The sequence below is a fragment of the Photinus pyralis genome, unplaced genomic scaffold (genome assembly GCF_008802855.1).
Source record: "Photinus pyralis isolate 1611_PpyrPB1 unplaced genomic scaffold, Ppyr1.3 Ppyr1.4_unclustered_Scaffold6899, whole genome shotgun sequence".
NCBI lineage: Eukaryota > Metazoa > Arthropoda > Insecta > Coleoptera > Lampyridae > Photinus > Photinus pyralis.
Window position 1 is genome coordinate 1 of NW_022172049.1, and position 59,871 is coordinate 59,871.

General features: G+C 33.9%; 3 protein-coding genes and 1 non-coding gene across 4 annotated transcripts; 1 reads left to right on the forward strand and 3 right to left on the reverse strand.

The window, feature by feature from the left end:
* Window positions 1-1,037: 1,037 nt before the first annotated feature.
* Window positions 1,038-2,382, reverse strand: LOC116182680 (serine hydroxymethyltransferase, mitochondrial-like). Its single transcript, XM_031503218.1, has 2 exons — window positions 2,223-2,382; window positions 1,038-1,952 (listed from the first exon to the last, which is right to left on the reverse strand). Exons 1-2 carry the CDS (start codon window positions 2,271-2,273, stop codon window positions 1,554-1,556), a joined length of 450 nt encoding a protein of 149 aa, XP_031359078.1. The 5' UTR covers window positions 2,274-2,382; the 3' UTR covers window positions 1,038-1,553.
* Window positions 2,383-8,471: 6,089 nt separating this feature from the next.
* Window positions 8,472-32,534, reverse strand: LOC116182679 (serine hydroxymethyltransferase, cytosolic-like). Its single transcript, XM_031503217.1, has 6 exons — window positions 32,530-32,534; window positions 19,592-19,597; window positions 9,910-10,134; window positions 9,708-9,853; window positions 8,837-9,655; window positions 8,472-8,791 (listed from the first exon to the last, which is right to left on the reverse strand). Exons 3-6 carry the CDS (start codon window positions 10,113-10,115, stop codon window positions 8,553-8,555), a joined length of 1,410 nt encoding a protein of 469 aa, XP_031359077.1. The 5' UTR covers window positions 10,116-10,134; window positions 19,592-19,597; window positions 32,530-32,534; the 3' UTR covers window positions 8,472-8,552.
* Window positions 19,778-46,836, reverse strand: LOC116182678 (single-minded homolog 2-like). The gene is made up of 4 exons (XM_031503216.1): window positions 46,747-46,836; window positions 32,541-32,738; window positions 25,957-26,132; window positions 19,778-20,050 (listed from the first exon to the last, which is right to left on the reverse strand). The coding sequence occupies exons 1-4, from the start codon at window positions 46,781-46,783 to the stop codon at window positions 19,778-19,780; spliced, it is 684 nt and encodes a 227-aa protein (XP_031359076.1). The 5' UTR covers window positions 46,784-46,836.
* On the forward strand, window positions 24,874-24,955 carry Trnas-uga. Its single transcript has one exon. It is a non-coding gene; the product is annotated as a tRNA-Ser (tRNA).
* Window positions 46,837-59,871: the final 13,035 nt, after the last annotated feature.

The following is a 59,871-nucleotide window of genomic DNA, read 5'->3' on the forward strand; positions in this document are numbered from 1 at the left end:
TGGCCAACTAAGAATGCGTACTGTATCTGAGAATCTCTCCATCGTAGAGGCTTGTGGTAAAAAATTTATTACTAAAAAGGCCACGAGCAAAATCTGGAAAATATTTTTAAGTTTCTGAAATGACCGCTAGGGGGCCTAACTGCAATCTGGAATCTAAAAAAGTGATGTTTTTGTGAATTCCGCTATATTAACCTAACAAAAAATGTCCGGTCTTTGAAGTTGACGATAATCTGAACAATTTTTGTTTGACAGTTTTTCCTGTATCCTGTATTCAAAGGTTTCCGTAAAGAACACCCTGTATCTTCGAAAGAGGGTATAAAATTTTCTTTGGCCTAAACAAAAAAGGTTCAGATTATCGTCACCTTCAAAGACCGACCATTTTTGTGTTAGGTTAATATAGCGGAATTAACAGAAAAATCACTTTTTTAGATTCCAGATTGCAGTTACGCCCCCTAGCGGCCATTGAAACTTAAAAATATTTTCCATGTTTTTCTCGTGGCCGTTTTAGTAATAAATTTTTTTACCGCAAGCCTTTACGATGGACAGGTTCCCAGATACAGTACCTCGCATTCTTATTTGGCCACCCTGTACATAAATTATGCTATCATATTTTCATCTTTTTAGTCCATGCGAAGAACAAGACATAAGTTTTGCAGTAGGCGGCTATCTACGGCTGTTTTTATACTAGACGACGTATAGGTAACGAACATTGATTATTTTTTTCCTCCATAATGGCCACAAATACACAGTACACACATAAAAATTACAAGAGACCGAAAAGTTTCTAAACCAACCAGAAAATGAATCACTTATTTTACCGACCCCTAAAGTGACTCAAAATCATTCCTAGATATTTTGAGTGTTTAACGCGTAAAAAATCGAAACATTCAAAAAATTCGGGAAACAAAGAAGTCGCGAAAAATTTCGAAATTATGGTTGACAATTACAAATTACAAAAAATTACTTAAAATGCAGAAAAATTGAACATTGTAAAACAACCCGAAAACGTAAAAAATGTCGAAAATAAAAAAAAATCGAATGTTGAAACTTTAAAAAATTTCAAATTCCGAAAATTAAAAAAACTAAAAATTCAAGAAAATTTCTGATATTCATAAAACCATTGAAATCGCTATTTAGCAAGCATCATAAAAAAATTCATTTTTTAAAAATGTTAATTTGTCCATTTGTCGAATTTTAATTAGATGTATGTGGCAGGTGGGGCATGATTCAACAAATATGTGTAACGAACTGTTATTTTGGAGAAGGGAGGGGGGAGTATTTACGTACGTCATGGGTAAAAAATTCCTAGTCACTAGACTAGACTGACAGGGTAAGTTATAAATACATTTGTGAGCGTGCCACATATTTATTCTCTAAATGAAGCTAGAAATTATTAGGTACTGACAAATGAGAACAAATAGACTAAATAAATGAGGCACCCTGTATTGTAGATTAGGTACAAACCTGTATGTACAGTGTAGAGGTTATGTTTTTTCTCTAAAATTTGTACTCAAAAAGGATTAGTCCTTTAAATTTGTTAGTGATCGTTAACTTCATTTTAAAACGAGGCTACATTTGAAAAATTTAGGCACAGGAGATTTTGACATTCTCATGTAAGGTATCATAATGTACAGGGTGAGCACAACATACCAGAACGGGACCTTATTGATCCACCTTAAACTAAATGAAGTAATAAAGATGGTTTCATACCGTTCTCCCGGAAGACCTTCGGAGTACTTGTTATGGAGACAGGAGCTAAGACACTGCAACACCGATAGCGATGTAAAGTTTTCCGATGCGATCAATTCCAGACCAGCCTGTTGTCTATGCTTTTCCTTCTGTATAAGACTGAACAGCTCGGGATCAGAATCCCATAAGTTTGATGTTAACAATGTCGAATTTCCAGTTCCACTCATGGTCGCTGCGGTCTGATGAACTAGTTGTTTCACGTTCTAGAGATGAATGCAAGGTGCTTTGTTAATCTCTAGCCAAACTGAAACCCCCCTACCGACCGACTAGTGATAATAATACGCCTTAAAAGATGAAATACGAATATAAATGAGGCAATAATTGCATGTATAAACAAAAAAGATTATAAAGAGGGATAACCTCTACAAACGTAAGCACTTGGGCAAATTTCATTAAGTTTTATTATTTACGCTCGTAGAACGGGTTTCCACGTTTTTATATCAGGAATTTTCCATTCAAATAAACAAACGTACCTTCAAATTTAAGATCCGATTGGCGGTTATACAAGCAGCACGTGTGAACATTTGAAAAAGGCGGTAATTTCGAATTTGTGCCGGAGACAATTTCGTAACCTACCTTTGCACGGGGACTGTATAAACCAAAAAGAACATGAATTTAGTTGACTCGCGACCTTTCACCTTGCCCAATAAGATAAGAATGGATGCGATAAACATACTGATTTCTAACTTGGCAATTATAATAATATGGTTAGTAATAAGATAGTCTCTGTGAGGTATATTGCGCCACAGTAGTATTGATTTGAAACTAAAAAACAAACTACGATTGGCGCTGTTGCGAACGAACGGATCCATGTATATGAATTATAGTTGTATAGTTGTCTGACGGTTTAGCTCACGGAAACGATAATTAAGTTCAGTAGCCTTTGCAAGTCCACTCATTTTTCTCCATAGGCATATGAGAAAAAGTCGCATTTTCTTCCATCGAATGAGCTCAACTATAGTAGTGTCATTGAAGTTATAAATTCAATGATTATATTATGGGGTACGGTGGATTAACTACCAAAACATATCAAAGACTATAGTCTTGCCTCTGAAATTCATAGAAAGTTATGCCTTGTCTATTAGATCGATTGGAAAATCAGTATTTGTGAAAAATTATATATAGCCTGTAGAGCTGACAGACGAAGATGAATTTGCAAGCTTATGGTTCAAAAATTACATATAGGTTTTGTACAACAGATGTTAAAATGTTATATTTGTACACCAATGTGTATGCGAAAAACGCCTAAACTGTACAAATCGCACTGATATGCCTATGTAACGCTCGTACTAATAATTCTGACTTTATCTTCAAATGGGTAAATGACATATAAAAGGAAAATATTACTTTCTTGCAAATTTAGTGCCGACGACTAGCTCAATTTAAGAAATTAACTACAAATTCTTTGACCTAACCAAACTAACTATAATTGAATCTTAATTTTTTATTCAATGATCACACATACTACCTACATTGGTTTCCATAGCAGATGCAAATTATCTACTGAACTAAAAACAGTATATTTCTGTGAGATTATTATATACAGTGATATTCATGCAGAAGTAGACAGAAGGATGTCCTTCAGGAATTTCCTATGTCTAATTGTCTACTTTTACATGATAAAGTCTCCTGAAAGACGCCTAATTTTATGCAACCAAAGTAACTTCTTGAAACCTTAGATCATTATGATCTAAGCTTGAAACAAATAAAGATCTGGCTGTCATATTAATTATTAATTTGAATATTGTTACTTTAGCTTCACAGAAAATAAATCTCTTAAGCCCCTTTAACTGTTATCGGCATTATACCGAATACGAAATCTTAATTATGTAAGAGTAATTTGAGGATTACACACATTCGTCATACAGATAATACAACACACATAACACCAATTGGAAATATCAACTTTTTCTTTAGTTGAATACATCGCACAATATATCGTCAAAGCCATAATATTTAAATTAATTAATATGACAGGCACATCCTCATTTGTTGTAAGTAGTTACTTTGGTTGCATAAAATTAGGCGTCTTTCGGGAGACTTGAATCATTGTATATTACTATACAATGCTTTTATCATGTAAAAGTAGACATAGGAAATTCCTATAGGAAATCCATATGCCTACTTCTACATGAATCTCACTGTATAATACTGTAGTGTACTCAGAGAGTGTACTTAACACTCAGGTTCTACGCTAACTTCACACCACAGTATATATACTGTGTTCACACTACAAGAACACGGGAATAAAGTCAACCCGGCAACGTTTAAAAATTGCCACCCGAATGACTATTCCCTCCAAAACTAAACAAGATTCCGCTTAAATTTGAAAAGTGGCATGTGATAAAACATCTAAGGCAGGGCCGGCCCTTACGTTAGTTATAAACAACGCTTTGACCTGAAGCACAGTAGGGAAGGAACGTTAAATAAAACACTGAAATTGTGGAAAGTTTGTTTAATAATGATCGTAATTATTAAGAGTGTGAAAGCCCGGAAATTTAGTTGATGTACATTAATACCTATAAACAAAGCAAGCAAAGCCAAAAGGTGCCGTACTCTCGCAAAAGTAACTGCTAAGGGTAAAAAGAGTACGACGTAAGAAAAACCTCGCAGTTTGATTAATACAGTCCAAAAGTTAATTAACAAAACATTTTGTAAAAGTTTCAGCAATAGTTAACAAGGATAGTACATGCATATATACAATGTTGGATACGCTCAAGGTTAAAAGCAAGTTTTTGGGAACAATGAGTCAGGTAGTAGCAGGTACCTAAATTCTGAGAAAGGGTTAAGAGTACAAAGTGTGACTCATCTTTGGTGCAATAAAGTCCTGTTGTTAAAAGCAAGATGGAAAATTACATGGCCTTGTAGGCAAATTTAACTAAACTCATTTTACATAGATTCTAAACTGAAGAGCGTAATCTCGCCCCCGCAAGATAGGTAGCGGGTAGCGTCGCCCCTCGTCCGGGGTTTCGAGCCTACAGTTGAAAGTCGAAGACAATCACCGAATTAGGTGTCATAGCTCAATTTTGACTACAGTTTTTAACACCCCCGTGACTGTTTCATTCACAGAGAAAATTGTTAGTTACAAACAACAAGTCAGTACATACATCAAACGAATCGGTAATTTCCACATATTAAGATAAAATGATTAAGACTTACATGAATGTTACTTCACAGACAAGATCAAGTAATCAACATCAATAAACATAAATTAAGGAAGCATGACCCCAAAAACGTAAACAGTTACAAACAATAGCATAACGGTATTTAACATGTTATTCTGCATTGGGGTTAAATCAAGCAGATTTCAAAAACCAAGATTGAAACACACAAAAAATATAAAATGCGGCATACAAAACACAAATACGATATAAGAAATGCAAAAATTACCTACTACCTGTATTAAATAACACAAAATAACAACAAACATTTATGGAGCGACGCGTTCACTACCGCTACATATTCGAGACAAGATGATCAACGTAACTCCCGTTCGTGCTTTTTAGATGGCGCAGGCAGTTTTTTCCCACCTAAAGTCACCAGTAAGTAGTAACTTTATTTCTCACCTAAAAATTGCATGGTTGCCAACTCTCAAAAATGTATGTATCGTTGCAAGTTGTATATACAGGGTGGAACCTTTCACATTTAAAGCGTATTTAGTTGCTTCGAAGTAAATAAAATGATAGGTATTAGCATTGATTATAGGTACTTGTGTGTATAATCAATGCTATTAGCTTTGTTTATTCACGTAAGGTATTAGTTTGTCGCATCATGAACAAATTACCTACACTAAAGTGATTTTAGTTTATGGTCGTATTTATAAGAGTATAGGACAGACTGACAGCTCAGTTAGTAAAACCGTTTTATACATATATGTAAAACCGTCATCTCGCGATGTTTGATGTCGCTGGTCCGCACGCGCCCTTTTTAGCGTAATTACAACGAAGTTGAGGTAAAGCTTATGTGCTCGTGTTTCCATCTGTCCGTCCGTCCCTCCGTTCGTCCGTCCGTTCCATCGAGATCTTGGCCCCTGGGCCACCTAGAGACTTCGGGTTTTCGCTAATGGGGGTTTACAGTATAGTTGAATTCCGCAGTTCTAATTTAATAAGCGTGTACCTGAAACCATAAAACATTTTTTTGGACAGTAAAAGTTTATTTAAAAGTAGAGGCTGATTAGCAAAAAAAATAATGAACATGTGCGGTTTTAAAGGTTTATTCAAAACGATATGATTGTGGCGGGCTCTGTGACGTAATAAGCCCGACCAATCAGCTCCTAGAACCATTCAGAAGACATAACGACTTGGCAATATTGCAGGAGAATGGCATTTATAACTTGCGTCATCTGTCACAGGCACTTGTCACTTTCGTGCTAGATGCAGTTAAACATCCCTCTCAAAACGTCAAATGTGACAAACGTCAGACCCTCGCGTAAGGTTGCCAGCTCACTTCTACGTGATTGGTTGTAGGTCTGTGACGTATTTAGTCTGAAGCGTTTCAAATTCGGACTAAAAACACAGCTTTTCAATAATTTATTTTGGGTTTATTTTACTCGCAAATAAAAATTGAGGACACACGGGGTATTTTTATTTTTAATGTACTTTGTGGATCAGAAATAAAAAATGAAGGCGAGATGACCCCATTGAAAACTGTTATGGTCTATATTTGCCCATTTCGATCAGTTTCATTTAACTCCATATTTTGCGCAGACTGCGCAATGCCAACTTCATATTTATGGAGATATTTCTTTGAAAATTTAACCACAGACGCTTCTAGTAAAGGTAAACATTTCGCACATAGTAAAAATTATGTGGGCATGCGCAGTGATTGCGCAATGCTAACTTTCTTATTTATGGAGATATTTCTTTGAAATTTTAACCACAGATGCTTCTAGTAAAGGCAAACATTTCGCACATGGTAAAAATTATGTGGGCATGCGCAGTGACTGCACAGACTGCTCATCGCCAACTTTCTTATGTATGGTAATATTTCTTTGAAACTTTATTTGACCTATTTAACTCCTCTCTTTCTCGGGACGTGGACGTGCTTCAATATGCATGTGTGCTTTCGATGACAATGCGTCATTTCAATACTTAGTGTTACGCGGCAGTACCCACGAGTGGATTTTGAAACATTTTTTTCTTATAATACTGTGGTGACATACCCCTACAGCTAGGCAACACACTTCACAATTGAAAGAATCACAGTATGGGAAACACGAACTTATAAGTTCGTGATGAGAAAACATATGAAAGTTCTGCGCAGCCGTCGGGGAACAGGGATTTTTCGCCACGAAGCTTGGAAAGAAAAATGTCGCGTAGGTTATTAAGATTTCCGATGGCGAGTAATGGCACGCGTTTCCGATTTCGCAATGTTTATTAATCGGTAGAGCAAAGCGATGGAAACTATAGCGGAGTAGATGCGGTGTCCGTCTGTCTGTAAGTCCGTGAACATAATAAATGAAATCGCTTGGGCCGATTCGGTTCAAAGTTTGCACAGTTAACCTACCACATGTAACAAGCCTATTGAACATCGATCAAATCCAATGACCCCATGCGGTCACACCGAGGGGCTCTGCCGTTTTTTATATCCTCTTTTGTTTATTGTTCTGCGTTTACAATTGTAGGTAGTAACCATTTTATTCTACTAGCCATCAATTTTTGAATTACATGTCACACTATATGTTGCTATTTACATTGTGCATAAAATACTGATATTTGTTTACAAAGCGCGGCGTGTTCCAAGCTGTTGTTTTTTTTTAGTACCGTTAGTGAATCATTTTTGTTTGTTATACTGTAGAGGTGGTATATGCCTTTAGATTACTTTATTAAATAAGTATTTATTTATGTGATCGTTTCCTCAACGAAGAGAGTATAATCCGATTCTTCGCTGTATATGTTGCTCCCTTATCTCGTGCGGACTGCAACTCACGTGTCTTAGCATTACGAGAAGGAAGCCCTCTAATTAACTTATCTTCTGTTCCGTATGTGATTCTTATTGGGATAATCAATTTTGTTGATAAACTCTTCAATTGCAATCTTTTAGCTACGCCTGATGATGGGCAGTTAGGCCGAAATCGATCCTGAATTACAGAAAATAAATGTCATTGAATTTCACCCAACCTGCTGGTCTTTTATTTTTGGGATAATCAACTTTAACATGTATACTGCTTGAGTTCTCCCCTGTACTTTTAATGTTAAATTAATGGTAGCCCACGCTGCAGTAAAGCCACGCCATTTTGATGTTTTTTATGCACGTGCGATTTTCCATTTTTCGGGGTGTTTTGTTGTTTGACCTAAATTGTGACACCCGCGAAACTGAAATAAAATTGCTGTCACTTCCAGTCCATCAAGATCGACGCTCTCTTCAAACTAGACGTCATCACTTGATGCGTGCGCTTTTCACGAAACAACCTTGTCTTGCCTTGCGTGGTGGTGCTTCTGAATCGCGCCGTCGGCTACAAGTAGCGCAGATATGCCGCTGCGCAGCTCTGTGTGAAGGCGTCCACCTAAACTTTATCGTTACCAGCGGCGCCACTTTTTAACAAAGTGAAAAGGGACTTTAAAATAGGCATCTCCATTTTGTATATATGTAAGCCATATTAGACGATGCAACTTTTATTGCAATTCTTGCAGCAACTATTGTTGCGATTATTGCAGCACTTATTGTAACAAGATGCGGTGATTAGGTACATGGTCTAAGTTAGGTACACTATGCAATTTATTTGGCAACGCCATTCTGATCATATATTGGTACTGGTACAATTGGTATTGTGTTTCTATTTTTAATACAGTAATACAGTAAAACTAGTAATCAGGATGTCCCGGTATCGGAAAAGTTTTACTAAAGGATTCAACATCATTTTTTAGTGCTTCTATTTTCTTCCCAATGGTTTGCTCGCTATCAAGAACTCTAATGTAATCAACAAGTTTGGGACCAGATATTTTGACAACTTCCAAACCCAGTTTAATTCCTTTATCGATATAGTCTACAACTTTATCGAAATCGGCCTCGACGAGTCCTCTAGTGGTCAGAACTGGAGTACCTAAAATAAAGAAACGTAAAAGATCTGCTGCTTTTAAGGTCTAACCTAATCTGAATCCAGATGGATTTAAAGCACTTTTGTCTCCAGGAACAGTGTTTTTGTTGCAGGAGATTGACACCCTTTCTAGAATTTTCTCAGCTTTGGACCCTGACAGGCCTGTTCCTTGCAGGTTAACCAACAAAAGATGATTATCGGTGCCTCCAGTGGTAATGTTGTATCCTCTATCTATTAACTTTGCCGCCATATGTTGAGCGTTGGCCACCACCTGTTTTTGGTACTGGACAAATTCGACCGACTTGACTTGTTTAAACGCGGTTGCGATACCGGCGATCCCATTATTGTGAGGTCCCCCTTGCAAAGCTGGAAAGACGGCATTGTTGATTCTCTTTTCCAGATCGTACAACACTGCTTCGCCCTTTGCGTTCGTGGATCGCACGCCTTTCTTAAAGTAGATCACTGCCGATCGCGGCCCTCTTAAGCTTTTATGGCATGTTGTCGTCACGACATCGCTGTATTCGAACGGGCTTGGTATAATACCGGCGGCCACGAGTCCCGACGTGTGCGCCATATCTGCAAAGAGGTACGCACCGACGCTATCGCAAATCTCTCGAAATCGCTCGTAATCCAAAGGACGAGAGTAACAACTAATACCAGCGATAATCAACTTTGGCCTGAACAGTTTGGCGGAGCTAGCAAGTTGATCGTAATCTATTAGACCTGTTTCAGGATCAACCTTGTAAGGCATAGATTCAAAAAACATGGATGATGCCGATACTTTTTTGGTTGGGGTTTGGAAGCCATGCGTGAGGTGACCTCCGTCGGGTAAATCTAAGCCCATAATACGACCATGCGCTTCCACAATGCCTATTGGTACATTTTTATTGTTGCCAAATGTGTGCGAGAATTTGCGATTTACCTGTGTACACTGCTATATTTGCTGGTGATCCTGAATAGGGTTGAACATTGACCCCCCATTCTTCGGGATTCAAATTGAAAGCCTCGAGAGCTCGTTTTTGAGCGAGCCTTTCGATGTCATCGATTACCTCATTGCCACCATAATACCTAAAAGGTTTTTCTGTGTTAAATTCTAGTTTAGTCATAAAAACAAAGGTTTTTACCGCTCTCCCGGGAGCCCTTCTGAGTATTTATTGTGAAGACATGAACTGAGGCATTGCAAAACCGATAAGGAAGTAAAATTTCCGGAAGCAATCAACTCGAGACCGGCTTCTTGGCGCTTTTTCTCCTTTTGTATTAGACTAAACAGCTCTGGATCAGCATCCCATAGATTTGCACTTAATAATATTGAAATTCCTGTTCTACTCATTGTTGTGGTGCTTTGTTCTAAAAGCAAGCAGATCATTTAAAATTACGAACGTGCCTTTCGCACCTATCCATGATTCCTACTACCTACAATAGGTAGTTGCATTTATTTAATTAATTCAAAAATTCTGCCAGTGAATCTATTACTTTGTAGTTAAAATGTAACAGTTGAGATTACGGCGGATAAAACAAAAAAATACTTATCCAATAATTTACAAAACGTTTTAGGGATAGAATCAAAATAAATTTACATGAAGCACGCAAATGTCTATAGTCATAAAATACCTCGTGAAAAACGAACATTTTCAATTGTACAACATATACTATGTCTATGCTTGTAGACAAGATAAACGAAAAAGGTCTCAAGCTTCAGTGAGCAGCAACCTTTCACCTTGATGTGATACAAAATAATGTGATAACGTTTTTTTTGTGTCCGCTTTTTTATATAGACTAAATTTTTTAATTTCGCCTGCAAAGACATTTGGTCGAAGGACGCAAAACGTCGATGTCGATGCGATTTTGAAAAGGTCAAATACGCGCACTGTCTAGGTACTCTTGTACCATTTTGCCGAATCAAAAATTTGGACGATCTTCCGATCACACGTCCAAAGCGACAACAACAACTATTACCAACAAGATATGAAAAATCGCATACAATTTTCAGAAGGAGCATTTTTCGATGTACCAAATGATATATGTAAATTTATTTTCAAAATAACAATACATAGGTAACTACTATAGTAACAAGTTAAAAAGTAATCGTAAACGATTTACAAAAAGCCGGCCACAAATATGAAAGATAGCGGTGCAAATGTGCAATCCATTTTTCACGTGCTACTTATAGGTACTACTATACTACTATAAAAAAGTAAGCACTGCGCATGCGCAAAATAAAATTTTGAAACTGGCGTTAGATTTTCCTTTAATCCAAGCACCTATGTATCAAATTTCGTTTAAATTCTTCCATAAATAAAAAAAGTTGGCACTGCGCATGCGCAATACCAAACTTTGAAACTGGCGTTAGATTTTCATTTATTCCAAGTGCCTATGTATCAAACTTCATTCAAATACTTTTATAAACAAAAAAGTTTGCAATTCGGTTTATAAATGGTCGAGATGGGAAAAGGGCACTGTGAATTTTGAATCAATTCGACTCAAGTTTTGGCATTGCGTATTATATGGCTAAAGCTATGCCCATATTGAATTTCATGCAATTCAGTTCATAACTAACGGAGATGTCAAAGCGATCGGACATTTCTAACCAAAGTTATCGTTCACACGGACAGATAGAGGGACAAACAGACAAAGGAACAGACGGACAGACCAACAGACAGACGACAGACATCAATACAAAATTATAAAGGATTTTTAGGATCATTAATAAACGGCAAAAGTGTAAAATTATGGAACATGTAAAAAACGGTTTATTGGTTTTTTACAATAACTTTTTTAGCACTCGACACCATAACGAACCAAATAATGAAAAAAGTAGTAGAACAATAGCTATTTTAAGATAAAGAACTAGTAACATCTCAACGAACGAGAGGACGGACGGACGGACAATGTGGCCACAATAGCGCATTTATTTTTATTTTTGTGGAAATGCGCTAAAAATAGGATAATAACAATTAGGTTACCAATTCTAAACATATAATACGACTTCATTACACCAAATCCTTCTCGAGATGTTCGAATGTAAATTTGCACACATATATGCATCTAGCAAAGAAGTTAATTAATCTTCATTTTGTGAGTACCTACTCTGTTACGACCCTTGACCTTTTGATACAAAATATATCATATCTCCGTTGCTAGTAATCCTGTCTGGTCGACCTATTACTAACTTTCCCTTTGTGAGTACCGACTTCCGACATTACGGAATTTCCCCTAATAAGATCACCGCGCAGTAGATCGTTTATGTGCACCGCTCGAAACTAATTAAATTAGCTCACATTCGGAAACATGACTTTTAATCCGGCTCATATTCAATAGTAACTACTAACTCATAGAAATCGATTGGCGAAGGTTTGACATCGCTGTCTCTTTGCGTTCTCGAATTAGAGGAGAAACAGACGGACAAACCATCACATAAGAGGAATTTTTTTCTTTCGAAAAATTCCCCTAAAAACTCATCCCACCGAGAGATCAATAGCGACAATCACTTGCCCGATCATTTCGCCGACTGTTCTCAAAATACCTACGGCCGATGCGGCTGAATGGGGGTTTACAGTATAGTTGAATTCCGCAGTTCTAATTTAATAAGCATGTACCTGAAACCATAAAAAATTTTTTTGGACAGTAAAAGTTTATTTAAAAATAGAGACTGACTAGAAATAGTTATTTGTTTCATTAGTACAAAAAATGTCAGTTTTCGGGACGAGGAAGATAGTTGCTGGACGACGCGTTAGCGGAGTCCAGCAACCTTCCGAGTCCCGAAAACGCATTTTTTGTACGAATAAAACATAAAATTTTTTCTCCAACCCCCTTTACTTCAAATTATATTCGAATTTAGATTCAGTCACCGTTTCACTACTAGAAATGAGAACTTCTGCTTTCTTGTCCTCACGTGTCATGCCACTCTAGTTTTTAGGTTAACTTATAACCTTTTCGTTCTTACTTCTTACTTCTCACCTCTCGCGACTTTGTAGGGAGCAAATCTAAGGTAGCATCTTCTGCCGTTTCTATAATCTGTGGCGGAGTGCAATCCATGTCGCTATCAGTTTCAGTCATTTCTATTGTATACACAATTAATATTGTTATATTTTGTATTGAAATAAAAAACTTACCATACAGTTTTTTAATTAAAATTAATTGCAATTAACTTTTTCAAATTTTGAATTCAAAATGACAGATAATAGTGCAATGGGTCTGAAGTAGATGGCGTTACGCGCGACGGCGGGTTGTATACGTATTAAAATTACGTTCACCGAATATGTAAATTACGTTACACATGGTTTAAATAAAAATAGCGAGCGTAAATCATTTTCAATACATGTACATACGTATAGGTAACAGCATTATTTGCATTGAATATGCAAAAATATTTGATTTGTATGTATAGAAATATCTTACAACCTGCAATGTAAAACGATGTCAATGTGACATATCTCCGTGATTGTAATTTTTTAATTGGCCAACTTTCAAGGTCAATTTCTTTTTGGTACTAGGACCAAAAGTATCTACTTTTTGTACAGTTGCCATGGTGAAAGCGATTAATCCGCAAAACGTCAATTTTACGTACCGAACACTGTCACAAAATAGCGTCTTATTCAAGTGGTTGGAGAAAAAAAATAATTTTTTAAATGATATCAAATATGTAGTAGTTACCTTAGAAATTAAAGCCAAAGTAAAGTGTTTAGAACCAATCGCGGTAGCTGTGGAAATTTAAACAAAAACATAAAATTTACAACAGGAAGCCAAGAAATCAAATAAAAAGCAGTTACAGAAATAACTACAACACATTGCACTTGCTTCCTATGTATTATCATTACATCGAATTAAAACATCTTTTCATCATTTGTGTAATTATTATTTTGTTGCATTGCGGATCTTATAAGTTACACGTGTATTATTCACTAAACTAGTTTTGTGACAGACAGGACAAGAGACAGGAAAAACTCTTTTGTTTTTGTTTAAATTTCCATAGTTACTGCGAATGGTTTTAAAAACATTACTGTAGCTTTAATTTCTAAGGTAATTATAACCTATTTGGTATCATTGTAAAAAGAATTTGAAGCTTTTGAGGCATAGTTCAGAAAAAAGCTCTTTTGCTTTTGTCGCTCGTCTTTTTTGAATATGTAGTTTTATTAAAATTGGAAAGTAGAGTATTTTAGTTTTTTACACTTTTTTCCTACCTCCAATAATAAAAGCAATATCCGCTCGGACACGCAAAATCAATCAGAGTGTATAGTGCCTTTCAAGAGCTCTCTATGCGTTTTTCTCGCTCTTTCCAAAAAGAAATCTAGAAAATTTAGAGATACTTTAGGATCGACAACAATCTCCAAAAATCTTCCAGAGATCCTTCAGATTCCCTTCTCTATTTAAGAATAGAGCTTTTAAGTCCTTAGAGATATTGATTATATCTTTTTAATCCCTCACAAGTTAAGCCGTCATAATTCAAGCTCCATAGATTCAGACATGGTAGGGCTATATGCACTAAAACAGGAAAAATTAGATCCCTGGGGAAGGCCTTTAGAATCTGGTAGAAAATGTGAACAAATCTATCGCTGCGGTTGATAATTACCAAGCACTTAATTATTAACATAGTGCAGGTATCTAACTAGCGATAACAATTAAATACCTAATGAGAAGTCGTCCTATTTTCATAAACATTTTGTGACAAAAAGAAAACGAGCCCCGTTTGTTTATGAAGGGCACGGTATAAGCAAACCTACGCACGACCATAAATTATACTCCATCAATAAAGTAAGACAACATTTTTCAAGGTGTAATTTCGGTTATTCCATAAAGACCGAAGAAAGGTAGTTTTATTACAATAACGATAATAGACGTAAAGGCCCAAAACGTGACAAAACTCAACATTTTTCGTGGCTATAAACGCAAAATCGTTCAGGTGCGAATAGAACGGATGGGGTAATTTGTGTGTATATCTGTATAATGTATGCGAGGGCGAGTACGCGTGACTCTAACAATACGGTTAACGTTATATGCGAGAATCGAGTGTCAAACTTTTGTTATTTATTGAAATTCTTTCTCTATTTGTTTTGTTTCTATTTTGGGGTTGTTGTAGACTCCTTCAGGTTTATACCATTTGTATATCTTTCCTCCAGAGAGATGCTTATCTATCGTTCAAGTTTGGACATTATTATACCTACGGTATAGAGATATTTTCTTTTAAACTTCTATAGGGTGGCTGTTAACCGTTTGTTATGACAAACTAATGAAATTTTAGACATAACAGTAGTAAAATTGCACTATATTTATTATTCTAATAACACTCCGTACAAGATTATAAATTTTGCTTAGGTACACGATTGAAACTTCAAGTTTTATAGTTACCGTTCAGCATTTTATTTGTAAAATTATGAAAGAAATAGCCATTACCCCTCCTGAGTGCTGTTTGGTACGAAATCAGTTTTATTTGCAAAACCTCGTTAATCAGATGAAGTTTGTTTTGGATGGTAAATGAAATGATTTACAGAAAGAAACAGAATGCATACCATTGGCTAATGACTTTGATAAAAAATCCAAAAAGTGTAATTCGCGTTAGACATTCACACGAATCAGGTAACGAAAATTCAAGCACGTAAGGGATTCCAAAATTAAACTTGTTGCTTGTTTTGTAAAATTGCATTGCGACTAATATGAAATTATACTTCAAAGTTACAAAAAACTCTCTTTGTCACTGCAGTAGTCTCATTAAAAAGTGTGTACCAATTAAATTTTGCATCTCCCAAGACAGGATTTTTTAACAATAACGATTTATGATGCTTGCTAGGTATTTGCGGTACCGACCTATATTTATGCAAATTCCTTTATGCAACCAGATTAACGGAATCTCTTATAGATGTTCTTGAAATTTCTGAATAAGTGTATTTTATGTCAGGCAGGTACCCACTAAGGTAAAGGATTATTAGAAGAAAGAAAGAGTGACACGCTGTTTTAATCTCAAAGCACCGAAACCGAAGTGCAATATAATTTACAACTGTTGTTTATTCCTAAAAGAATTTAGCCGGTTAGGACTTTTTCACAAATGTTTTGCGAATTTTGCATTTTTATTTCAGGAAACAAATGAATAACGAAAAACAATTGAATTTTTTTAAATAGCAATGCACACCTTCATTAGGCTCATTTGATAGGGACTTTGTTTCTCTTTTCAATGACGAAAGCAACACGTTAGCACCCGTGTATAGACATTAATTTTTATTTTAAGTTTTTGTGATAGGTTATGCCACTGTCTTGAAGTTAATGGTGAACATTTTGCAATGAAAACTAATTTACTGCTAATTTCGTGTTGTTTTCAAGGTTTAATAAGAAACGTTCATTTGTTTTATTTGATGTATGATTTCTGGATTAATGTTATTGATTTAAGTGTAATAAATTTTTTTGAAAAATTTTCTTGAATAAGGGTATACTAATATGTTATATCATCGAAATGAGAAAAAAAATCTCTATCAAATTAGCCTAATGAAAAGGTGCACTGCCAATCAATTGTTTTTCGTAATTCATTTGTTTTCTGAAATAAAAACAACTGAATGCTGCCTCATTATGGGAAATAAAATGTCAAACAACGTTCATAATATAGAAAATTTTTTATACATTCGATATTTACAGAGATACATACTATGTTCCATACAGAATGGGCACCCTGTGTATATTTTTTTCTAAACTACCAGGAAAGATGGGAACCTCTTATTTTACGAAAAAACAAATTATCATTTGGAACGTGTTGTAAGAGGTAAGATATTTATGCATTGTTTTGAATTTGTAGAGAAACAATTATTTTATACAGTTGGTATGAAGATTTTTTAATTTTAATATTAGTAGAGGTGCACCGCTCCATTTCGGGTTAATAGTATCAAATTTGTACCATGAATAGAATGTTTCTGTATGATCATTTTCAGATGAGATTGGTCTGATTCGTCCCCCGTGCGCAGGGGGAGGGGGGCGGGGTACGAATCTCGATCATTGATTTCATTATTTCCTTACTGATCAGTTAATGCTACTAGGATTTGTATGGTAACGTTTTCAAGGAATTCATTCTTAATGCGCAATATGATTGTATATGATTCCATACAGAAAATTCATATTTTCCGTTACTAAAGGAAGAGCAAATGCTGGCTAATGTTTTATTTACAAAGGGCCATGCACCTGCCTTTCTTTACAGTTTACAATTACAGTCCGAAAAAAATTCTGAACCATTGTTCACGGAGGGTAAATATAGGTGAAAAATCTGCAGAAATATTTGCAATATACAAAAATTAACAATCCGAGGAAGTAGCTCTTGAGTTTGAATAATTTAAATCTGACTTCAAATTAACACAAAATTTGATATGTTCAAAAGTAACTAACTCAAGTAGATTTAAAAGCAACTCCACTCCTTTCCCATTTGTGGAAAATAACATTCCGAAGTCTCTTACATAAAGTAAATGAAATACTTTGTTAATTAGCGGGACCTTCTCCAATCAAGAAGGTACCTATCTGGAGGTTCAGAATACCTCCAGTTCAGGCGGCGATTTCTTGTTAATTTCTGTGAATACCTATAGTTTTAAAATGGCTTTGTATAAGGGCAAGTGATCATTCATCATACCTACCGGGGCCGTGTAATTAACAACGTTAGGGACGAGGATATATAATGTGAGGTCAGCGACATCTGGGTGCCATCCCCGAGCGTGTTAAGCAAACGTGGTGATTTTTCACTTTTTTCCTATTTTCATCTACAGTTTTGATCCGATTGTTTTCAAATCAATCATTTCACATCTCTCAATTTGAGCGGGTTTTTAAAACTCGTAGTAAATCATGTTTTAAATTTGCGACAGATCCAGTCTCAGTAAATTTTGCAATAAGGGTTAGGACATACCTTATCCATATGCCTGTATTCGTTAAACGTTGCACCAGTTTGCCGAGCACATTGATTTTCGGCTCACCTAAAGTATAAACCTTTTTTGTTAAATTACTTCAACTGGTAACACTAAAAATGAATTCAATAAATAAAAACAACGAAAATACAATTATACTGTTTAACTGTGCATATTTGGGTCCTTAAAAATGTAAAATTATTTATCTAAACATCTCAATAACGGATCGGTCGTTTTTAAAAAATAAAAATCTCCCGCGGGAACAAAGGGTGAAAGGGGGCGAGTCAATTTTTTAATAAAAAGTTGTCCCCCTCTATAACATTGTCGATATGTTTCGGGATTCCTTTACAAAATACACAGATCTCGAAATATAGTGAGAAGTTTTGAAATGAACACCCTGTATGTACATCTGTAAATATACAGGCTGATTCAAATTCGAAGGTCATCATGGGGATCTCGGAAACTGTAAGAGATTTTGAGAATTTTTGAAATAATGCAAAAAAATTAAAAAATCGGCCACGGTTAGGTAATACTGAACTGAAAACACATTCGTCATGACTGTCACGAGATAATTTTGGCTATTTTCTAATACTTCCTAAACATACAGGATGCCTCACATCGAGTGTGGGTTCTTTGTCATTATCGAATTTAAAAACCGAATCATATTAAAAGTTATTTAAACAAACCGACAAACGCCAATTTAAAAACAACTAAATATCTCTGTAATTATAAGTTATGAAAAAAGTTTAAAATCAGTTTCACACTTTAACAGGACACACTTAAAAATGATGTCAAAATAAAAATCAGGATAGCGGATACCGATATATTAATAACTGTTTTTTTTCAATGTACAGGTATGTCATATTGGATTAAAAAAGTTTTTTTATTTTATTTTTAAGAAATATCAGATATCTTATGATTAAATAAAAAATATAGTAAAATTAATTATTTTTACATCATAATGAAGTAGGCCGAGTTATTAATCATTCTTTAGTCGATCATAGGTTAACTTTTATTATAAATAAAGAATAAAATAAACACTGTTTAACCATTTCAAAAGTCAGTATGTTGACGAGGTATATTTGGATGACTAAAAGATGTTTTTTTTAAAATTCTTTATTTAATGATTAGCCATCCAAAAGTATTTAATTAACTTATACAGTGATCAAAAATATGATCTCGGCCTGTTTGATTAATATGTGAAATTAGTAGATATTCTTTTTTTTAACCCTGTGAAAATGAAATATGGCACCCATTTAAGAAAAATATCAGTAACCGCCATCTTGAATTTCATTTTGACATCATTTTTGAGATTTTCCCATGAAAGAGAGAAACTTCATATTATCTGTTTTGATATCTTTTATAATAAATGCATAATTATATTTAATTTTTTGTAAAAGGGCGCGTTTGTGCGCAAAGTTACTCAGGCATAGTTTCTTGATGTGGGGCACCCCGTGTTCTTTGGGTCGATTTTTTAAACCTTTTTTTGACAATTATTGAAATAATCAAAAAAATTAAAAGAATTATCCATGGATAGGTACATATAGGCTACAGTTAATGATATCTAATTGAAAATGCATTGTACCTACGGCAATTTTGAGAAATGAGAAAACTATTTTTGCATACATTAGGTACCACCGGGTCTATTAACAGGTCGTAGGTGCTTAAATAATCCGCTCCTGCTTGCAGTATTTTTGAAGCTACACCCTCGTCACTCGCTATCTCTTTATCATTTATTCAACAATTCTAATAAAAGCAAGTTGTACACTGTACAGTCGCCGCACTCGCGCGAGTGGCTAAGGCGTATAGCACCATCTTTAAGTTGGGCTGCGAATATTTGTTAAAAATCTCGACGCATTGTTATTAAAATGAATAAATATGCTAGAATACGAAGATATCTATTCAATTTTACCGAAATGCATTACGAATATAACTGAAAGCGCTACCTCTACCCTATAACTGAAATGTTACAAGTATTAAATAAATCCGTCGCCATTATTCAGACGTTGCATTAAATATTGATTTTGTTTTGTTTTCCACCTCGAGTGTAGGAAGGTACTTCCACCTACCTAATAATTGCGAGGTTGATTTAGGTACATTTGAACTAAAATACGCGTCACCGTTCCTCTTAATAGATTACATCGGCGGTAGGGTAGGTATTCTTAAGCGCAAAGTCAATTATGTGTATATCTAAAAGACCAACCTTGTATCCTCCATTTGTAAGGCCCGCATTCCTTTTGGCGAGCACACATTTCATGCGCAGAAAAAAGATGCGCTCGCTTTCGTAGTCCTGGTTGGGCGAAGTTCCAGGAGGCGGCATCGACGGGCTTAGGACCGCTGTCATCTCGTCATGATCGGCGGGGGGGATATACTCGTATATGCTATTACCTGTCAGTTCTACCTGAAAAATAGATTCATATAGAAACACGAATACCTATACGTTTTCTTTACTAGGTACATAAATTACACCCCTTCGCATCGATTGTATGCGCCCTTTTCTTAGTGCGAATTAATTTCTGACTGGAAGATTCTTTAGACAGGGAAAATTTTACCTGCCATTCGGTCGTTGTGTATTTACAGTTAATGAAGACATAATTATATCAAACGTTATTAGTCTTTTACGTGCATTTCAATAGTAGTTCAAAAGTCCCAGTCCAGTAGACTGTGGTAAAACGATTTTTACAAAGGCCTTTAAAATAGGTAGGTACATATTTTAAAAGTAAGCAAAAGGTAGGTACTTCTTTGTTGCATATTCCGGATGCAGGTAGGTGTATAGGTACACAAGACAGATACTTATATCTATACAATACTTAGTGTTTTCTAAAAGTACAGTAGGTACCTATGCAAGTTGGGGATCTAGAAACCCGTTTTATAATATTTGGTTAACTACTATCTACTCCTATTATCGTAAGCTTCCTATGAACCCGATTTATGCATGGTATGTGTAATATGTACCTACGATGACCGCAACTTTTGTAGATATTCTTTAATCTGTTTTAATTTATTAATTAAATAATATACCTTTACTTGACTACTTCTATGTATATGAAAAAAGAGTGCAGTAGGATAGGTATTCGTATTACGTAGTTACTTCCGAACGAGAATGAGAAAAAAAAGCTTTTTCTAAAGTAATGGTATACACATTTCGATAATTATTGTTAGCTATTTTTCCAAATTTTGTAGGGAGATTGAGCCATCACGATCCCTCCATAAGGCTACCAGTGCTACCACTTTGCCTTGCACTCAGACAAAATGATAGGAATTAAATACCTAATACTGTGTAGACCCATTTGATAGGCTTTAAATATCATATTTTAAGCATCGGTTGTAAGCTTTTTAAGAGCTTATTCAAGATATGCTTTTGTTTTGTTTTTTGAAAAAAATTCACAGTTTACTAGATGATGGGTGAAAAACAGATTTAATGATTTTTCTTTTAAATGTTGTAGAATCGTTAGTATTAGAAAAATAGAAATATGCAAAGAACAAAAATTGTAGATTTTTTGCGCTTAATAAGATACATTTATTAATTTTCATTCTTCTTTTATAATTATAACGCAAACTCACATTTTCTTAAATGGCAACCATAGTTGGCTATGACATTTTAAAAACTGCATTTTTTTCCATTTACAGTGATATAAGGTTTGTTGTACTTACTTTGGGAAATAAACATTATACAGAACTGGTTTGAGAGTAGTAAAAACAGAGTTTGCCATGGGAAACGTTTTAGTCCTCTTAATTACTCAATCAATTATAATATTTAACTTAAAACTTTAGGGACACAAATAAATTTCTACTTTGAAGTAGGTAATTACATGTCAAAAATTTATCTGTCTCGGCAAATGTTATCAAAATCATTAATATTTACACACAAGCAGGATCTTTTCGCAATTGAATTTGCAGTTTTCTGTAGGTATTATCGTACCATCTAAATTGCGAAAGGAATTTACCACAGCATCATCGTAATTCTTCTTTTGTCGCATATGTTCGCTGATAAATCAAACCCTTTTAGAACACCATCTTGGTGACCAAAGGACCCACCCGTTTTTACCTATCCATGAATTTGGAAATAGTTGGTTTGGGTGTTCTCGTACCTTTACTTGTAGTTGGTTGTGCGGCGGAGCACCGTTGTGTTGAAACCAGCGTAAATTACGTCGTGTTTCCAAATCTAACCCATACTACATATCTTGAAATTCATTTGGTAGAAAATGAAGATAACGTTGGCCTGTCCAAGAATTCGCGATTCAATAATTCCGCACCAATCATTAAATCCAAGTTTTCTTTGACGCCTTCAAGAATGAACAGCAGTATTTCCATGGCATATGATCTCGCATATGATACGATCTACTTTTAATAGTGTAATGAATATGATTATTAATTCCACTTTCATAGTGAATTTTCGAAGATGACTTTTGAATATGTCAAATGTGCCACAGTTACACTATTACCTATCTCACTAGATATTGTTTTCCATGGCAAACTCTGTTTATTTACCTCTCACGAAAATTCCTGCAGTTATACACTGCCTTTTTTTGAGCCCCGAAAAAAAAATAATTTCAAACAGTTCCAAGATTGGGCTACTAGTTCAAAAGAAACAGCCCTTTGAATTTTCTTTCGAAATTGGTTTCTAGTCTATAACTTTTGATTGAGAAGTCTGATCGAAAAAGTACGAATTGTTTTGGATTCTACGCATCAAAATTAATAAGAAAAAGTGTTTTCCCGAGAAATTTTGGTGCAGTCGATTTTTGGTAAAAAAGGAAGGTTATACACTGCCCTTTTTTGAGCCCCGAAAAAAAATTGTCTCAGATCGACCCGGAAAAAAATTTTCTTATAGAATGTGGCCTGTAGAATCCATAATTTCAAACAGTTCCAAGATTGGCCTACTAGTTCAAAAGTTACAGCCCTTTGAATTTTCTTTCGAAATTGGTTTCTAGTCTATAACTTTTGATTGAGAAGTCTGATCGAAAAAGTACGAATTGCTTTGGATTCTACGCACCAAAATTAATAAGAAAAAGTGTTTTCCCGAGAAATTTTGGTGCAGTCGATTTTTGGTAAAAAAGGAAGGTTATACACTGCTTTCTTTTGAGCCCCGAAAAAAAAATTGTCTCAGATCGACCCGGAAAAAAAATTGTCTTATAGAATGTGGCCTGTAGAATCCATAATTTCAAACAGTTCCAAGATTGGGCTACTAGTTCAAAAGTTACAGCCCTTTGAATTTTCTTTCGAAATGGGTTTCTAGTCTATAACTTTTGATTGAGAAGTCTAATCGAAAAAGTACGAATTGTTTTGGATTCTACGCACCAAAATTAATAAGAAAAAGTGTTCTCCCGAGAAATAAATTTTTCTTATAGAATGTGGCCTGTAGAATCCATAATTTCAAACAGTTCCAAGATTGGGCTACTAGTTCAAAAGTTACCGCCCTTTGAATTTTCTTTCGAAATTGGTTTCTAGTCTATAACTTTTGATTGAGAAGTCTGATCGAAAAAGTACGAATTGTTTTGGATTCTACGCGCCAAAATTAATAAGAAACAGTGTTTTCCCGAGAAATTTTGGTGCAGTCGATTTTTGGTAAAAAAGGAAGGTTTTACACTGCCTTTTTTTGAGCCCCGAAAAAAAAATTGTCTCAGATCGACCCGGAAAAAAAATTTTCTTATAGAATGTGGCCTGTAGAATCCATAATTCCAAACAGTTCCAAGATTGGGCTACTAGTTCAAAAGTTACAGCCCTTTGAATTTTCTTTCAAAATTGGTTTCTAGTCCATAACTTTTGATTGAGAAGTCTAATCGAAAATGTACGAATTGTTTTGGATTCTACGCACCAAAATTAATAAGAAAAAGTGTTTTCCCGAGAAATTTTGGTGTAGTCGATTTTTGGTAAAAAAGGAAGGTTATAAGTGCAGCGCCTTTATTTATTAAAGTACGTTTAGCAAGCCTTATATCGTTATTATAGAGAGAAAAATGTGTCCTTTTTAAAAATGCCAAAGCCAACGCCGACCTGCGTAGCTCAGAATAGCTTACGTTAGAAGCTCTAACTTTGGCTACAAGGGTCCTGGGTTCGAATCCCAGGTAAGGCATGGCTGTTTGTGATTGTATAGTGGGTTGAGTGGGAAGAGTAGCAAATTGCTAACACTCCGCCCACTATAAACAAAAATAAAAGCAATAAAAAGGCAACTATGACTACCATTTAAAAAAATTAAAGTTTGTATTATAACACAACATCATATTCATCAGATTAATCATTAAAATGTCTAAAACTTTTATTCGTGTCATTTTGTTGTATTTTTAATAACAACGATTCTATAGGCGATTCTACCATTAAATGAAAAATCACTAAATCTGTTTTTCGCTCATATCTAGTAAACTGTGGATTTTATTAAAAATACAAAAGCATAATAAGCTCTTAAAACGACAACTCTTTCCTCATTTAACCGAATCTCTATGTCTGTTATATATGGTTTCCGAGATCCCAATGCTTAAAATGAAAAAAAATCACCCTGTATTTCCTTCAGAAGGAAGGTCTTTTATCTGGAATTGTCTTAGAAAGCTCTGGTAAGGGTCTGGAAATGATCTAGAGCTCAGAACAATCTAACGGTCTAGCAAGGTTTGAACAAGGTTTAAAAAAACGGAAAAGTTCTCAAAATCTCTTAGAGTGTGTTCAAAATGCTCTAGAAATCACCAAGATTGTTCTACAAAGTATTGCTATGTTAAGCCTTTGAATGATTTACTGTCGAAAAACTTCGTTTTCTTTAGTGGTTTTTGATGTTTCTTCAGATTATGTGCCTTCAACGGCACAAAGAATTCAGTATCTCCAAGTTACCATTTACTATTAAGACATTTATTTAAAAGGTTAAAAATATTGCACTGGCAGTCTATCTCTATAGCAATATTTATGGGTGTCGTTGAGTTTTTTTTCATTTTAAGCATTAGGATCTCGGAAACCATAAGACATACAGATTCGGTTAAACGAGAAAAGAGTTGTAGTTAGAAGAGCTTATTCAAGATATGCTTTTGTTTTTTAAAAAAAAATCCACAGTTTACTAGATATGAACGAAAAACAGATTTAGTGATTTTTCATGGTTCAACTGTTGTAGTACTCATAAGTAGGGTAGATTTAATGAAGTTTTCCACTTGTAAATATTATATTTTACGGAATATTGCTTAGAGGGTCTCAATTGGTATATGTATTTTAAAATAAGAGTATACACCCCAAAAATTTCGGAATGTATCAGCTGCGGTGTCCGAGTGGTTAAGGAGATGGACTTGAAATCCATTGGGTTCTACCCGCACAGGTTCGAATCCTGTCCGCAGCGCATTTTTATATGATTTTTGTTATTTAGGCAATGCTAACAATTTGTTAGTAATTAATTAACAAGTGTATTATTGAGTTCGGTAATCATCACAAATTGGTGCTTTTCTTTCAAATCATTTCATTAATATGATGTTTAATTGTCGCAAAGAAAATCCTTGTGCACAATATACAGGGTGGTGACTTGCGTAACGCATCATAGGGATTTCAATGTAAAATTCATAACATGCGATTATTGGCTCCCCAAATTATTTTAGAGCAAAAATTTATTAAGGTTTTTTGTAGAAAAAATTTTTTTACGCCAATCAACTGTATTAGTTTTCAATTTTTTGCATAATAAAGATGGAAAATTGGAAATTTAAAACCGGCATCTTTTTCAATAATCTGCGATGCCATGGAATTTTCTAAAACAAAAAGATATCCAGTTATCAATTAGCAGCAGTTCGAAATTGATTTTATGATCGACTTGGTTACTGTCTTGCAGTTAATGGTGACTTATTCGAACATTTATTGTAAATTGTTATATTAGGAAACCGTTTTTAGTAATTTGGTCTTTCTTTATGTTGAATTCGCTGTTCTAAATATAATACTTTTTTGATAGAATTTGATTTGTTTTATAGCAGACATTCCATGGCATGACGGATATTGGCGTAGTTTTTGTATTATAAAATTCCATGGCATCACAGATTATTGAAAAAGATGCGGGTTTTATTTTTCCAATTTTCCGTCTTTATTATGCAAAAAATTGAAAACTAATACGGCTGATTGACGTAAAAAATTTTTTCTACAAAGAACTTTAATACAATTTTGCTCTAAAATAATTTTGACATCGGTAGGACAGGAAATTCAGCTATGGCGCACGTTTAGACAGCACACAATCGTTAGATAAAATGTTTTTTCATTGACACAATGGAGAACAATACAGGTCTCCAATTTAATGAACGATTGAACAAAAACCAACCAAACGTGTTAAGAAGAAAATGGCAAAGGAACAATTAAACAAACCTGTGACAATCCCAAATGAACGGAGGCTGTTTCTGATATGTACATTATTTTTCCATCAGGTGCAACGACAAATATAAATCCGTCTAGCGTTTGAAGAAGATATGAACCTAACTCCTTAATGGGAGTTTCTCTGGAATTGGTTACAGGTGGTGCTGCGCCCCATGCATCTCCCAAACCTGTAACAAACGTACACATTATTTTTCATTGTTTCAATATTAAATAATCAACCGAAAAACACTATCATTGCGCATGCATGTTCTGCCCAAAAGTTTTTCAGCTCTTCCTTTTATGTCTAAGAATATGTGCACCAAATTTAGTTCAACCGGTGCAGCCGTTCAGCCGGAAATGAGAGTATAGACAAACAGACCGACATCATCGAGATTTTCTTTGATTCTGTATCCTAGTGTTGCTCGGGTATTTCCGTAAAAAAAGTGAGGGGGGGGCGTTTTTTACCCCAATCAATACTTCCCTTACTAACGTGCGGGTGGGAAAAAAATACCTGATTGGAAATAGTAACTATGTATAAAAACGAACAAAACGTGGCAACAGAATAAATAATTTAACGATAATCAACGGTCCCCTCTCATTTATAACTTTTCAAAATAGTCATATTTTTATATATAAAATTTTTCTGTACGTGTGTCTGTGATTGAACACCTAAACGGCTGGAGGGATAGTGCATTGATCGGGACGGGGACAACTTCCAAAAATTCTGTAATTGGTTGCAATAAAATGAGGTGTACTATGTAAAAAGTATTGGTTAATTTATTTCGGATTTTGCCTTATTTTCATTTCCAAATTAACGGAGGTCGTAGGAAAAAGCTTTATATCAAAATCCTCAAATTGAAAATTCAATTTTTTAAATTTTTATTAAAAAGGGCGTATGCCCGGCATCATAACCATCAGTAAATTATAGGTAATTTAATTATCTACATTCTACAACTTTGAGTATAACTTTTTTTCTAGCTAAAATGCACCGAAACGAATCTATGAGCGAGAATCTGAAGAAAGTTCCAATTTTTGTTCGGTTTTTTCAATATGAAGGCGAGAACGGAGGAAGAGGAATTGTGTCGAATTGAAGCGGCAGAGCAATGGAAGCTTTATAGGGGAGTCGATGGTGTTCGTCTGTCGGTCGTTGAACACGATAATTGCCAAATGCTTGGGTCGATTCGGTTCACACTTTTCACAGTTGATCTATACAGTGTGATTGATTTTGATGTGCGTCCAAGCGTATCTTTCCTTTATTATTGGAGATAGAAAAAATACTCCACTTTCAAACTCTGATAAAACTACATATTCGGAGAAAACAAGTGATATAAAAACAAAAGAGCATCAGAAAACAAAATATTCTTTTGTAATAGAACGGTTACTTTTGCAATATTCTTAAAAAACTTGAAATTCTCTTTATAATAATGACAATATGTTATAACTACCTTAGAAATTAAAGCTACAGTAACGTTTTTAAAACCAATCGTAGTAACTGTGGAAATTTAAACAAAAACAAAAGAGAGTTTTCCATTTGTCATATATGTCACATAACACAACAATATAACTTATAAGAACCACAATGCAACAAAATAACAATTACACAAATGATGAAAAAATGTTAAGAGGTGTAATGTAATGATAATACATAGGAAGCAATTACAGTATGGTATCCAATTTATGAGTTGTTTAGGAGCTTTTCATATCACAAGCTTAAAATTTTAGAGCTCGCTTAAATCACTAGGAGTCACTAGTGTATTTAAATTTAATGTAATAATAATTATTATTTCTGTAACTGCTTTTCATTTTGTTTTCTTTGCTTCCTGTTGTAAATTTAATGTTTTTGTTTAAATTTCCACAGCTACTGCGATTGGTTCTAAACACATTACTGTAGCTTTAATTTCCAAGGTAATTATAACATATTTGATATCATTGTAAAGCGAATTTCAAACAAGAATATTACAGGCAAAAGTAATTGTTCCATTAAAAAAAAATTCATTAATTTTCTGATGCTCTTTTGGTTTTATATCACTTGTTTTTGAATATGTAACTTTATGTAGAGTATTTTTATTTCTTACACATTTTTCTTTTCAATCACACTGTATACCACATGTAACAATTCGATTAAAAATGGGTCAAATCCAATAACCCCATAGGGTCACATCGAAGTGCTCTGCCGCTTTTTTTAGATCCGCTTTAGAGGTTTATTTTGTATTTATGTTTGTTTTTTTAAAATTAATTCATTATCAGTTCATCCAAATTTAATGTATTTTGTATTTTGTGTATGTTGTATTTTTGTGAAGAGAATTTTATGGCCTTTAAAATGATGTGTAACTCGATGGAGAGTGCATATTGTAACTTTTAGTGGTGGTAGCTGATGGTGCGGGGGTTAAAACTAAGGTAAACTTTCCATTAACTAGGTACCGTAATGGTCGTGTTTTTGCAATTTTTATTTTTGTTATCTATCTATGGTTCGTTGTGAAATAGAAGGTATGCATCTACTTCAATTGGAATATACAGGGTGGGTTTTGTTTCCATTTTAAGCATTGGTACCTATCTCGAAAACCATAAAACATACAGAGGTGTCGTTTTAAAAGTTTATTTAAGATATGCTTTTGTTTTTTGAAAAAAATCCACAGCTTACTAGATACCTATTAGCGAAAAACAGATTTAGTGGTTTTTCATTTAACTGTTGTAAAATCGTTATTACCTATTAGACAAAATGACACGAACAAAAGTTTTAGATGTTTTAATGCGTACATGATGAACATATACTAATTTCCTTTTATATTTTTTTAGTGATAATACAAACTTTAATTTTTTAAATGGTGGTATAGTGACTTTGAGATTTTTAAAAAGGACAATTTTTTCTCTTTATAACGATATAAGACTTTCTAATAAAACGCGTTACAGGAATTTTCGTATTATTGAGAGGTACCTAAGTAAACAGACTTTGCCATGAAAAACAATATCTCCAATATCTAGTGAGATACGTGATAATGTAACTGATGTGACACATTTAACATATTTAAAATCCATCTTCGAAAATTCACTATGAAAGTGAAATTCCATATGTTACCGTCAATGTTAGAAAAACGTTAATGTGCATATTGACGGATTAATCGGCAGAAGTCCGAAATTTACTTTCAATTAGTAGCAATCTGTAGATTACCTAGTTAATATGCACATTAGCGTATTCCAAATTGTTAAAGTGCGAAAACTTGGATTTAATGTTTGGTGCGGAATTATTGGATCGCGAATTCTTACGACGAAAATTGGACATGTTTCTTCATTTTCTAGCAAATGAATTTCAAGATACCTAGGACAAGTACATTTGGAAACACGATGTAATTTACGTTAGTTTCAACACAACGGTGCCCTGCCGCACAATCAACTATAAGTACGAGAGCACCTAAACCAACTATTGCCAAATTCATGGATAGGTAGGAACTGGTCGGTCGTTGGGCCAGATCTTTCAATTTTACATTTTTTCGTTTCGGTGTTCTAAACGGATTTAATTTATCAGCGAACGTATGCGACAAAAAAGAACTACGTGATGCTGTGGCAAATGCCTTTCGCAATTTAGATGGTAGGATAATACGGAAAGCTGTAAATTCTATCCTGACAAGATGCCATTTGTGTATAAATATTAATGATGGACATTTTGAACATTTTCCGAGATTAATTTTTTTACACGTAATTACTTCAAAGTAGAAATTTAAATGTAATACAGGGTGTTTTTTTGGGAGCTTTAGTTAAACGTTTCTGGGAAAGTAAAATAGGTAGGTTTTTGAAATTTTGTACTTAGGAGTTACTCTGAAGGCCGAATCGATGTAAAATATTTTCAAAATGGCCGCACTTCCGGAAACACCGGAAGTAGATAGTAACTTCGTTATTTTAAATGGCGACCCATATTTTTATTGGATTTTTGGTTTCTACGTTAAGTTTCAGTTCTTTTGATACCCATATGTCGATATCTGCCATTTATGGTTTTTAAGTTATTTTGACTTTATGAAAAAAAAAATGGCGGATGCAGATGGTACCTTGATAATCGATTACTTGAAAATGGTTATAGTCATGGCAACCCATTTTTATCAGCGCCTAGAGAATGAATAGGGCTTTCTTTTAGTGTATTTAAAAAAAGTTAAGTTGCATACAACCGCATGTTTTTACTATTGCATGAGATAGAGAATCGAAATTGGCATATTTTGATATTACATGTTCCTATAGCTATCTTTAACAGTTTCTGATTTATTCCCATTTCATTGAATTAATGCGATTTTGTTCGTATTTTCTTTTTAGTAGTTGGCCATGATTTTATAACAATCCAATTTTAAACAAATCAAGGAATGGATGCGTTAATATCATTGATTCTAGTCTAAATGATTCATTAATAAATAAGTTTTTTGTTAAGGATATAGGACGGAAAATTTTTGAAAAATCTAGACAGAGTCGTTCAACTGAAACAACGCATAAGTCTGGAAATTAAGAGAGGTAATGCGATAGCTGTTCTAGCAACAATTCCATACCAAAACTGTTTCAACGAAGTTTTTTATATTTTGCATTGAATTTATTTTGTTAATCTTGCATTTGCAATTCAATTCATTCTCTTCAATATTCTCTTGTAGAGCTTTGTATCACTTGTGCTTCAACGGTTTGTAGTGCATTTGGGGGTACAACATGTCCAAAATTCATACAATTTCGTTCCAGTGTTCGAATGAATGTACGGCAAGCAAGTGCCGCGATTCTGTCCATTTCACCATAAATAACAATTAAATTCCAAAATAGGTGAAACCACTGCCAGACATTTTTCGATTTTTTAAAACTTATGTTAACCTATAACAGTAGGTGACGGATTGGTGTCACTAGATTTGTTTAAAATTCGATTGTTATAAAATCATGGCCGATTACTAAAAAGAAAATCCGAAAAAAATAGTGTCAATTCAATAAAATGGGAATAAGTAAGAAACTGTTAAAGATAGCTATAAGAACATGTATTGTCAAAATATGCCCATTTCGATTCTCTATCTCATGGAATAGTAAGAACATGGTCATTCTACTTAAAAAAACTGAGTTTTTAGTCTTTGAAGTTTCATAAATTTGGATATCCATAGGGGCGGTCGTACGCAACTTAACTTTTTTTAAGTACACAAAAGAAAGCCCTATTCATTCTCTAGGCACTGATAAAAATGGGTTGCCATGACTACAACCCTTTTCAAATAATCAATTATCAAAGTACCATCTGGATCCGCCATTTTTTTTCTTAAAGTCAAAATAACTTAAAAACCATGAATGGCAGATCGACATATGGGTATCAAAACAACTGAAATTTCACGTAGAATTCAAAAATGCAATAAAAAATAGGGGTTGCTATTTAAAATAACGAAGTTACTATCCGTTTCCGGAAGTGCGGGCATTTTGAAAATATTTTACATCGATTCCGCCTTCAGAGTAACTCCTAAGTACAAATTTTCAAAAAACCTACATATTTTACTCCCAAAGCTCCCAAAAAAACACCCTGTATAGTTCGTAATTTCTTTTTGTTGTTGTTCTATTGGTGACCCTATAAAGTTTTAAGTTAAATATTGTAATAGACTGAGTAATTAAGAAGTAAGTACAACGAACCTTGTATCACTGTAATCAGAAAAAAATGCACTTTTTAAAATGTCACAGCCAACTATGGTTGCTATTTAAAAAATTTAAGTTTACGTTATAACTCGAAAATTATAATAGAAGAATGAAAATTAATAAATGTATCTTGTTAAGCTGAACAATTTTTGTTCTTTGCATATTTCTGTATATCTAATGCTATAACTAACGATTCTAAAACATTTAAAAGAATCATTAAATCTGTTATCTAGTAAACTGTGGATTTTTTCAAAAAACAAAAGCATATCTTGAATAAGTTTTTAAAATGATAACTCTTTCCTTTCCTCTTTTAACCTTTTATCTCTATGTCTTAAACGGTTTCCGAGATCCCAAATGCTTAAAATGAATAAAAAACTCACCCTGTACAAAAGCAATAAATTTTCGAACATTTTACAATTAAATTGGGCTTAAAATAACTTTTTAGATAAAAGTGATTTCAGTTTCTTAAAGATTGAATGGCAACAGTTTTAATGCGGAAGTTTCAAGACAATTTTATACGCAATACAGCAAATTTATGCCTTATTGTTACCACCTTTTCTAGCATTTGCGATCCACAAAAGGCACGTTTTACCCTTAATGGCATAATTTAGTATCTATAGAAGAAAAAGTTTTGGCGTGTTGCATCGAATTTTCGAAATGATTTTTTTTAATCTGGAGAAAAATCGTTGATTCTATACATTGACAGAGTTTTTGAAAATGTTTTATCTTGCAACTTACAATGGACGAGGTTCAGCCCGAATTAAAATAAGAATGAGTATGAGGACCAAACACAACATAAAAAGATGTTTATCTCTTAACGAATTAAGAAGCAATTATATTCTACCGCTGTATTTCATCTCATTGTACGACAACCACGTTTGTAGCCCAAGTTTTATTTAACTATCAATAAAAGAACCACCACAAACTACACGCATACAAAATAGATAGTATCAAATTTACCCTGCACTTACCATCGGGAAATACTTGTCGCATTTTCAGGTATGAAGTCGTCAGTCTTATAACCGATGCCTTATCTAACTGTGAGGTGATTGCGGCGGGTAGCGGTAGCAATTTCGCCAATTCCAAAAATTCGGCATTTTCTTTTTCTCGACGCGATCTCGCCGCGTTTTTGCTCTTCTCCTTCATAGCACCGCGCAATTTTGAAACAACTGCAAAAGAAAACAAACGCCGAATTATTATCCGCGAAACAATCTCGAGCGTACCAATATTTAAATGTTAAAGTGCGCACTTGATATGTAAATATGAGTCCTCTTTAAGGATGGCAAATGAGACACTTGAATATATCACGGCCGCCATTTTCCGCTCTTCATTTTTGCATATTAGAAGCGAAACAATCATAAATTGTATAGGTGGGTACCTACGGTGGAGTAGCAAAGTATCTCCTCCTATTTTAATAACGAAAAATAATTAAGCATGCTTTAATTTTAGAATAGTTATATGGTGTAAAGTCGCAGTACTCCCGCGAGTGGCCAAAGCGTACTTTGCACACTGAAATTGCATATGATGACACATTGTTCGCGAGGTGGCTATGGTAAAGATGAATTGTTGCATAGCAATAACAAACAAAAGTACCCATGTTATTAATCAGTCCATGATTCTATGTAGAATTGAAATAATAATTTTGAGCAAATATGTAATTAAAATAGTTTAATAAAGTTAGTACCTGCTTTTATGTATAACACTTCTATACTTTTCATAGTAAGGGATGTTCTTTCTATACACTTTCGATGCACTCACTTCACTCTCAGCCACCAGATATTACTACTCATTCATAAACGTAAAAGTTTACTACAATGAAATCAACATCGTCCAGTTATTTTTTGAACCTAGCGGTACAACCGAACGAAAGAGAGAGGTGAATAGACATACGTCTTTTTCCAATACCCTTTAAATGACGGTAGTGATCATAGGTCCACAGGTGGATGTATTTAACTTACCGCCCGCTAGTCGATACCTTTAGTTAAGGTGCCCATTTTATTGTTATTGCTGTCATTGCAGGGGTGTGAGAAACTTGCAGATGTCATTCTCTCAAATGATAAAATTTAAATTTTGCCAGGTTGTATAAATATTTTTGGGGATATACTAATACATTCGTCGTTCAGGTATTTAGGAGCCGTCGGTGGATGATTTTTAAAGCGGCTTAAGGAAATTGTGAAAAAGATTATAAATCAATAACCGGTAAAGACTTCTAGTTACACGAGCGGTATGCTTTTCAATAAATTAGACACTTTCAATCTTACCAGTTCGCCGCAGACTCAAAATCTGCCAATTTCTAAAAATAACTCTTGCGTTTTTACCGTTTTTAGTGAAAATTTGACGAATCAAGTCGCACGCAACGATCTTTTAATTAATAAACTCTGCAAACGAAACTACAGCATTGGAAATCAAACATTCATATGAGAGAATCATTTTATTGCAGAACTGTGTAGATGATGCTGTCTACAAAGTTGCATCTGATGTTGCAAGCAGCGGAGTGCCGCAGGGATCCAATCTCCGGCCTTTATTGTTCTCACCATTTATCAGATCACCTAATCATCGCTTGTCATTGCCCTTTTTAATTGATTTTATACGCCTCTGCCAATCGGAAGATTTAAATTGCACTGATAATTGTTGTCAGTAAGTAAATAATCAACAGTTAAATAACCCAAGTGCATAAAAATAGCCGATTACATTTTGACGTTTTCGTCAAAAGTTTTGCTTAGAAATACGTCGAGTCAATTTGCCACGTAACAAATTTTGGGTGGAAAATTGTCATGTAATAAGGTTAGGCATCGTAAATTCCAAATTTAAAAACTAACCACGTTAATATGATGGTACGATTTTACAAATTTGTTGATATAAATGGAGGTAAGGGAATTTGTTTGTCAAAGTTGGTAACATGGTTCCAAAAAACCATGTTACCACCCCGAATTCCAACGTTTAAGGGGTCACAATTAGAATTCAACATGACTGCCGCAAGGGGCAGCTGGCGTATAACAAATATTCATATATGTTCTTTTGTGTGGCATATCAATGTTTAAAGGAAATTATCTTTTTATTTTTATTTATTTATTTCTTGTTCTGGGCCCTCAACAGGCTTTCGCCCAATTACACAGTGACCCACAGAATGCTTTTTAGAGGTGCCCCTGCAGAAGGTCTTAAGTTGTTATCTTTCAAATGACTCCATGTTTGACCGAAAGTGTCAACCAGCAGTACCAAAAATACAAGATTCCTGCAGAAAGTGAGAACCGGAAGTACCAAATAAAGCAGAACAATGTGTTTTATATTCCTAATAATTATTTCTCTACTTGTACAATATTTGAATATCCAGTAGACAAAAAGGGCCACAAATTGGTTACCAAATCACACTTCAGAAAATTAATAACAATAATAATAATAAGAATATTTATTTCGTCCAGTAGATCACAGTTTTAGGATATTGGACAAGTCATTCTTCATAAAAAAGAATACAAAAAAATAATTCTTTTTGATTGTGTAAAAAAAAAGTGTAAAAAAATACTCTTACTTTCAAATTCTGATAAAACTACATATTCCAAAAAAAAAACAAATGATATAAAAACAAAAGAGCATCAGAAAACTAGAACTGTTACTTTTTTCTGCAATATCCTTAAAGAGCTTGAAATTCTATTTATAATGATACCAAAATACCAAATCAGTTATAATTACTTTACAAAATCAAGCTACAGTAATGCGTTTAAAACCAATAGCAGTAACTGTGGACAAAAACAAAAGAGAGTTTTTCACTATCATATCTGTCACAAAACTAGTTACAATCCACAATGCAACAAAATAACAATTACACAAATGATAAAAAATGTTAAGGGTTTTTATTCGATGTAATGATAATGCATAGGAAGCAATAGTGTAATCTATTTAAATTTGTCTTAAGTTATATATAATAGTTATCTTTGACACTGTTTCTCATTTGTTTTCTTCGCTTCCTTTTTGTTTAAATTTCTACAGCTACTGCGACTGGTATTAAACACATTACTGTAGTTTTAATTTCAAAGGTTATAACATATTTGATTTCATTCTAAAGAGAATTTCAAGCTCTTTAAGAATATTACAGACAAAAGTAACCGTTCTATTTAAAACAAGTGTAAATTGTGAACAACTCATGTGGAGATAAAGCGCATTTTTTAAACCGAAATAGCTTAGTAAATTGTTGAGTTATAAGGTAGTGGCATGCTATCGTTGTTTACTTTCTTGGTAGGTGATAAATGGGGCGGAGGCTCTTTACACATAAGGATAAAGAAAAGAATATTAATGGATTTAGCATGGCACAAATCTAAAGACTCTATGGAAAGCTTTTCAGCGTGTTGGTGCATCAGGAACGTGATGTGCCCCCTAAATAAAGAAAGTACTTTTCACCAAAAATCGACTGCACCAAAATTTCTCGGGAAAACACTTTTTCTTATTAATTTTGGTGCGTAGAATCCAAAACAATTCGTACTGTTTCGATCGGACGTCTCAATCAAAAGTTATGGACTAGAATATGGTGGTATTTTAATTTGTATCTCGATGGGTGTAATAAATATAATAATAATAATAAAAAAAATAAACATTTTAAGGCCGCTTGGTAGGTATACATTCAAAATCCTCCGACACTCCATTGTGCAGATATTTGCATTGAAAGCTTTGACATCACCAATAGATATGTCTCGTCCTGACGTTCCACTTTCCCCTTGCGAGTACCCTCTTTCGACAATCCGTCCTGGAGATATAAGGGAATATATTCGATCACGACAGGGGGTCGAGGAGGACTATGGTTAGTATAAATGGAGGAATGATGGTGGAAAGATGTTGGAGGCAGACGTATTTGAAAGAATTGTGTTCTTATAGTAAAAGAGAGTCAGTTTTTGTCATATAAAAAGTCGCATAAAAAAAATCGGTTATTAAGAAAATTTATGAACTTTTCAAATTTGAACAATAAAAAGTTGAGCAAATACAATCGGTTAGATTTATTTCCAACATACTTAAAATTTGAGCCCGTAACTTCTACATGATCAAGGTGGATATACAGAGTGGCCCAACGAGAAGTATACAGAGGGCTTTTAGGGTATTAAATTTAGAAATTTCGAAAAATCCTCGAACACGTCGATTTTGTATTCGAAGGGGACAACTTTTGGAATGCAAATCACGAATCCAAGTCTTCACCCCTCTACGTAGGGAGCTTAATCCCTAAAATTTTAAATGGAATCCTATGGCAAATGGCACATTATTTGAAAGCCAATTTAATCGTGATTACTAATCTGCTTTGCTTTTCAAATTCTATTGATTCGTTTCGGAGATATTCGCATTTGAAATGGTTTTTTCCCCTGATTTAAGTCCTTTATATTACTTCTTGTGGGGATATTTAAAGAATAAAGTTTATGCTACTCCGCCCGGAACATTACAAGGGTTGCGAGCACGTATAACCATAGTTTAAGAATAGAATATATACACTATGGTATAACTCAACAATTTCGAGCGATTACCCCTGAAATCTTCCAACATGTACGGCAGCGTTTTGAAGCAAATCTTTATTATTGCATGGAAGCAGGCGGAAGGCAATTCGAGCATTTATTGAAATAAATGTTGTCTGTTTAAAGTTATTTGTTATTTTTTGCACAATTTAAACCTTTTTTAATACAAGGTGACTTAGATCAAATGCGAATATCTCCGAAACGAATCAATAGAATTTAAAAAGCAAAGCAGATTAGTAATCACGATTAAATTGGCTTTCAAATAATGTGCCATTTGCCATAGGATTCCATTTAAAATTTTAGGGTTAAGCTCCCTACGTAGAGGGGTGAAGACTTGGGTTCGTGATTTGTATTCCAAAAGTTGTCCCCCTCGAATATAAAATTGACGTGTTCGAGGATTTTTCGAAATTTCTAAATTTAATACCCTAAAAGCTCTCTGTATACTTCTCGTTGGGCCACTCTGTATATGGTTTTAATGGCAACTACTAATTTTCATCACATATTATTAAATAGTACACTTTTTGTGGATAGAGCGGCATAAAAAACTTATTATATTACATAATCAAATTTAAGCGAAAAACTCAAATTAAAGAAAATAGCGGTGTTAATTAATTTAATAAATTATTTCGTTTGGTCATGTTTTTCATGTTGTTATAAATAATCTTTAATAATAAAAAATCCATTAAATCCATTAAAAAAATGTGACCTTTTAATTTTGTAAACGCACGGCACTGTAAATAATTTTTAAGCATAGATTTACATATAAATTTGTAATGATTTTTGATACAATATTTGTGTTTGTTAGTTACATTTTCACGTTTGTTGGTTGACCGGTATTTAATTATTCAAATTTCAAAATTTGAGCTATAGTTAGCCCCCCCCCCCTTTTTGAATTTTCAAAGTATTTTTATTTCAATCGTTTGTTGGTGTTTGATAGTTACATTTTCAGGTTTGTTGGTTGACCGGTATTTAATTATTCAAAATTCATTTGGCGTATAGTTAGCCCCCACTTTTTTAGTGTTCAAAATATTTTTATTTCAATGTTTGTTGGTCGTTAGTTGGTGTTTGTTAGTTACGTTTGTTGGTCGATCGTTATTGAATTATTTCAAATTTCAAAATTTGGGCGTATAGCTAACCCCCCACTTTTATGAATTTTCGGGTCGGACAACACCCAGTTAGCCCCCCTCCCCACAACCTCCCCAATCCACAAAATCCACCACATTGTTATTGGCATATGTCACGGCCCATCAGCACAATGGCAACAAAAGTGGTGGAGATGCACCCCTGTTAGTCCCTACCACGGACCCATCAAGTATCAGTATCAATCCCATTCAAATCTGATGCTTTGTTGTCTTTATGCCGACAATCGTTAACGACAAATCAAACCACCTTCAGAATTACGCGAATTAAATCTACGCAAATGTGACGAAGTAAAATGAATAAAATTTGGGGGTGCGAAAACGTGAAAAATTCAATAGCGCTTGCAGCTGGAGTACGCGCTAACGCATAACATAAACCGCTTAACATCTCATTCACCCTTCGACCTGATGATCTAGAATCTTAATTTGCTGCTTTACAAAGTCTTTAAATACAATAACAAAATATTACCGCGCGACACCCGAAAGATTATGTACGAATGTTAGTAAATTTCAGGGCGATAGGTAACAATTTTTACATAAGGTAAAGTCACGTTTGAACGTGAATAATAATTTAAACTGCTCATTTCTCGGCGGAAAATATAACACATTTAAATGTTTACAGTCATTTTGCAACATTGTTGAGTGTATTAGTATTTTAATTTTGATACAGGAAAATGGATGTTGGTGCAAATAATCCATACCGCCTTACAGGCACGTCGTACGATCAACATGCGCACATTTCAGTATACAGTTTTTCCCTTCATTTTCATTAGCATCAGTTACCTTTTACCAAATGTCAAAAGACACTATAAAGTTTTGTGATTGTATAAGAAGGGGAAAACTGGACCTAACGCTTTGTTGTATTTTACGCCATTGTAATTTGGTATAGTCATCATCCTTTGTTGCATAATTTAATATGAAATTTAATGAAACGTGGAAAATAAAGGATTCAGTTCCAGAAAAGGAAAAAATATGGAATTTCCACTTCCCATTCCAATTATTTTATCGATTACTTCCGGCAATCAACATTCACGCTTCCGCGATTCTCTAAAATTATACGGTTGCCACGTGTCCAGTAAATCCGAAGAAACGGTCGATAATTTCCCTTGTAACTTTTGTTGGTTTCAGTTGAGAATTTTACCTTACCTTGTCTCTTTGTGTATAGGGTGTTTCTTTAGAAGCTTTAATTAAACGTTTCTGGAAAAGTGAAATAGGTAGGTTTTTGAAAATTTGTTCTCAACAGTTACTCTGAAGGCCGAATCGATTAAAATATTTTCCAAATGGTGGCACTTCCGGAAATACTGGAACTAACACTATTTTAAATGGCAACCCCTATTTTTTTTAGTGCATTTTTAGATTTTACAAAAATTTCAGTTCTTTGATATACCCACATGTCAATATCTGCAATTTATGGTTTTTATTTCTGATCGAATGACACCAATACCAAGTCTTATTATTATTCATTATTATTATTTGATAACGGAGATATCCTAGAAAAGTGTCGAAAATTGAACACCCTGTACATGATTTCTCTCTTGAAAAAAAGAACACCCTGTACTGAATTAATAAATTCAAAATCTTGAATATTAACAAAATTCCAGAATCCAAAAAAATTAATATATTCAGAAAATTCAAAAAGGGAAACGTTTTTCCACTTTCCACGGAAAAATGTTCAAGTTGTGGTTTTTATCATTTTAAGGCAAATTGAGCACTTGATGCCTACCTATATACTCAAGCAAAAATAATTGGTAGCTATCCATCTTATGACGACTCAAAACGGGGTGATAGTGAATAAGTGGATTGATAAAAGACACTAAACCTTCCGCATACTTCTTTTTATTATTTCTGGTAGTTAAAATAAAGGCATTAGGTGACAGCGACTATAGTTTCGACCCGAAGGTCATTATCAAGCTTAAATTATATATTATAATATATATGTATATTAATATTAATAAATTGTACTTATAATATGTGAGGACAAAAGTTTGTTAAATTGTTAAAATTGTTAGTATTTACCATGTCATAAATTAGTGATTTTTCCTCATACGTATAACCAAAATGTACCCTTTTAAATTGTAACTTTTCAACCACCTTTACATGTTCTCTTAAATTTAAGGTATGTTACCTAAGGTTAGTCATCGTTTCAAATATTAACATTTCATCTTGATAATGACCTTCGGGTCGAAACTATAGTCGCTATCACCTAATGCCTTTATTTTAACTACCAGAAATAATAAAAAGAAGTATGCGGAAGGTTTAGTGTCTTTTATCAATCCACTTATACTTAAGCAAAGTTGGGAATCAAAATTATTGTTTTTTTTTATAACGGAGATGCCCTAGAAAAGTGTCAAAAATTGACCACCCTGTACATTATTTACTCCTTGAGAAAAAAATGGACACTCTGTACTGAATTAATAAATTCAAAAACTTGAATATTAACAAAATTCCAGAATCCAAAAAAGTTAATATATTCAGAAAATTCAAAAATGGAATCGCTTTTCCACTTTCCGCGGAAAAATTTTCAAGTTTGGATTTTTGCATTTTAAGTCAAAAACAGGACATGACGCCTATATTCTTAGGCAAAGTTAAGAATAAATATTTTTTTATAACGGAGATACCCTAGAAACGTGTCGAAAATTGAACATCCTGTACATGATTTCCCTCTTCAAAAAAAAGAAAACCCTGTATTGAATCAATTCAAAAACTTGAATATTCAAAAGATTCCAGAATCCAAGAAATTTTTCTAATATATTCAGAAAATTCAAAAAGGGAAACGCTTTTCCACTTTTCGCGGAAAACTGTTCAAGTTTTGATTTTTAGCACTTTAAGTCCACAAGAGCACATGACGCCTATATATATACAAAGCAAAGTTGGGAATAAAAATTATTATTATTATTTTATAACGGAGATGCCCTAGAAAAGTGTCGAAAATTGAACACCCTGTACGTGATTTCTCTCTTGAAAAAAAGAACACCCTGTGCTGAATTAATAAATTCAAAATCTTGAATATTAAAAAAATTCCAGCATCCAAAAAAAAATATGTTCAGAAAATTCAAAAAGGGAAACGTTTTTCCACTTTCCACGGAAAAATGTTCAAGTTGTGATTTTTATTATTTTAAGGCAAATGGTGCACTTGACGCCTACCTATATACTTAAGCAAATTTGGGAATCAAAATTATTATTTTTTTTGATAACGGAGATGCCCTACAAAAGTATCGAAAATTGACCACCCTGTACACTAGTTACCCCTTGAGAAAAAAATGGACACTCTGTACTGAATTAATAAATTCAAAAACTTGAATATTAACAAAATTCCAGAATCCAAAAAAGTTAATATATTCAGAAAATTCAAAAATGGAATCGCTTTTCCACTTTCCGCGGAAAAATTTTCAAGTTTGGATTTTTGCATTTTAAGTCAAAAACAGGACATAACGCCTATATTCTTAGGCAAAGTTAAGAATAAATATTTTTTTATAACGGAGATACCCTAGAAACGTGTCGAAAATTGAACATCCTGTACATGATTTCCCTCTTCAAAAAAAAGAAAACCCTGTATTGAATCAATTCAAAAACTTGAATATACTTAAGCAAAGTTGGGAATAAAAATTATTATTATTATTATAATTTCTTTTCAGAACCACAGAAAACCACACAAAGAAATTCGTCATGTCATTAACGTTTTTTAGGGGAATTTTTTTTTCGAAAGATTATGTGATAGTTTTGTCCGTCTGTCTGTCTGTCTGTTCGTCGTCTAACTCGGGAACGAAAAGAGTCAGCGATATCAAACCTTCGCCAATCAATTTCTACGAGTTCGTCAGTGCTATTGAATATGAGCCGGATTAAAAGTCCGGTTTTCGAATGAAAGCCGAGTGTCAAGAAATTCCCCTACTGAAAATCGTATGCGATTCTTCGTATCTTGTTTTTCTTTCAATACTGTTAAAGGAATAGCGCTTATTTTCCAAACTCGATAACCTGGAAACGATGGAGTTTGGATACATACTGCTTCTTACAAATTTAGCTTAAAATTGAGAGAGATTTGAAATATCGAATAATGCACAGGGTGTTCCATTTTAAAATATGCAATTTTTGTGTGTTGCGTCTTAAGACCAACCCCGTATAATTACTAGTAGATATTGAAGAAGCCTAAAAGGATTGTATAAAACTTTTTGCAATACTTTGTATATTTTCCCCGATAATCGATCGTTTCCAGACTTATCAGCGACCTTGTGCTCCATGTCTCACCAACCCTAAAAATTTTAAATGCTAATCTCTCATGCCACACATATTTCGAGAGCTCTCTAAAATGAAACAGATCTTTCCAAAGTGTTTTGCTACTGAAATACTGAAAAGAAATGAAAAGTACCATATACTTTATTTTATGGTGTAAGATTTACTTACAAATACTGCCCCCGAAACGTCCTAAATAGTACCTATATGATTCCGAGGAAAATCGCTATAGATAGTGTAGATGAGACAGAAAATAGAAATGGAAATTTACAATAAATTAAGCAAATAGCAATGTTTATTGAAAATTCCTTCGACCAAAACGCCAGAAGAGAAGTAGCTTTCTACCTATACCACTTACTGATAATAAACAAGAATAGGTTCACACGAATTAGCATAGTGTAATTGCGGAAAAAATCACAAAAAGCGATTTAATTTTTCACGTTCGAACAATTGATAGTAGGTAACACTTACAACAGATGGGACAAATATAAAACTGAAGTGGTGAACAATAAAGATAAAGAAATACGGAATGGATTACGGGGAAAGAATTCCTTTGAAAATCACAATTAGTGAAGGTTCATAAAGTCCTTTGTTGGCTATTTAATTTGTTTACGTTTAATTACACCAATGACTGATTTGTAGCGTACCGCGTGCATTAAAGTATTAACTTTCTAAGAATTTCATTAAGAAACAAGTTTGAATTTTTTAGCAGTTTCTAAACATATCCATTAAGGAAATCGTAACTGTTTCTCAAAGTATAACGTTGTTCTTCTACAAAATGGATTTCCGTTTTCGTATTAGGACTAACAAATTCGACAAGGTTCGTTTACTGATAGGTCCCCGAAGGTAAATTCTGCATTTTCGATAGTTTCATTTTATGCATTTTCCACTATGAATGATTATAATGCAGGGTCTAGATTATACAGTATACATACCATGCCAACACTGTTTGACAAAAAAAATTACAACACCGTATTTAACCTCCGATATTGTCTTATTCCTCCTTCAGACGGAATGATATTACGGGAAAGTCTGTAAATTACCACAGAAATCTATATAGATTCCCAAAAGGATCTCTACATTTTCAGAAAGATCCCAAGAAGAATTTGTAAATTTCTATAAATAAAAAATTTAATCCGAAATAGATGTTAAATTGCAAAATTTATAGAGTTATCTGAAAGATATGTAAATTTTCATAGATATCTGTTAATTGTCAAATAAAACTGTAAATTTCTAGACAGATTTTGGCAACTCTTTCGAATTCCCCCACATGGATAATAATAATGACAGTTAAACCTGTAAATTACTAATAGCAACTCGCATGGTCTTTCTACCCTTCTGTAGAATGCGCTAAAATATAACAAAATACGAAAGAATCGCGTACGATTTTCAGTAGGCAGTACTGCTGGATTGACTCTGTCAGTGGCACTAGGCAATGCAACTCTCACCCCCTCTCTCCTTTCCTTCAATTCACCCTTTTCTTACTTTTTACGACAATTTTTTCTATCACAATCCAATTATACAGGGTCGCTATTAAAGATGGAACCTCCGATAAAAATAAGCTCCCCCACGTCGGCCAAGAGCTCAGAAAGTGAGAATAGGAATTGCGGTGCCATTTTTTTCCAAAATTACGGCAGCTACCCCGACAGAAGCCGGAGGAGTTTTCTTAACCTCACGAAAAGTTACCCCAATTATCGAAACTCCCCTAAGCCGGCGCACTGAGGTCAAAAATGAAAATCTAAAATTCCAAAAATCGCGGGAGCCGTATTATAGTTTTTAGCACTATTTTTCTCAAAGTTTGTGGTTAATGCTACTATACTTTCTTGTTTAAACAAATAGATTTGTAATAGGGGTCATAAAATATTTGACTTTAGCGGCTTACCAACGCGGAGCATAGATATAATAAAAATACTTCCAATTGTGAGCGTGATTTTTTAAACATGAAACAGTATAGATAAAAGAAAACAGCCAATATTTTCTTTAAGAAGAAAGAAAAATTCTTTATTGATTGAAAAATTTATACAGGGTGTTACATTTTTAAGGCAAACTTTTCCTGAATGTGCACAAAAGAGAGAAATTTACAAAACTTCTAGTTAATATGCAGTATGAAAAACTACAATTTTGGCGTAAAGTTCAGTTTGTAACTAACAAATAAATTGTACAGGGTGTTCGAAATTGCTTGTTTTTGATGTTTTTTGGGATATTTTGAGAACTAAAAGAAGCAGAGTTGCACTTCTCGAAGTTACTTTTCAAAGCTGCTAGATTGACGATATCAATTTTGACGTTTGACTTGCGTGAACGTGGCAACACCGCAAAAGTTCAAAAATACAATGAAAATTTTTTGCTATAAATTGGTTATTTGTGGGAATATTAAAAAAAGTAGAAAGAATGGTAGAATAGTCTCGTAGTGAGGGCGTATTTTTATATCTTCCATAGCCAACTTACTTTTTAAGATACAGCATTAAATGTTTTTTTTGCGTCCTTATTTTCTTCATTTAGAAAAATACCTAGTTATCAGTATCTTTGATCCAAAAAAAATTTAAATAAATAGGAAAATTCAGTCATGAAAATATGGATTAAATACAAGTACGCCGTGGAGTATATAGTTCATATTTCAGGAAATGCTCAAAATAACAGTATTTCAATAGAATTTGCTAATTTATCTCAAATTTGACTGAAAGCTATATCTATGGTTTACTCAGACTTTAGATTGATTTATATTGATCACAGAGTTTAACTTCTAACATACTGATAATGATAACTATGTATTTTCCTAATTAGAAAAAAATCGGAATTTATTGCTGCAAAAAAATATTATACATTCTATTTGAAAAAACAAACTTTGGTGCTGTATCTTAAAAACTAAGTAGACTATGGGAAATATTTAATACACACCCTTACTCAGAAACTATTTCTACGTAACTTTTATTCTGTCTAAGTTATAAAGTAAAAACTTTTTATAACATTTTTGGACTTTTGCGCTGTTGCCACGTTCCCACAAGTCATACGTCAAAATTGACATCGTCAATCTAGATAGCTTTGAAAAGTATTCGGAAAAGTGCAAACCGCAGCATTTATATCCTTTAGTTCTCAAAATATCCCCGAAAAACATCGCGAACAAGCAATTTTGACCACCCTGTACAATATGTCCAAGAGGAGAACGTCTATTATGCGGATTTAGAAAACCATAGCATATACAATTCGAGAAACGTCGCGCAATTAATCAGTTATTACTTATATTGATGTAAATAGCAAGAAAATTCCGATTACTTCCGATGATATGTTAGAAAAACCGAAATTTACCGATTTTCTTTGTAATATTTTCTGATGTTTGAACAGGTACGAAAAAATAAAAAAAATACTTTCTCATTGCCACTCTTTCAGCTGTACAAGACCTTGTGGAGAGATTTTCAATATAACGTTTCATTTCGGAGAAATCATCTACTTTATTTTTTATATGGCGTGTAAAAAAGTACATACTGTATTGAGTATCATTTTTCATTAGGAATACAACTATGACCACACAAAAAAAAAAACAAAAGCTGGAAACTGTTGGTTTCAACCATTGATCTTTGAGGTCAGTGGTTTCAACAGGATGGTGCACCTGCGCATTTTCCAGTTACCTGATGTTACTACCACTACATTAATCCAAACAGTATTTTTTTGCATGAATCTGTCTATTTCCCCATTAATTTCTCCCCAATGTCTTCAGACAGGCATACAAAATGAATGCATCGTCTTTTTTGCCTTTTTTTGATCTTCGATTTTCATATCCAATTTTATTAGCTATAATATGTACAAAAAGAAAATTTCCTCCAAATCGGTGCATTTTTAATGAAATTAAAACTTCCTTGTCTTTACTATTTAAGGAGCAAAAAATGGCATTTTCGTTCGATGAACGTTTCAATTTTTTTTTTGGTGTGTGCACGGGGCCCCTAGTCGACCCGGGGCCCTTAGGCAGTTGGCTACTCTGCCTAATGGTTAATCCGACACTGTCAGTAGGGGATTTTTTTACTCTCAGCTCGTAACTATTTGTAACCACGACTTTTACTCTCGCTCATATTCACTAGCACTGATCCTTGAACTCGTAAGAATCCATTGGCGAAGGTCTCGAGTTAAACGAGGAATAGAGGCACAGACAGATGGACAAAACCAAAAATTTTTTCGAAAAATTCCCCCAAAAAGCTGAGAATTGGCTGAAATTTTAAAAGTGAAGCTCAGCATTTTCAAAACATGAAGGACGATGATACATATATATGTACGCATTGCGTAAAGAAGGGTAGAATATAATTTCTCAAGGAAATCTTACCAACCAACGCACTCACCCGCCTCATTCTCCAAAAGGGATAATGGGTCCTGCATCACAAATTTAAAAAACAACCACAATTTAACAACAAACAAAGACGAATCGTACTTACGACGACTCACGTATTAAATACAATACTAAGCGAGGTGGCAGAATTAATCTGAAGGTAGTTAATCATACATAAATATTGTCAAAATGTTTTCAAAACAAAAGAGGTTCGTGCTGACCTACGCTACCGCGGAAGGCAGGCTCATTGCGCTGACCTTCGCTTTGCACTAATTGTTATGATTTTCACCAACTTGAGATTGTTCATCATTTTTTTTTATTATTTTAAAACACAAGAACGTTTTATAAATAGCCCGTTTCTTAAAATTTTCAGGAAAGGTTTCTTAATTGTGTAGCCCGCAATGAATAACAAGGGGCTCTAGTAGAGAAGGCTTACCTTGCAATTTTCTATTTATTTTGAGGAAAAGGAGCTTTCGCAAACGCTGCACTTTTATCCTGAGAACTAGATTTTTCAAGACTTCTTCATAATTATAAGAGCGCACGTGTATAAACTATCGACATTTTTCATGAGTAATTTGCTTTAAAAAGTTAAATTGGTACATGTCTCAAGTGTTGATAAATTTCTCAAATAATCGTCACGTATTTTCGAATGTAATAAGTAAAAGTGATTAGTCGTCGCACGCGTTTAGTGTTATTTCTAAAAGGCTTAAATGGTACATTCAATTGGTACACGATGTTATAATAAAAGTAATAAATGTAAGTGCCCTTATAGCAAATCCTGAACGTCGATAATCCTCGGAAACGGCCACTTGGGGGGCAAAATCTATAGCTTTAACAACACGCCGCCGCCGCTCTTTATCCCTTATATCCCCACACTCGTCATTCTCCGCCACCCTTCCCAAACAGCCCAATTGTTTATGCATGTAATCTTGCATATCCTCCACCAACTGAAATAAATAACATAAAATCTTGGATATGATAATTCGAGTGGACGAAATCTTAAATAAACAACGGGGGTGTTGCGAATAGTATGGGAACAGTGGTCCTTTATTAGAATTCTACACGCATTTATATTAAAACTTTACCGAAGAAATATTTGGTATTTTGCACTGCTGGTCGTTTTTTTCGTTTATGTCAAATGAGTATTGATTAATTTATTGTGTAACCAATAATGCTTTTTCGAATTTCAGTCGTTCCTTTTTCGAGTTATTGAAAAAGGGCTAAAATTAATCCGCATCACCGCAACTGAAGAATTTATACAATGAATTAATTTTTAGCGCATTTCCACAAAAAAAAAATGAGCTATTGTGGCCACTTTGTCCGTCCGTCCGCCCGTCCGTCTGGACGCTACTAGTTCTTTATCTTAAGAGCTATCGTTCTACTTTTTTCGCTATTTGCTTCGTTATGGTGTCGAGGCTTGCACCAAGAAAGGAATTTTATCTGCGTTTCTTATTAAAAAAGTTATAGTAAAAAATCAATTTTTTCATGTACCATAATTTTACACTTGCCGTTTATTAACAATCCTCGAGCCTGTGTGTCTGCCTGTTGTCTGTGAGTCTATTTCTGCCCGCCTGTCTGTCCGTGACCACGATAACTTTGGGCAAAAACGTCGGATCGCTTTGAAATTGGTAAGCCTATTTCAAGGTGTAAGAAAGGTCGCTATTGTTTTTCAGCTACGTAGACTAACAGGCCAAAAAGTTACAACCTAAAAACTGGCCAAACCTCCAAAAAATGGGGTTCTCGTTTCAGTTTTGTTACAAAGAACATATGAATCTCTGTGTTAGTGTTAGTACATATTCTTTAAACCTCAAGCAACTATGAAGATTAATTTAAAAAATTGGCGCATGCGCAACCCAGCTTTGGCATTTGCGCAATTCAATTGTTGTTAAGAGACTTAAAGGAAAGTTTGTATATACGCACCTGGAATAAAAGTAAAACTAATACCAAATTTTAAAAAATTGTTTTAAAAGTTATGCTAATCTGAGGGGACGGGATCAACCCCTTAAGAAGCTGTGTTGTAAAATTAATGGATGAACGAAGATCTCGATTATCGTTCAGTATTCAGTTGTATCAGATGTTTGTGCTTTTAAATTCTATACGCAAAGGAATTAATTTCTACCAACTATTGTCCTCCTCCTCGACCTCTTATCGTGATCGGATATATTCCCTTATATCTGCAGGACGGAGTGTCGCAAGAGGGTACTCACAAAGGGCGATTGGGACGTCTGGAAGAAATATATCTCGAAAAATTGTCGTAGGAAAGTACTCTCAAAGGCAAAATCTGTAGAATGGAGTGTCGGAGGATTTTCAATGTATGCCAGGCGGTCTTTAAATGTTTGTGTGTAAACAGCCTCCTCCCTTTATAACCCTAACATTTACTAAGGTATCGGTTTTAAAAAAATGCGCTTTATCTGCACAAAAGTCGTGCTCAATTTATACTTGTTTGGTTAAATTGCTGAAAACGAATTTGGCTGAAGTAACTAACTTTTTCGGACAAAGACTATTAATGTGGAAATGCGCATTTTGTAAATGTTGGGTGTTTCATCGGAAATAAACAAAATTTTCTGGATTTGTTAAAACAATACTTTTATTGCGCATCTTTTCTCTAATTTGAACATTGTCGTATCTTCTTTTGTTTCGAAGATCCCCATGGGAGACATTCAGTTCGCGCTTATCTTAAGAGATAGAAATTTGGTCAAATGAGGGCAAAAATTAGGAATTTTAGTGCTAAATAATAGGTTGAAAAGAAATTTAAAATATCTTCAATACTTTCAAAAATATCCAAAAAAAATTTTCGTTTTTAATTTTTTCATGATAAACTAATCGTACTGGACATTTCTAATCAACACATTATTCAGACACTTTTTTATGGTGATTCGTTCTTAATAATTTTCAAGATGACGGAGAAACACATGGCAACTTTATTTTTTCTTATGGACGCCATTTTGAAAATGGCCGACCTTGATGAACTTCGTCAAAGAATTGTCACCACTCTCATCACGCACATGATTGGAAGAAAGGATGTGTCAAGAGCCATAACAAATCTTAGGAAGAAACTTGCACTGTGCTTAGAATTAGGAGGTGGACAATTTGAACACATGTGATCTGGGTTAAATATTATTTATTCTTATGTATTTTTTGTTCTAATTTGACATTTGAATTAGAATTTTCTTGTAAAACGAAGGTTCAATTCTGTTTAGATAAAAATCGAATTTTTCAACGCGCCAATGCCGCAACTAGACAGATGAATCAAACTGTCAAATGTTTTTCCAAAGCACTCTTCGTAATAAATGAAAAACTGTATTTTTAGGAAAAGTGTGTTACTGCACCACTGCATCGTTGTAACGAGAAAAATAGACGTAAAATGGCTTATTTATAATAATCACGTTATCGAGATTGTTGTAGACTGAAATGTAACAATTTTGTATTGCAGCAGTGAGCAGTTGCACTGAAAAAATGCGAAGGGGCCTACCTCAGAATCTACTAGACCTACAGAGCTGCTTGGGATCAAATTGTAGCAAATTTAATGTTATTTACATGAAAGCCAGGAAAATGATATATTACTGGCGAGGAAATGTTGAAGTGCGAGACCCCTTCGGGGCCGAGTACTTTAATTTCCGAGTCAGGTAATGGCATTTTACTGACGAGTTTTGTATTAAATTTTACCCGAAATCGTCTTTTAATATAAAATTTCAATTTTTATATAGAACTTTTGATTAATGTCATTGTAGGCATTTGGAAATGTCAAAAATGCCGGTAAAGTGACGGCGCGGCCGGTAAAGTGGCAGGGGCGGCCAGTAAAGTGACAAGCGGCAGGAACAGGAAACGTAGTCTGCTCTGTCTCTCTCATGGAAACTAAAATTTCCTGACAGAAAGTAGGCATGAAAATGAAGGTTTCAGGACGGTTTTGGGTTATTATATACCAAGGGACTAAAGTATGTGTTTTAATGCCGAGGGTGCAGAAACGTAGTTGAGGCCGTTGAGGGCAACAAGCACCCAAGGGATTAGGACGCACTTTAGTCCCATGGTATATACTCTATTTTTTGTACTCCGGTAATCAGATACAATTTCAATAATAAAATTCAAATTTGGAATAAAAAAATTTGTTGGATTGTAGAATCAATATACTTCGTCATGTCAAATTAAAATGTCAGTTTAAGTTAAAGATTCTCGTTGAAAACGATGGCGTAGATTATGATCGTAAGTCGCTCGAGGGTTAAAATCGAGTAATGCCTGAGGTGCATACAAAATTTTATTTTTCATCGTTCCAAATAATGCATTTCCAAAATACAATGTATGTAATGATTATTGTTTGACCAACATTAAAGTGCTTCATACGAATCAAGTAGCATCTTTTTTTATTATATACATAATACTGTGCGATCAAAAATGAGTTGCTGTCGAGTCACCTTTGGAACTTTTGTTTACATGGGAAATCGTATTTAACTTGAACTTCCAAAGGCGACTCGACAGCAACTCATTTTTGATCACCCGTTATAACTCCATCAATATATTTGACAGGCCGTTTGAGAGCATAATGCCCTCGGTCGTCATGGACTGCCTTATACAGGGTGCCCATTATGTATATATTTCGGTAAATATCGAATGTATACAAAATTTTTGTCTATGAAAGTTGTTTAACATTTTATTTCCGATAGTAAGGCAGCATTCAGTTGTTTTTATTTCAGAAAACAAATGACTAACGAAAAACAATTGAATTTTTTTAATGGCAGCGCAACTTTTCATTAGGCTCATTTGATAGTGATTTTTTTCTCTTTTCAATGATATAACATGTTAGTACCCTTATTCAAGAAAATTTTTAAAAAAATTTATTATAATTAGATCAATAACTTTAATCCAGATCTCCTACATCAAAATAAAACAAATGAACGTGTACGTTTCTTATTAAACCTTGAAGGCAAAACAAAATTAGCAATAAAATGGTTTTTGTCGCAACGAATGTTCAAAATGTTTACCACTTCAAGGCAGTGACATAACCTATCAAAAAAAGCTTAAAATAAAAATTACTTTTTTCTAGACGGGTGCTAACGTGGTACGTCATTAAAAAGAGAAAAAAAATCTCTATCAAATGAGCCTAATGAAAGTGTATTTAAAAAAATTCAATTGTTTTTCGATATTCATTTGTTTTCTGAAATAAAAACAATGGAATACTGCCTTATTATGGGAATTAAAATGTTTAACAACTTTCATATAGAAAAATTTTGTATACAGTCAACATTTTACCGAGATACATAATGGGCACCCTGTATATCTCATATGACAGATATAAATATAATAGGTAAATGAAAAATAAAAATGATTATGGAGTGTTTTTTATTGAAAATGCCCCATTTTGCCTTGTTTTTTATCGATTAAACATTATAAACATTATATTTCATTATTGTTTCACATTTAGGTAAGTATATTTCCAAATAACACAAAAATACGTCTCAGTCTACATTATTAGTACCATTGAATAAGTAACTTATTCAATGTTAGTACCTAAATCGCTTTACTTTATCCTGTTCGTTACTACGAGTAATTTGTGACTACGTATTTACAGAAATGCTTCCTATACATGGCTTTTAAGTTTCTTCATGGGTACTGTCTTTCAGATATCCCTTCGTATGTGTAGAAAAAGTGTTCATGCCGAAATGAAAGTTGTAAATATTACAAAACGGATTTGCGTAATTCTAAAATACTCTTCCATTTTGCATTCCTTCACGATCACCAGTTATTCATTCCAGCCATTAACTTTCAAACGCAGCCACTCTCAACCCCCTTTAAAATAACGCCCTAACACATTTAGAATTTCGTTCACACCTACGTCAATCAATTTTCACATTCGTGATTTGATCATTGAACTGAATCAAAGCTCTTTTGCATTTGCGGTCAATTTCAATCTTAAACTGGTAACACCATAAGTGCTATCAATTTTACAATATTTTAATATGCAAGCTACTGTTAAATTCCGAGCGAGTGAAAAAGGTACAAAATTTCTATCATAAGCAGCGCAATATCAAAAAAAAATGGTAAGGTATTGACCCAATATAAGCACATTCAGAGGACAAATGCCTTTTTACTGATAGGTTTTATGTCCAAAAACAATTGCTGGATCCATACGTGAAAGGTTCATAACATAAAAGCAAAGCGTCTATAGAAAAATAATACAGATTGATGTCACCCACTCGGCCACGCTTCACGGAGCGTGTAACTGCCAGATTCGCCCCACGTTAATGACAAACACCCAGACTTCGTCACCCTGTGAAACTGACCGACACACCATCTCCTAATTGATTTTACACAAGTTTTGTGTGTATTTAGCTTGACATTCTTTTTCGCCAATTAGCGGTACCTTTTACTCTCTGTAACCCCTACGCTTTAGGAGAGGGCCGAAGATAGGACACGTTTTCATTGTTTTAAAAAGCGGACTGCATCTAAGAACGTTCGAATCGTGTGGGTGGCCTAATGTAATACGATACCTTAATCCCTTGTTCCGCTGTCCCTGAGTGAACTAGCAGACTGCACGTCGACATCAACCCCCATATAACATCCTATCTTTCCTGGTTTTCGTAATTTGATACTCGTTCAGAGAAAAACTTACTAATTGCGCTCACTCATCTGGAAGATTTATTTAGTTTGGCGACATTTATGGTGTTGTTCACCTCTATTTGGCTGCAAACTTCGCTATTAGCGAAAATACCTTTATCCCTCTGTTTGTACATACTTGTGAGAGACACATAGTTACCTTTAGTGCCTTTTTCTGGCCCGCGTTGGACTATTTATATCTAAAATTGTGCACTGGTCCCCGTTAAAGTCACCTTCTAAAGCTCGCCCGTGGAATATTCAGCTACAATAAAAATAATCTTTGCCTCCCATTCCCATACAAGTCGCCCCCTGAAGATTTGGTGCCCCTCCCCGTTCAAATTCTCTTTTGAAATTTTCTCCCCTAGAAATTTCATAAGATAATTCAATGCAAATCAAATCATCTCAGAAAATTCACTCATGTTAACTTATTGTCATTGTATAATGGTTTTAGATACTTGAAAGAATTCAAAAGAATTTTTTTGAAGAACTATGAAATGATGAAATGTTCACAGATTTTTTAAGAAATCAATTCGCCAATTATTTGACGAAAACGTAAATCTTGACCTGTGGTTTCAGCAGGATGGGGCCCCACCCCATTATGTACTACAGGTCCGTAATGATTTATATGAAATATTTGAAAAGAGATGCAGATTCCGGATCCCATGGATTTTTGTGTGGAGTTTTATAATAAGATAATGGACTGTCTACCGCACCTACAACTTTAGATGACATGAAAACGAGGCCTACGATGCTTACAGGCCGGAACACTCGAAAAAGTCACGTTCCAGTCCCAGTTCAGAAGAAGACGATTAGTTTTTTTAAAATAAATATGAATTATTAAAATATTATAAGTATTTTTAATTTATATATTAAAAATAAACATTCTTTTTGTATATTAACACGGTTACCTAAAGTAAATAGTCAGTGGGGTTTTATCTGTAGCTTTTCAAGTCCGAAACTTAAAAAAGTAAATAACTATTCTTATGCCAACTCGTGTGCCACGTATCTCAAAAGCTAATTAACAGATTTCGATGCGGTTTTCGATTTTGGTTTCTAAATATATTTCTCTATAATTAAAATTACATATTTTAGACATCTTTGCAGTGTAATTTATTATGCCCCTTTCAAACTTAAGGGGAATAAATGCGTATTATTATTATGATTTTCAAAAATATTTTCTCTGTTTTGCGTTTATAATGACAGTATTCCGATATCAAAAATAGTGCTGGAATGAGTTTCATTCCAACACTATTTTTGGTAACTATTTTCCACAACTGACAGATTTTTAAGAACATTTGGTATTCAGTGGTTGGCATGCTCGTCTAAATCATCCAGGCTGATCATATACGCGAATGTTCAATTCAAAGTTCTGCCTGGATGATTTAGACGTTCTCAACGGTTTAGTAAAATGTGGACTAATTTCACTTATTGTTATAACATTATGTTACAGTTATTAACGATACGGGTAATTGAAATCATTAGGTATTGAAAATTCAGTGTAGGTACTTAGATAAATGCACATTTAATACAAATGAGGTTTTATAACCTAACAAAATTACAAAACTAATCTTTGTCACTAAATGTACAATTATTATAAACTTTTAGAATAATTGTGGAATTATTGCCTGGTAGCAAATTGTAAACAGTCTCTTCTGCTAACTGTCGAAGCTCTGGAGGAGTGGAAGGAAGAATTTCTTCGCACATTATTCACTTATTGAAAAAACTAAAATATACTGCACAAATTCGTATTTGACGCGCTTGTTAAATTGAATTTGTTCAGCGTAGCGTAGTCAACTTAATTTCTTTATTGAAATATTTATTACAGAAAATGTCAGAATTGTTAATTTTTTTAATACAATTAAAATGCTCAACAGAGAAAATAGCATAAAGCATATGTTGCAGAAGGCCTTTCTAGCACTCGTTCATTCGAAGCTTCGCCGCTACGCGGCTCAGGTTCGAAACTTGAACTCGTGCTAGAATATAGCGCCTTCTGCAACTTATGCTTTAATATACTATTATTTCAAAAGTTGTTAATAATAAAGCATAACAAGACGAATCGTTTGGTACCTAAACCATTACAATCGTTTTTTTTAAGTTTTGTGGTATGAAACTTGCGCAAATTTGCTTGTCAACCACCCTATCACTGTGCAAAGCGGCTTGTCTCATTAAATATCTCTATAACAACTAAGTAATACAAATTACACAGACTGTTTCAGAGTGCCTTATTTTTTTGGCCACACTATGTATACTACTTTCAAAATATTTGGCCTAATATGTTTCAGGACATTTTCTACACGGTAGTGATATCAGATGTGCAATTGGCCGAATTACTTCAAAATGGCGATTTTCAACCTTTTTTTTTAATGGAATGTCATCATTTTTTTATTATAGAGATCTTAAAAACATTCTTTTTACGATAGTACCTATCTCGTTTTTCTTGAAAATTCATTTCTTTACCCATCGAAGTAAACTAATATTTTAATCTAGTAGCGCATGAATGTTTTACATATACTCGATGTTATTTTTGTCAAAATATCACGTAGCGTTATTGTTTATTTATTGTTTTTTTTGTGTCACAGCTACTTGATATTTGGACAAAAATAACATCGAGTATTTATATCTGCCTAGCCACAAGAATAGTGACCAAACAGGAATAAGTGTCAAACAGCTTCACCATTTATAAATAGTCCTGAGTAACAGGCGTAAAATGTTGAAAAATGGGCGAACAACGAAAAATTATACAATTCTTATTTTAATATTAATTTTAATTATACCATGATAGGCGACGCGCCTCGTTTGGTTTGTATATTTTGTTACTTTTAATTATCATCTGCAATTTAAAAAAAACCTGTATTGTAATTGATTTCCGATTTCCGAAAAAGGAGTACTTTAAAATGAAGCAAAAAATGTTTTTGTGGTGCACCGCAGAGCTACCCCCCCCCCTCCCACCTTCATTACTACACTAATACTTTCATGGCCCGTAACCTATGCAATTCCACCTGGCACGCCCCTGACTAGAAACCAATTTCGAAAGAAAATTCAAAGGGCTGTAACTTTTGAACTATAGTAGCCCAATTTTGGAACTGTTTGAAATTATGGTTCCTACAGGCCACATTCTATAAGAATATTTTTTTTCCGGGTCGATCTGAGACAATTTTTTTTTCGGGGCTCAAAAAATATAACCTTACTTTTTTACCAAAAATCGACTGCACCAAAATTTCTCGGGAAAACACTTTTTCTTATTAATTTTGGTGCGTAGAATCTAAAACAATTCGTACTTTTTCGATCGGACTTCTCAATCAAAAGTTATGGACTAGAAACCAATTTCGTAAGAAAATTCAAAGGGCTGTAACTTTTGAACTAGTAGCCCAATCTTGGAACTGTTTGAAATTATGGATTCTACAGGCCACATTCTATAAAAAAAATTTTTTTCCGGGTCGACAATTTTTTTTTCGGAGCTCAAAAAAAGGCAGTGTTCTTCCTTTTTTACCAAAAATTGACTGCACCAAAATTGCTCGGGAAAACACTTTTTTTTTATTAATTTTGGTGCGTAGAATCTAAAACAATTCGTACTTTTTCGATCGGACTTCTCAATCAAAAGTTATGGACTAGAAATCAATTTCGAAAGAAAATTCAAAGGGCTGTAACTTTTGAACTAGTAGCCCAATCTTGAAACTGTTTGAAATTATGGATTCTACAGGCCACATTCTATAAGAAAATTTTTTTCCGGGTCGATCTGAGACAATTTTTTTTGGGGCTCAAAAAAATGCAGTGTATAACCTTCCTTTTTTACCAAAAATCGACTACACCAAAATTTCTCGGGAAAACACTTTTTCTTATTAATTTTTGGTGCGTAGAATCCAAAACAATTCGTACTTTTTCGATTAGACTTCTCAATCAAAAGTTATAGACTAGAAACCAATTTCGAAAAAAAATTCAAAGGGCTGTAACTTTTGAACTAGTAGCCCAATCTTGGAACTGTTTGAAATTATGGATTCTACAGGCCACATTCTATAAGAAATTTTTTTTTCCGGGTCGATCTGAGACAATTTTTTTTCGGGCTCAAAAAAAGGCAGTGTATAACCTTCCTTTTTTACCAAAAATCGACTGCACCAAAATTTCTCGGGAAAACACTTTTTCTTATTAATTTTGGTGCGTAGAATCCAAAACAATTCGTACTTTTTCGATCGGACGTCTCAATCAAAAGTTTTAATTATCAGCTGCAATTTAAAAAAAAAAACTGTATTGTAATTGATTTCCGAAAAAGGAGTACTAAAATGAAGCAAAAAAATGTTTTTGTGGTGCACCGCAGGATGCTTAATAACAGCTCCAAGATGGCTGTGAATGGTGGCTGGCTGGTTATACAATTTTATTTACTGATCAATTAGGTAGGTATCTTTACTCAAATTCTTAGCTTCATATTTTGTATTTAGTTTGAAAAAACCCTTAGTGACTATTTTGAAGAATTACAAAAAGAAATCACATTTTAGCGCTAAAATAATACGTACGCATTACCATCGAATAAAAAAACTCAATATTACCAACCACACCGTAAAAGTAATATTGTTAAGAAATTTTTATAATGTTGGTACTTTACACCCTTAACTGCAATTTTAAGATTTGATTGAGATAGAGAAAAATGCAAATATACGTAATACAAAACGTAATAAATTTCTTAGCTCCTTCCAGACATAACATCTTCGTCAAGCATTCCAATATATCATGGCATTTCAAAACGACACCAACTTAAATCCAAGTCAAAGTCACCGGACACCACTCATAAACTAAACCCTATTAAATAAAGTGGAGCGAAGAACAAAGCCAGTTCTATAATCGTTTAATATTTTTTTACTTCCCTTTTTTAATATTCGGTTACCACGGCGCATGTTATACGATTTGAACTTAATGTAACGAGGTGTTTGTTCTCTTAATCGTTACAATTTTTATTGCCGTTTTCATACTTATTTCACTTTTATGACAAATTGTGCGTTTTCTTTCTTGCCAGCAGCTACTGTGTAGGTATAATAAGACAAATATGAAAGAATGGGGCAACAATTTCTTTTTCTTACGTTTGAATGTGAGCTGCTGTTACAAACCACCATAATTGTGTAGTCTGCATAAATTATGCAGAAACTGTTGAATAACAATGCAATACAAAAGGACCTCTCAATTATTTCTCTAATCGATTATCGAATGTGTCATTATGCGATTTTTCGTGTGAGAACGTCGATTGTGATCTCAAATGTGAACAAAAGTGATGACAGTCGTACGAAAAACAGATTCGCAGGTAGGAATTTAATTCAATGATAACGTGTATATGAATAATATATTTACTTATTCTTACGGATTGAAAAAACCCCGAGGGTTTGTAGGTAATTCCGGCATGTGCATTTTATTAATGATCATGTGGGTATGTTGGAACTTCATTGGTATGTATGTATAAGCAAAGAATTTATTAGTTACTCTTTGGTATAAGTATGAAAAAATTTAAAACAAAGAAGCAGTTAATAGTTAAAATGCCTAAATATTGAACCCAAGATCTACAGTCGAGAAAAGAACCTTGGAAAGTAAAAACATCTCCACAGCAGTATCTAAAACTGTAAACAATTTGCATTTTTTTGAAAATGTGGAACTGCTGGAATTTGATTACTAAAACGCGCGTCCTAGATTTACATCCCTCTCAGAATTACAGACGCTATTCCTTGCATCATTCTGATTCTCAAAAGCAGCGTTTCTTAACCTTTTTCAGTCCGCGGGTCCCTAGAAAATCAAGTACAATTTCAAGGACCCCATCAATAAAAAAAAGAATAAATTTCGGCCAATTGATTTTAGTACCTACTGAAGAAAAGTATATTTTTATAAAAATTAAAAATACTGTATCAATGTGAAATTACCTCATACAATGTATTTTTTTAAACATCTACCATAGCTATTTCAGCGCCCATCAAAAATATATAAAAATATGTCAATTGTATATTTAAAAGTACTACTCTTGGATTAAGTTACATTAATAGAAATAGGAAAAACTCGTTATTATCACATTCTTCACCTTTATTTTTGACCTTTTAAAGAAATCTAGCAAAAGCTATGAACAATCTTGGATATTATCATACTTATCAGGTGTTTTGGAGCAAATTGTAAAAGAAAAAGAAGGGTCCGGTTTCAGGACCGTTAAAAAATAACCGATACAACGAAATATCGAAGGATCCTCAGAATTACAATCACTTTTAACGACAATTTATTTTAATCTTACAAAATACATTTTATAGTTAACAAAAATGCATCAAATTCATGTCTTGGGCTTTGAGATAATGCTCTTGGTTTTTTCCCCAACGATCTTGGTGCATAAATACCGATTTTGACATGTTTTGATCAAAATCCATGTGGTCCATAAAAATAGATCAAATTCATGTTTAGATCATTGAGATAATGCTCTTGATCTTTTTCCCAACGATCTTGGTGCATTAATAACGATTTTGACATGTTTTGATCAAAATCCACGTTTTCGCCAAAAATTCATCAAATTCATGTCTTGGGCATTGAGATAATG

Bases quoted from the DNA above. Each gene is read 5' to 3' on its own strand.
- LOC116182678 (XM_031503216.1), bottom strand. From the start codon at position 46,783: ATGCAGGACCCATTATCCCTTTTGGAGAATGAGGCGG. The intron at 32,739-46,746 runs GTGAGTGCGTTG...TTTCTTTTGCAG, and splicing joins CCTTTTGGAGAATGAGGCGG to TTGTTTCAAAATTGCGCGGT. The intron at 26,133-32,540 runs GTAAGTGCAGGG...CGTTTGTTACAG, and splicing joins GCGACAAGTATTTCCCGATG to GTTTGGGAGATGCATGGGGC.
- LOC116182679 (XM_031503217.1), bottom strand. From the start codon at position 10,115: ATGAGTAGAACAGGAATTTCAATATTATTAAGTGCAAATCTATGGGAT. The intron at 9,854-9,909 runs GTAAAAACCTTT...AAAACCTTTTAG, and splicing joins GAAGGGCTCCCGGGAGAGCG to GTATTATGGTGGCAATGAGG. The intron at 8,792-8,836 runs GTTAGACCTTAA...TCTTTATTTTAG, and splicing joins TCCATCTGGATTCAGATTAG to GTACTCCAGTTCTGACCACT.
- LOC116182680 (XM_031503218.1), bottom strand. From the start codon at position 2,273: ATGTTCACACGTGCTGCTTGTATAACCGCCAATCGGATCTTAAATTTG. The intron at 1,953-2,222 runs GTACGTTTGTTT...ATTCATCTCTAG, and splicing joins ATCGGATCTTAAATTTGAAG to AACGTGAAACAACTAGTTCA.